The sequence below is a fragment of the Arabidopsis lyrata genome (genome assembly GCF_000004255.2).
Source record: "Arabidopsis lyrata subsp. lyrata unplaced genomic scaffold ARALYscaffold_4, whole genome shotgun sequence".
NCBI classification, from domain to species: Eukaryota; Viridiplantae; Streptophyta; class Magnoliopsida; order Brassicales; family Brassicaceae; genus Arabidopsis; species Arabidopsis lyrata.
Genome location: NW_003302552.1, coordinates 11,971,905 through 12,030,502, shown reverse-complemented (window position 1 = coordinate 12,030,502; position 58,598 = coordinate 11,971,905). Strand labels below are relative to the sequence as shown.

Below are 58,598 nucleotides of genomic sequence, written 5' to 3'. Positions count from 1 at the left end.
TATCTTATAAATACGTTGTGAAACCTTATAAAATACATTGTCAAACTTTATGAATACCATGTGAAAAACCTTTAAAATACCTTGTAAATTTTTCCCGCCAAAAATTTAACGCCAAAAAAATTGCTGAATCACTTTTCCCGCAAAAAAAAATTTTTGGCGGGAAAATTTTTTGCCGAAAAAAATTTTTACGGGAAAATTTTACAAGGTATTTTAAAGGTTTTACAAGTTTTTACAAAATCAAATTTGTAATTTTGATGTGTGCACATTCTCATGTTTTCCTTATATATTTGTGATATCTTTTATTAAAAGAAGGGTAATTTAGTTATTTTGTACATAAAAAATGGTATTTTTAAAAATGGACAGCCAAAAGGGGCATTTTTGAAAAGGGATATTGAAAAATAGGCATTTTTGTGAGGCTCCCTATAAAATATTATTATCGAAAGTATAGTAGACAAAGGTCAAATAATATGGGTAACATGTTAATTGGATATATGTAATTCATGTAGTTTAAATCATTAATAAAATTTGCATATATCTAATAAGGATCAGAATCGAATTTTCATATATTTTTATTTATATTTTTTTTACCATCTTAGAGAATATTCTAAAGGCTCATTGTATTTCATTTGTTTCTTATTTTGAAGGCGTTGAAGGATAAAGCCACTTCAATGTTTCTAAGTATGGTAACGGTAACTTCACCACGGTGACTGAAGCTGCCGCAACAGCTTCAGAGAATAATATGAAAAAATATATGTCATTTACGAAAAAAGTATATACAAAGAAGTCGTTTATATCGGGAAGAAGAAAAATAATTTAACCATCGTTGGAAACGGTAGTTTGAACTACGTGGATGGTACTAAAACTTACAACTCTACAATCCTTATTAATATCATTTTTCTCTACTATTAACCGGATAAAACTAGATGGAATTGACGATTGTTAGGATCAATTTATCAAGAATACCTTGATTCAACATAATGTTGCGTTTATTTAACATCTTACTTAGTTATTTTATTTTTTTGATATCGAAAAGTAAATTGATAAAAAGAGCAAAACAAATGTAAAATATAAACAAAACATAAGAAAATTATATTTATGTGTGTGTGTTTTTATGATAGATGAATGGGATAATCTGAGTGGCATATCATAACTTTTCTATTGCCATGTCAAGAGTTTCAGTTTGTTAATTTTTATTTTTAGAAATTAAGAAATAAATCTTTCGTAAAAAATTATAAAACAAGTTTTCAAGTTTCATGTGGGTTTTCATCTTCCCTTTTAGTATTTTATTAATACAATACATCTTGTAAGTTTAGTTCAAATAATATTAGTTTCAAAAATCCAAAAAAAAAATATACAAGATCTAAAATAATATGATTACTATCACCTTTTTTTAATCTACAAAATTATACTAGTCATGGAACAGGAAATAATTTTTATGTTCATTAGAATTTTGAAACAAAATTTGTGGACGGGCAACAACGGTGTTTCAGTATTGCCAAATCGAGGCACGTAAACCGGGTACAAGACAAACCAATGTATTGACTGCTCAATCTCGTGACAAAGAGATTCCTTCGTCGGGGTTTTCATTCCAGAGGTGTAACATAACTGTAAATTATGACTTTACCCCAGTCAAAAAAATGTAAATACGTTACTAGGACGTCCGTGGCATGCATTATTAACAGTAGTTTATGGAGGTTTTTATACACAATTTATTCGATCTAGCGGTTGGACTCCATAGAACATTATTGATATTTGGAACCCTATCGACTCTGTATTATGGTGAATACTGAAATACAGGTCTATGAGAGGATACAAGTAAAAAGGTCAAGTAGAAGAGATATAAAATAATCACAGATCCTAATGAAGTTGCCAGTTTTACTGTTGAAAAACTTCTAGAGGGAAACTGTGGATAAGACTAGTTTGTTTGGACAGAAAGTGGTCATCTCCACTGTTGTCCAAGTAAACTTGGAGATTGCCAAGTCAAAGACAGACTCTGCTTTAACTCGGAGCATTGTCAGATTGTGTGGAGAGAACAATCTGTTTGTTCAAAGCAAAGAATCCCACAAGCATGGTCGAAGCCTGACCTACCAGCTCTTTGGATCCCAATCTTTGAAGCTAAGGATGCTAGAGGACTTCAACGTCCTGGCTGAGAAGTTTATGAAGTTGGGAGGCAGAAACGACAGTCTGGATGTCAAGACAACTGCGAGCAAGATTGATTTTAAAAATATTAGAAAAATATTAATTTAACCTATAAAGTTGTAAATATTAGAAAAATAATATCTATAGAATTAAGTTGTAAATATTAGAAAAATAATATCTATAGAATTTACTAAATTTAGAGATTTTGTTTTTAAAAATTAATACTATTAGGATAGACACAAAAGATAAAGAATATTATTTGACCGAGAACTATATATAAATATATAGCTTAGCTCTAGTTTTCAAACTCCTCAAATCTTTTATCTTCTGAAAACATTGTTAGTTATATTTCTAAGATAAAAGGCCAACAAAATGGATCCTATATGATGATAGAAAAAACACTAGTAGATAGGGATGTCTCCAGTCAAGGTTATTTGTACTTACCAAAAAAGCAAATGGATAACATACTAAAGACTAAGGGAATTACAGTACCCCAAAATGATATTCATTTGGAAATTCAAGACAATGACAAATCTTATCAAGTAAACCTTTCATTAATGAATGGTTATATTATCAGAGGTGGGTGGAAAAATCTCAGAGAGGCAAGAGGTCTTAAAACAGGTGATGATGTCAAATTATATTGGAAAGACAATAAAATTATCTTTACTAAAGATTCAAATGATCAAAGTGGATCAAGCGGTGCAGATCAAAAGAAATAAGAGAAGATCAAGTAGATCGGCAGAACAAGTGCGGGTAAAGCAGATAAAGCGAGTTAAAATATATCTTGAATGGTGAAAAACATTAACAGGCTGAACAGATGTTTAATAAATATTAAAAAGTTTAAAAATTAGTTATTAAATATTTTAGATATATCATTCTATCGAGTAATTTACATATTATTTATTATCATTAAATTTCTTAAATTTGAAATTATTTTATTATTTTTAATATTTTTATTACTTATATTTTTCATTCAATGTAAAATATTTAATTAATGATGTTCGTATTGTAACACCATTATTTAATGTTATATGTGATTGAAAAAAGAAGCCAAAATTAGATTTTGCCTGTAAACTATAGAAAAAGAAATGATTTAGTGTATATAACTTGTTAGAAATGATTATAAAAGAGATGATTTAGTGTATATAATTTGTTAGAAATGATTATAAAATGTATATAACCCACCAAAAGAAATGATTATAAAATGTATATAACCCACCAAAAGTTATTGTTTTACTGTAGCATGATCTAGAGATTTTACTCTGGCTTCTAATTTTTGTAGCATGATCTAGAGATATATTAAAGTACTGATGCTTTAGAATTAGATTATGACTGTTTAATTGGCATGACCTCTAATTTGCGGGGTCTCTTACACCTCTTAAGTTCGCAGTCGCAGACGACAAAATATGTTCATTGGTTTTACCTTTTGAAATGTGGTCTTGCAGACTGATATATTTTAATTCAACTATTAAGATTGATTAGTATTTTAGAAAAATTAATAGGTTTTAGTCAAAGAAAGAATAGACGAATTCATAGTATATAAATTCTCTATTTAGCAAATAATATTTGCTTTATTTTTCTTTCGTATGAATAAAATTTTATAGAAAACTATTCTTTCTCTTTTTTTTTCTAAGGCATCTTTTTTGGATCTATATTTCTTTTCTTTTTTTTAGCTTAATTGAAATAAGGTTGGTGGAAGCAATCTTGAGTGAAGATGTCTTCTCTGGCGGTGCTAAGGCATGGAAGAATCGTGAGGTGATGCAGAGCCATGGCCGAAACGGTTGCAACGTGATGAGATCGAGGATGATTTCGAGTCTCATTAGCATAGACTTATTTGTTTTTGTGGACCTTTGGGGAAACATTAGTAATAGTAAGGAAATCAGTAATAACAAACTGATGAGAATAAGAAAATGAAATTGATAGAGAAGAATTTTTGTTATACACTCATCAATTTATCATCATATGATAACCATGTTATTGATCTATGTAAGTTGACCCAAATATATTCAGTAAAATGTAGTTTGAGATTGGTTAAAGAACTGAGAATATAATATGAATTTTTCCACTTATTAAAGAAACCTAAAATTGGAAATCTATAAAATTCAACAAATATTGTAAATAATAAAAGAATTATTTTTGAGACCTGTGAATAGAAACAAAAGGGTAGATGTTAGGTTATCAGTTCCCTCCTTTTGCTGACCAACTTTTCTCTACCCACGTTCACATCAAACACACATTGCCTTTCAAAACTTTACAAACTTATGATCATACGAGTATATAAACACACGTACGTGTGAATTCACATACGCAGAAGAAAATGCGTACGCGTGTGGACAAGTGTGATCGACTCAGCTTTTAGATAATATGTCGGAATGTTGCAATAATAAATTACCTATTTTTAAGAATTTCTTAGGGTCCCATTGCCATTGGCACTTATTATAATCTCACTCACTGCCAACGACTGACTGTAAGGAAAATGTGAGTTGGCCCATAAACTCATAATCATTTTGATATATATATATATATTAGGTAGGACAAATATTTTAAGAAATTAATTTACTAGAGAAAGGATCCAATTCTTCCAAAAAAATATTAAAAACATAAATGGCCCCAATTTTATTTTGTCTATACAAGATGAATGTTGTGCTTGTTTACAAACGAATCAGATTAGTAAAAATCATGGTTATTTGGTGAGATATAATGTTTTCATGACCTTTTTTTTTGTCAAATTTTTACCAAAAATGTAACAAATATGCCCTATTAAGTATGTCCAAAAAGATGCTTGATTTTAGTAAACTTGATACTCGCAATATTTTCTTGCATGAGCATGACATAGATTACTAGTTTAGTATAAAGTTGGAACGTTCTCATATCGCAACGTATAATTCTCTTCTCCTCTCAAATCGAGGCCGAAGAAGTCCATGGAATAAAGTATTTTTCCAATATAATCATAATTACCGTTAGCGCGTTCTTTTTTTGTTTGTTTGTTTAATTTGTATTTTTTATTAAAAAATAAATAAAAAGGAAGAAAAAAGTCTTAAAAGATTCTCTTTGATGGAAAAAGGTTTCAAACATTTTCTTGACTCTTGTCCCAACCTCTTGTGAGTTGTGACCAATCTAAAAGCAAATCAAATACCCAAAAATTACCCACTAATTTAAAACAGTGTAAATCTATCCTATATTTTGCTTATAAACTATGATAACAACAATACACTTATCATAATTCATAAGTCATATATAACTCACTCTCTCTCCCTCTCTCATTAGAATTGATTCATTGAAGAAAGATGGAGAGACAGCAGCAAAATTATCTACTTAGTTGGGCTCACCAAAACCAGTGTGGTATAAAGGTAATTAAAACACTAGTCTACATTCTTCTTCAAGAGATTTTACCTTCTTTTCTATTATAGATTTCTCAATTCCTCCAAGCTCAAACTGTTTATTTTGGTTGGCAGACAATAGAAGATCTTAGACATTCTCTTCTTCACACAACAATGGAGTTAGAGCAAACAAGAATGGTAGCCAGTGAAGAACTCATTGCCAAAGATGACCAGATAATGCATCTCAAAGATCTTCTCAACAAAGCTATCAAAGAGAAAGATGAAGCACAAGAGAGATACAAGAGGCTTCTTCTTGACCAAAACAATCTTCTTCAACGCCAAACGGACGAAGAGCAAGACCCAAACATTAATGGGTTTCACTCATCAGACGGTGAAGAAAGCATTGTTTCATCTTTTGAACCGCCGATGGAGATCGAGTTAGATTTTCCGGAGATGACATTACCGGAGAAAGGGAAGCTTTTAAAGGCGGTGGTGAAGGCAGGGCCTTTGCTTCAGACTCTGCTTCTAGCTGGACAGCTTCCACAATGGCGTCATCCACCACCGCAGCTTGAGTCCTTTGAAATTCCACCAGTGATTATTGCTGAAGCATCACCATTGTCACAAGATAGTTGTGGGAATAATCTTAACAGGAAGAGGGTTCACTGTGACGAGTCTGACTCCAAAAGAGAGACCAAGTACCAAAGGCTCTTGCCTTGATCGTTTATGTACTCACATTTCACTTAATCATCAAGTATGTATAGAAAGAGTTCGTTTTTCTTTGTATTCTTTCCAAGGGGTCATTGTATACCAAGCAGTGGAGCAGTCCTGCCTTTGGGTTAACCCATTTCTTATTTTGGAGTCTAGATCCATTATATTTAAAAAAAAAAAGATTAGTATCGGTTTCTTCCGGGGTGAGCATGACTCTTTTGATAATAAGCTTGATAATTGTACGATTGTATAGGTTAACCGCGAGTTAGCTTGTGTCCTAGAATGAGGCTAAAACGGGCCAGACTAAAGTGAGCTGGCCCGGCCCAAGGTAATAACTCTACTCCTTTTTTGTATGTGTGTAAGAAAAAAAAGGGGTGAAAAAGATATTTTAAGATATGAAATGATGTGAGGTTGATGAGCGTACAGTGATTATTAGGATTTGGTTACCCACAGATCTGATTTAGTTTCTTCTAAGAAGACAACTTTGTCAGCGACAGTAACAGTGAATTCTTGCCAAAAGACACATGAGTAGGAGTCGGTGGATGCTAAAGAAAAAGTATGAGGACCTCTTTTTTCTTGGCTTTACATTGTGCACTATCATTTGACAAATTCACCCACTAATACCATATTTTTCCATACACAAGTTGATCACTTTTGCTTACTTTTAACATTCATGGCAAATACATAAGCTACTTAGGAGCAATGATAAGCTATATAGCGTCTAGGAGGAGAGGAATTTCGTGCTCTTCCAATGAAATAAACGGAGAACTTGGTTGGATACATAATTTTGTTTATATGAACCTAAACGACAAAAAAAATTCCCATCATTAATTTTTACAACAAACAAAGAAAAATCTTCATATACTGAAATGATGAACAAGTTAGAGTTGGGTAAGGTTGGGTCATCTTCATATTGAGTGGTTGCTAGTAGTGGGCCTAAATGGGGAATGATACAACAATTTGTCTAATCTAATACAATATATATTTATTTTTAATATCAAAAATTTATTTTTTTCTGAAACAAATCTTATTTCTTATCATATAAACCTTGAACATTCTCACGAGAGCCTGACACGTATCAAAATTTTAATTAACACGATCACAGAGACAACAAGAACAAAAGAATTCAATTGGCATATGTACATTAGAGAACAAAAGTTACAAAACTCTGAAACGTATACAATAAGAGGTATCAGTTTTTAAAATTTTCAGTATTAACAATTTTCAATATTTTTTTGTTAATGAACTAATGTTTTCTATACACTAAACATGTTTTTAAAGGACGTTTCGAGAAAATATTTAACAAGGCCCACTATCGAAATTGGGTTTCAAACCAAAAGATTTGGGTTTCCTGGATTTTATTTGGTTGGTCTTTTTATCATTTGTCGTATGTGCTCCAAAATATTTGCATGAGACAAAGGAGAGGAAAGTGTGTGAAGAAACATTGTAAATAACAAACTTAAAAGAACAGGGTAAATAACAAACTTAAAAGAACAGGGAAGAAGAACGGAAAACTAGGCCCTTTAAAAATAGGCCATGCGAAGAAGAACGAAAAAAAAACCTTGAAGCAATATAAGGAACCAGATTTTGAAGTCAAAATCGAATCCTCTATATCAAACAGAAGGTTCAATTCAGGTTATGAGACATGAGTCGGATTACCGGTTTTATCATAGATTATCAATTTTAAAACGCGATTTTGTGCTTTTAAAACGCATTTAGGAAGCATAATTGATTTTAGTGAATTGGGTGGAATTGTATAAAATTGGGTGGAATTGTGAAGAATATAATGTGTGTAGGGAGAAATAGGTAGATGGTGAAAGTATAAGGTGAACCTAATTGAAACGATATATTACAGGGGGACTGGGGCAAACAGCCCATTTATCTGAAGAAAGTGATAGTGTAATTCTATAACTAAGAATGGTTCTAACTTCTAATTTTGTTGGATTGATAATCCAAAAGAAAGGCAATCCAAATTTTTTTGTTGTTATGATGAATAGAAAAGGAAGAAAAGGTTGTTGGCTTGGCCCAAATAGATCTTATGTGTTAAAAATTGTAACTCTGACTGCTTACTACATATTTATAAATTTTTATATACTAAAATGTATATACCGAAAGTATATAAAAATTTTATAAATATGTAATAAGCAGTCAAATTTATAAATATGTAGTAAGCAGTCAGATTTACAATATCAATATAAAATATCAGTTTCCGATTAAGAGTTTGTTTTTACACATTAATTTATTGAGGCTAAAGCTATTAGTCAACAAAATGTTTTTGCAAAGAATGTTGGCCTAAATTTGGTATAATTGTAGAAAGTCGAAAACATAAATAGAAGTTAATTGGCATCAACAAAGAAAAAGAAGATAATTGCTATATAACCACATATTCTAAGTCAATTATTAAATGCATAATGGGCAATGATACAAAAATAAAAGCATGCACGTAAATCTAACAAGAGACATCTTCAATTCTTCATGCACGAGTTTTTATTCCATTTCAGCTTTCCAACAAAGAAAGAGAAAGCAAATAATCGCTTTAACCTTTTCTTAAATTGCAAGTTAACGCTCGCATTTAATCATATTATTTATTTGTTCTTCCGAGAAGATGCAAATTTGAAATTTCTTATAAACATTTACTCCCTTCGTCCCAGAAAGATGAATTTTTTAGAAAAAAAAATATCTCACAAACATAGAAATTTTATGTTTCCAACATCAAATTTAAAACAGTTTACCTATTTTTCCCTTATTAAACAACAATTAAAAATTTACTCAAAATGTGTTAAAACGTTAAAAGGTTAAAATTGTCATTATACATTATTTCTTAAAGAATGTGAAATTTCTAAAAAATCTATCTTTGTGTGACGGAGGGAGTATCTGTATATATTCGGAAGGGAGAATGTAACCTCAAAGTGGTCATAATCGGCGTATTTGTAACATTTCGATTTCAGGAATATAGTGGTACATGCAGAGATGTTTAAAAGAATTGATTTGGTCATTTATATTATCAAAATGCACCTATCTTTCCGGTCAAACGTTCTAAGAGAACTCTACAGTTAAGCGTGTTGGGGTGGATTTCAGGATGGATGACCTTCCGGAAAGTGATTGTCGGAACCGTATGAGTGAGGACAAAACATTGTGAAAGATCATGTGGTGATTTGTAGGATCGGTAAATTAGTCTTTAAAGCCTCCCGGACGTAACAGACCGACCGTTGGACAGGGATGGAGCCCACAGGTCCAAGAATAGACGTGGATTATCACTTCACTGATAGGAGTAGTCGAGGTGTTACAATATTGATTGACTGTTACTTCAAAGTGGTCATAATTGGCATATTGGTTGAAAATATCTTTTTCTTGTTTAAAGTTCATCTTCTTAAGAATGTTAATTTTTTCTTGTCAACAACTTTAATTAATTTCGCTCAAAAGAGTCATTCTTGGGAAATATCGTTTACATAAGTGATTGGACCCCTTGCTTGAATCACTCTACTTCTGATACTGAAAGAGAGAGAACATCTTATCCAGATGTGCTTTACTTGATGGAAGTGGATCATGTTCTACATCCTGAGGGATAGTGGATGTTTTCTGGACCATATGTAGCATCAAGGGTTAAATCCAAGAACCAGAAGACAGATTCCAAGGAGTTGCAAAACTAGATAGAGCAACTAAATGATGTTTTAAGAAGAGTTTGTTGGTTGAAGATTGCTGAAAGTTACCCGGTTGTCATATGGAGAAAGCCTTGTAATCATTTGCAGTGTAGACAAAGGCTACAAACTCTTAAGTTTCCTGGATTCTGCTATTCTGGTGATCTTGATGCTGCATGGTGGCCTTACTTTCCCCAAATCTAATTTCCTCAGCATCTTTAGAAGCCAAAGCTTGATTCAGTTACATATTTTGTTACAAAAGATACAAAGATATGGAGTCGTGCATCACTCCTCTTCCAGATGTTAACGACACACACAACTATTGCCAGCTTCAAAGCTGACACAAACTTGTGTCAGCAATGGAAAATACAGAAACATCATTGATATGAACGCTGGATTAGGCTGTTTTGTTGTAGCCTTGAACAAATATCCAATGTGGGTTATGAATATGGTTCCATTTGATCTTAAGTACGATCGTCCCCCTGGAACTTAGATAAACTGGTAAAACACTCAAAAACGTTCATATGTCAATCATCTAGTTAGACCTCTCTTATACCTTCTCTTCTGGTTTTTTTTTCAGGTGTGAAGCTTTCTCTACATACCCTCGAGCATATGATCTGATTCATGCCAATTGTGTGTTTAGTTTGTACTTGAACAAGTAAGATCTGTCTGTAACATTGAAAAATTATGATTTACATTTTCTTGTAATCAATGTGTAATGGTTTGTTTTTTTTACATGTTTTTTTATGAATTATGATAGATGTGACATTGTTGATATACTCTTGGTGATGCAGAGGATTCTTAGACCATAAGGGACAATTGTAATACGAGACCATTTTGACGTTCTTATCAAAGTAAAGGCGATAACCAATCAAATGAGATGGAATGAGACAATATATGTAGACAAGAAAAGTGGTTTTGATCATGGGACAATACTAATAGTAGATAATTCAGTTATGTGAAGACTTGAGAGTTGCGACTAGTTGCATAACACATGTTTGTTTTCTTTTATTTTTGTAACTAGTGGGCATGTTTGGGCTTTTATAAAAATATGAAATATTTACTCAGATGTTAACCAAAAGTTCGAATATTACTAGAATATCATACATTTTCTAAAATTACTCATATGTTTTGAGCATTTGTGTAATTACAATTAACACCCTTCCTTAGTTTTTTTTTAATTAATAATTTTCAATTCGTTTTTAATTAAAAATAATAAATAAAAATTTGATTATCCATGTCATTAATCCACATCACCAATCTCACACTCCTCAAACTCACGTTATTTCTCCTCTTCTCTTTTTTGTCTCCAAATCCAAGAAAAGCTTGTAGATCATTTCTCCTCTTCTCTTTTTTTTGTCTCCAAATCCAAAAAAAACTTTTAGATCTAATAATCTGCAACTAACTTGGGTACAACATTGACAGAGATCTTCAAATTGCAGGATTGGGCTGGATATTCCTAGACCTCACAGCCACAACGCTTGCCATAGGCTCCCAAATCAAAAGCTTCGTCAGATCTACTCGCAACCACGCTCACGAAAAAAGTCATCGAAAATCAAAACCCAAAACAAAGAGATCTATGGAATTCTACATGATTCGTTACAGGTTTGAGTTGAAATCAAGAATAGCTACTCTTTTACTTTGATTTTACATGTCTCTCGTTTAATCTTCCTCTCAATCGATCTATTTGGAGACATTTCTACTTCTATCTATGTTTTGATTCATACGGTTTAGTCTTCCTCCTATGTATCCCTCAAACATATTTTTACGAATCTTAATTTGATTGTTGTTATTTGACCAATAAATTTCATATTGTCTTCTCCAAAAAAATGTTGCTTTCCGATCTGTATTATAAATCAGCCGTAAAGTGATGTAACTCAGCCGTAACGTGATGTAACTCAGCCGTAACATATAATTTACACAACCTTTCGTCTTCCTTGAATGATAACTCAGTCGTGACATGTAATTTACCAAACCTTTCGTCTTTCCTGAAGCATATAACTCACCCGTAACATATAATTTACACCCATATATCGTCTTCCCTGGAGAATATAACTCAGCCGTGACATGTAAATTTACCGAACCTTTCATCTTCCCTTAAACATATAACTCAGCCGTAATGTAATTTTACCGAACCTTTCGTCTTCCCTGGAACATATAACTCAGCTGTGACATGTAAATTGACCGAACTTTTCGTCTTTCCTTAAGCATATAACTCAGCCGTAATGTAATTTTACCGAACCTTTCGTCTTCCCTGGAACATATAACTCAGCCGTGACATGTAAATTGACCGAACCATTCGTCTTCCCTTAAGCATATAACTCAGCCGTGACATGTAAATTTGCAGCAAAACAATAAGAGACGCAACATTTCCTCTAACTTTATCATCGAGCACCAACTTCACAAGTTTTTCGTGCGTTGTTTTCGCATCTATCTGCACAACTCTACACCCTCTTTCATCGGTGTTAAATACGTATTTGTGTTTTTATACCCAATTACCGGAACCGGATCAACCATATCGGGAGAAGGATGAAAGAAATTGAAGAAGAATGAGGAAGACGATGAGGAATTGAAAGTTCCGGTGATGTGATAAACTCAGGTGAAGAAGACGAGTTGAAAAAATTTGGCCCTATTTTTTTGTCCTTTGATGATGATGACATGGAATGATGACATGGAATGTTGCATACACGTCATTTTTTAATTGATGAAGTAGCAAGTAAGCCACTAAACAAAAATGTAAATCAGCTTAATTAAATCAGCCATCAAACAAAACTTTAACTGAGCCGCAACATGAATACTATTACAGTAATTAAAAAACGAAAAAACGGCAGCCAAATTCAGCCGTTTACTGTCGTAACTCAACCAAAAATATTTAACTCAGTCGTGTCGTTTAATAAGTCGGCCGTCATTGCATGCTATTCTAGTAATTAATCTTTCGCTACTAAGTCAGCCATAATAAGGCCGAGTTTTCCGTTAATCCAGCTCATTACGGCTGATTTATGATACTCGAACATAAATCAGCCGTAACGTCATCCCATAACTAAGCCGTCTTTGATAACTCAGCCAGCCAGAGAAAGTTAAGTCAGCCGTGTCGATGCAATAACTCAGCCAAAAATTTGACAAATCAACCATCGGGTGAAAACTCAGCCGTAACTTAGGCTGGGTTATGCTCGAAAGTCAGCCATTTTATCATAACTCAGACAGATTTCAGTAAGTCAGCCGTAACTCCAGGCTAGGTTATACTCGTAAGTCAGCCGTTTGCTCATAACTCAGCCATTTTTCTTAAATCAGCCGCAACATACCGTAACTCAGCCGTCACTGCCGCTATATCGCTCGACGGCTGAGTTCATTAATACACGTCAGCGATTTCTGACGTGGCGACGCGGCTTTGCTGACGTGGCAGTGGCATTCTTTGTAATTACGTTTTTTCCTGTAACGTTTAACAAGGGCACGCTGGGTATAAAAAATATACCCGCAATATGATAGTAATAAAAAAAAGATATGTATGTTTCTGGTAATTTCATATAAAATGTATAACATCTGAGTAAATCTCCCTAAAAATATTGTGCCGAGAAATTTTTATTTTATTTGTGTTAGACATTTTTTAGTTGCCATCTCTAAATGCCAAACATGTAAATTTTGAATTCTATTTCCAACATACTCTTTCTTTCTCTAAGTGCCGCATTTCTCACTAGTTCTTGGCTTCTCATCCAAGTCTCAATTCACTAGGAAAGTTTCTCAATCTGAATTCGATGATTCAGGGAAAGGGAAACATTTCTCCTCAAAATCGTCTCAATCCTAATTTTCTGGGATATGATTTTGAATTCTTGGGTTTTTAATTTGGGGTTTCCAATTTTGAGTATGAAATCATGGTTTTTAGTATGTGGGTTTCGTACATAATCAAAGCCGAATTGATGCTTTATAAGTGTTTTCCGTTTATTACTTAAATTTCCGATTTTTAGGGATTTTAATTTGGGGTTTCCAATTTTTAGTTTTTTTTTAATAATTCAATTTCTTATTTTTTAGGAATTTTGATTTGAGATTTCCGATATTGACGTTTTTAATATACATTGATGCTTTATAATGCGTTTTCCGTTTTTGTCTAATAAATTGATGCTTTATAATGTGTTTTCCGTTTTTGTCTCAATGATTTCAGGGTATTATGGTTCCCCTTTCTTTATATGAAACACGTGAAAAGAGAAGAGCCGTGGTTAGATTGATTTTCCTCAGCCTAAGGATATCACAAGCCTTTAGAGACTGAAGAAAAATAATCAGAAAATCGATATCCGAGTACAAGTAGAGGGGATAGTCTTCTTGTCGAATTGTCTGCCTATGAAAAGTTTGATTCCTCATGGTTGTCATTAACATTTGCAGCATCACAAGCCTTTTCTTTGAAATTGTTGTGGCTGGAACAGTTGATAGTAGCTTCATCAAATTGATGGTAGACTATAGAGTAGTAAGTGGTGGAGATCTATTGGGAAGCTATGTATTTTACACTGATGAGAACACACTTCAGATTTCTGGTCGGTTGCACGAGACCAAAAAAGCTTTTACTCGAATAGTTAATCTGCTTATTAAAGATGTCTTCGAGAAGGTTGTTGATTTTCATAAAAGTGAAGATGAAGTGGAAGCAGAAGAAGTTGACTTTGGTTTTGTTCATCGCAACTCTTTGAAATTGCTGTGGCTGGAACTAATGATCTTAGCTTCATCAAACTGTTGGTAGACTTTAGAGTGGTAGATGCTGGAGATCTATTTGGAAGCTCTATCTCTTACACTGATACTGAAGTTGAAGTAAAGGAAGTTAGCTTTGGTTTTATGCTTTCAATTTTATGTTTGAACGACTTGTACAAACCTTGCATTTTCGAAGAGATAAATCATATTAATTATGCTTTCGATTAAAAAAATTAGTTTTTGAAGGCGGCAATTTGATAGTGGTTTGAGATAGTAAGAATACTTGAGGTGAATGAAGTTATTTACATCGCTTGTGACAAGGATTGTTGGGTGCTAGTCTCCAAATTTGTGTTTTCAAGCTCATTCTCAATTAGTTAAATCCAAAGACCATAAATCCATTTAAATTTGAAACTGTTCATCCAAAAAACAATAACAACAAAATTACCATAGAATAAAAAAATTGCTATGTCATTAGCAGATTAGGTGCTATTCAACATAAAAAAAAAAACATTAAAAATTCCTATCACATTGTCAACAAAAAGTTTGACTCTACAATTCAACATTAAAAAAAAACATAATATACATGATATTGCTAATCTATATATATAACTAGATAACTAGATAAGCGATGAACGGGTTTAATTTTTAAAAATAAAAATCAAATTTTTTTAAAAAAAAATTAACAACGTTGTAAGTAGAAATTTTCTTTCAAAAGTAAAAAAAAAATATCTATTTTTTCACTGTTGTATTGTTTCTTTAACCACTAAAATTATTAATTCAAAATTATTTCGAATGAAAACATATCACATAGCAATACCTTATGGTATACTTATATGAAGAAATAAAATTAAAAACATTCATCATAAAGTTGGCGAATGAAACCAAAGTAGTTTTTAATTAAACACGTTAAAAATATAAAGATGATAAATCGACTAATCCCTTAGCCTTCCAAGCTAACTTTGCGGGTTTGATTCCTATTTACTCGATTGCGATGACATTATGATCAATCAATACAAATTGATAAATTCAAAAAATTATAAGCACGATTATATATAAATTTTATATCATTCACTTATGAACATAGAAATTTAAATAAACAATTTTAAAATAGTACAATTAATTCAAAATATCAAAAAAAAAAAAGAAGAAGCATATATGGTTCTTACATATTCAAGAATTTCAAATAAACAATACAAAACTTTGCTTAAAATCATCACATATTTCTAATTAGAAAATAAAATTGATATAAATAATGTAAGTTTGTAATTTAAATCATGTGACATGTCGCTATCTAAAATCATTAGAACTATGATATATTATAAATCTTATATAATTTAAACTTAATTTAGAACCAAAATAAATAATTTGAAGATACAACAGTTAAATTCAAAAAAATTATAAACATGATGATATATGAATCTTTGATAATTTAAATATGAAAAGAAAAATTAAAATAAACAATGTAACAATACTACAATCATAATTGAGGACGACAAACAAAAAACACAATTAAGTAAGAAAATATTATAAAAAGGAAAAAAAAAACTGATCTCTCTTATTTCTAATTGAAAAAATAAACTCAAATAAATAATATGAGGATTAGTTTAACTAAACCATCATATATTTTTAATTGGAAAGGAATTTGAGATAAACAATATCAAATTTTAAAATAAATCATGAATGTCATGTGTACACTTGATAAAATCTTTGACTGATAACGGTTCATAATACTATTAATTACTAACTTTCAGAAACAAAAATATATTGTAGTAGTTATATAATAACATATGTTTCCTTTTTAATAAATTTGCCTCATTTTTTCCTTGTTTAATTGAACTATATAATTTTAATTATAAAACGTATAATTTCCTTATTATTATCTTTTGATATTTTTTAAATTGTTTACATAAATATTAATTATTTACAATTATCCTTATAATTATCTTTTACATTTTTAAAATTATTTAAATTTATAATTACTTACAATAATTTTTGTTTTTATAAGGAAATTTTGGTTATACACGTATCAAAATTTAGATCGATAGATATGCCATATATCACAATCTTATGAATTACTAACTTTGAAAATCATACTTTATATAATAAGATAGGAGAGTTCTCTCCACATTTAGGCTAAACACATAAACATCCACATCATCGTCCACCTAAGCATCTATCTAAATAGAATTTATAAATTTTAATTTATTTAAAATGTACATTCAATACATAATTATTTATATTTATTGTTATTTATGATTAAAAAATTTAAAGTTAAATACAAATGATCTATATATATAATAGGAGACTATTCTCTCTATTTAGGTTATACACATAAGCATCCACATCAGCGTCCACCTAAGCGTCTATCTAAATAGAATTTATAAATTATAATTTATTTAAAATGTTCATTTAATACATACTTATTTATATTTAGTGTTATGTATTATTAAAAATTTTGAAGTTAAATACAAATGAATTAATATTATAAGTATAAAAATATGAAATATGTTATTATGCGTAATAATATAAGTTGAATTTAGCGAAAAGTGTTTAAGTTGAATTTAGCGAAAAGTGTTTAAGATTGATAATATTTAAAATTTTATTTTTATTTTAAAATTGATATATTAAAAATCAGTATGTTGGATGACTCTAAAATTGTATGAAAGATGAAAGGTCATATATTTTTCAGTTTTAAATATATATATATCAATGAATCTTATCACATACTTAAAATCAATATGTTTGGTATTTCTAAAATTATATGAAAGTATTTTCTTTGTTAGAAAGAATGGAAGTTGAAAGGTCATAAATGCATTTCATATTAATACAAACATTATGCACTTATTAAAACTATAAAACAATTATTTAAGAAATATCAAAAATAGGTGAAAGAGCACAATGACAACATTGAATTTTATAAAACATAAACAAAAAAATATAGTAGATTATAGAAATATCCGAACTGGATGACAAAATTAGTCTCAGAAAACTAAAGGTCTAAAGAGAAACTAATATATATTATAAAATAAGATATAAATTTAGAAAAGAAAAATCACATTTAAAATGTCACACTTGCATTTTATATTTAGAAGATGTTATGCATATACATTTATGCACTAGAAGATTTATGCACTAGAAGATTTATGCACTTAGGGGGTGTTATTAGTTCCTAATTTACATGGAATTTTGATGACTTTAATAAAATCATAGAAAGTAAAATGAAAGAATTTAAACTATTGTTAGAGAGTTTTTGAGAATTTTATATAATCTTGTTGATTAGTATGTCATAATCTTGTAAAGTTTCCCAAACAATCTTTCTATTTTGATGATACTTTTCATGACTTTGTTTTGTGAAGAAAAGTGTAGAAAGTCATAAACCAATAACATAATAATTTAATTCATTAACAATCATAGATCCTTTTGTTGTAATTGAATAACACAAAACTTTTAATGACTTTATAAGAGTATGGATCCAATAACTCCAGATTTATGAAGATTTTAGATTACTTTTTACAAATCTTAAATTAATAACACCAAACTTTAACAAACTTTTAAAAAATCTTGATTGAATAACAACAGATTCTACATAACATTTAAAGTCACTAAAAGTCTATTTAAATCACAAACCAATAACACCTCCTAAAAGAGAAAATATATAATTAACGGTCATTGGATTACTAAGTTGCACAACAAAAACAACAACAAAAAAGATGTTTAATATATGTAGTATATCATAAGTGGACTTGTAAATCACTAAATCTATACCATTTATTATTTTTATATTATCGTAGTTTTACTAATAGAATTTCATATATTTTCGAATAGTATTGTAATAAAAATTATTAAAATAATGTAATATAAAAAATTATAAAAACTGGAAATATATCACTGAACTCACGGAATACGTGGATCCATTTCTGGTTTAACACAAATTTGCCATGGATTATGTAGAGCTAGTTTTCAGTTTCTGGAAATGGTGTCTTTCATTGATAGTCGAAGTTACAATATATAGAGTCTATACAAGATACTCCAAGATCTCTGCCACTAATTAGGCTAACCAATTAAGCTAATCAACATTGAATTACAAGAGATACAAAAAATATACTGTACGCTTTGATTGAGTGCGAGAATCGTCTCTCCGAGATCCTCACTAACAGATTGTGAAATTTATGTTTTTTCAGTATATTGCATAAACCCCTAAAATGATTTATATATTTATTGGACTAAATCAATGTTTGTTTTCTGGATTCTGGCTTAAGGATACAAAATCATAATTTTTAGAGGGAGTCAGAAGAATATGTGAGCTGGCAAATGAGTTTTTTTTTTTTGACATCTTTGGATCGACAAGGCCCGATCCATAGCCAATCCCTACTACGCAAATGAGTTTATTTATATTTTGTAATTAATTTTATCGTCTTGACTAGATCACCAATAAAATTTTTTTATTTTAGTTTAACTGTTTGGTTCAAAAAAAAAATGTTGAGAATAAAAAAAGATTACTCTATACGAAAATTTATTATTTTAAAATTACCTTTTTACGGTGAAAGTTCTAGAATTTGAATATGTGTATACTACTTATTATACTACTTCAAATAAAGCAAACAATACTCTATATTAGTTTCACTAAATTATTGTAATTCTAATTCAAATCTCCTTTCTTTCTGTAAAACTAATTAAAAATCTTGGCTTCTGTCTCTAGAAGCCAATTCAATCTTTACAGTTTTTGTCAAATTTTTTCTGTTCCAGTTTTAATTGTTAAGTCTGTTACTCTGTTTCAATCTTTGGTTTGATTTTAAACTATCAACTACAAAAAACGAACTAATTAAAAATTCCAAATTATTTATCCAGTAAACCTAAAAAAAATATTTGTGAAATTTTCTTTAATTTGATTAAATAAAAAAATAGACAAAAAAGAAAAAGACACGAGCGAATAAAATCACAGTGATTTTCAGTGTTTTTTTTCCCTCGTTACAAAACAAAATAGCTCTGTCTGAAAAAATAAGCTTTAACTCTCTCTCTCTCTCTAACACTGTTACTGTCGTCTCTCTGTCTCTCCATTAATCTCCACTGCTCTAAAAAAAAACATTAATTGCTGAAACTCTCTCTCTCTTCTTCATCCTTAAGCTCTGTTAGATTCTCTCTAACTCTTCCATCGTTCCTCCAGATTGATAGATCTGACAGAGAACAATGTCGGAACTAGTCAATTAGGGGTTTTTAATAAAAGGGTCAGCGAGATAAAAACATGGAAGCAAGGATGAAGAAGTATAGCAGAGAAGTGAGTCCAGAGAGAGCAAAAGTCTGGACTGAGAAATCACCAAAGTATCATCAAAAGATTAAGAAAGTTCAAATTGTTTATTACCTCTCCAAGAATCGTCAACTTGAGCATCCTCATTTCATGGAAGTGTTGATTTCTTCTCCAAATGGTTTATACTTAAGAGGTAATGTTATTAAATGCTTAAAGTGTTTGTGAGATTTTGAAGAATTGTGAAGGAATCAATTATGTTTTTGGGTTTTGTTTTGTAGATGTTACAGAGAGGCTTAATGTTCTTAGAGGTAGAGGAATGGCTTCAATGTATTCTTGGTCTAGTAAGAGGTATTTATATAACTTTCTTGATTTCATTCATTCATTACTTCTTTTGAAGTAAGAAAGAGTTTTCAGATTCAATGTTTTCTTGATTTTGACTTGCAGAAGCTATAGGAATGGTTTTGTTTGGCATGATTTATCAGAAGATGACTTGATTTTACCAGCTAATGGGAATGAGTATGTTCTTAAAGGATCTGAGCTATTTGATGAATCCAATTCAGGTGAACAAACATTTTGTTTTGTAATCATTTGGTTTTAGTTTCAATGAAGAAGGCTAAAAAAAAACTATGTTGTTGTGGACAGATCACTTTAGTCCAATTATGAACTTAGCGAGTCAAAACATGAAGCAAATAGTTGTCGAGCCACCATCATCTAGAAGTATGGATGATTCGTCTTCGTCTTCGAGTATGAATAATGGGAAGGGAACTAATAAGCATTCTCAAGAAGATGATGAGCTTTCTCCTCCAGCTGTTCGCTCTGTTTCCTCGTCTGGTGTATCGCCTGATTCTAGAGACGCGAAGAACTCGTCTTCTTGGTGTTTGGCTGAGTACAAAGTTTATAAGAGCGAGGGGCTCGCAGATGCGTCTACTCAAACCGATGAAACTGTGAGTGGTTGTTCTCAAAAACCTATAGAGACCTTCAGTAGAGGTGTTTCAACTGATGAAGATGGGTCACCAGAACATGAAACCAGCGAAAATAATATCGTGAGTGAAGCTTCGTGTGCGGGGAAGGAGAGGGAGAGTGCGGAAATATCAAGAAACTCTATCTCACCGCCTTTTTCCAATAGTGCTTCTTCGCTAGGCGCAAAGACTGATACATTGGAGTCTCTAATAAGAGCTGATGTTCGTAAAATGAATAGTTTTAGGATTCTTGAACAAGAAGATGTTCGAATGCCCACTAATCCGAGGCTGAGGGCCTCGAATATGCTGATGCAGTTGATATCATGTGGTTCAATATCAGTCAAGGATAACAGTTTCGGCCTTGTCCCAACTTACAAACCGAAATTTGGCCACTCGAAGTTTCCGTCTCCGTTTTTCTCCTCGTCGTTTATGATGGGGGATCTTGACCGTTTGTCGGAAACTCCGAGTCTAATGGGTATGAGATTGGAGGAGAAAGAGTATTTTAGTGGGAGCTTAGTCGAGACGAAGCTACAGAAGAAGGATGCAGCAGAAGCTAATGATGCTTCACTTAAGCGTTCTTCATCCTACAATGGTGACAGGTAGATTTCTGAATCACCTATGCTTTGATGTCAACACTTAAGACAGTTAGTTTTTTGTTAGAGTTATACTCTGTGATTGGAAATGTTCTTGATTTGAGTAGTAAACTTCATCTCTGTGAATTCTTGAGGACACATCTCATGTGAGTTTTTTTCAGGGCATCCAACCAAATGGGTGTAGCAGAGAATGGAGACTCAAAACCGGGTAGTTCGAAATACAATCCAAGCTCGGGAAAGGCATCGTCTATATTAGGCAAGCAACAACCACGTAGCGAGTCCATGAGATCTCCTGTCTCAGAAAAGAAAAGAGACTCATCAGAAGATACTACCAAGAACATTCCATGTCCCACTAAAAGAATAACCGAATCTTCGAGGAAGCCCGATTCATTCAGAGAAGACGAGGAGAAAGTTATTAAGATCGACGAAAGGTAAAACATAAACTTCTTGAATCTTGTTCAATATATTGATATGAACATATCATTCTTATCTTATTCATATTCAGATTTATTTAAAGCTTGTATGTATCTTGAACAGGCTTGCTTCAGGAGCACGAGTTAGAATCGAATCGAAAGCACTAGTGCCTTCAGAGGAGCCTTAACCAAGAGTATGAAGCGAAAATTTTGAAATCTAGAAGACCCTTTTTCTGGTTTGTTTTGTGGCGGCAACTTTCTCCATTTTGATTGTAAATCTGGAAAGGTGGTATGAGAAAAAGAGAAAGGGCAAAAAAGTTTCATAAAAAGCCTAAAAAGATTCAGAGAGCACTAAATGTTGGTATTGGGCAAAGAAAAGTTGTAAGTAAATTGAGAGAGAAAAAAGTTTGGTAACAAAAGGTATTAATGTTTTGATGTGATGTGAGAAGAGAAAATGGACCACTGTTACTGATTGGTGTGGTCATTGTTTACTGATTGGTGTGGTCATTGGTAGGTTTGGTTTTATTAGTGAATCCATGCCATTTCGGTTCTCAAAAATGTAACCGAAAGTTACGGTTTATCTGAAAATCTGACATAATACTTTATTGATGTTCATGACTTATCCGCTGTTGTGTTTCTAAAGATGTGCTGATAAGTCACAGAAAATTGAATTTGTTCCATGTCTTCATAGAAAGGAAAAGGAGTTGTCATATTTTTCCCATATTTGTTGGGGTGAAAAATATAAGTTCTTTTCTAGTTGACATGCATAAAGTTAAGATTAAAACAAAAAACAGAGTTATGTTTCTTAAGATGTGATAGGTTACAGCAAAATTGAATTTGTTCCAAATGTCAAAATAAAGAAAAAGAGTTCTCATATTTGTTGTGGTGAAGTATCAAAATATTTTCGAAGTAAATATGTGATTTATTAGTTGTGGATAGTTTTGTGAAAATGGAGAAGTTGCATTAGTCAAGGGTTCTTGAATTGTTACATATAACGATGGATTTACGCTGTATCAATTATAAATTTCACCGTCAAAATGAAATAGTCTATTTTTAAAATTTATCGACTTGATTGTCTATTTGCGATTTAACAATGAATTTATTGGTGGTTTGTCGGAAAAATAAAGATAGATTTGCGACAACAGAGTCAGATCACCCCACCAATTTTCTTTTCTAGAATCAACTGAAAAAAAAAATTACAATTACTCTCAATTCTTATACTTTTTTACCAATCAAGTTGAAAACTTAAAAAAAAATGATTTCAACTTGTTTTAGCTAAAAAAAAGGGAAAAAGCACGGTAAACTTGTCCTCCAAAAAAATTAGAGTAAAAGTATTTCAACTGGTTTCAGCTATAATCCATGTTGTGAAAATCCCTGTCTACTCCGATTACTCCCGCTTAATCTCTAGATCCACCCTATTCGTCTCGATTAATGATTAATCTCTTAAAAAAATCAGTCACCCGATTACTTTCCGCCTAATCCGATTAATTCCTTTCTAATCTGATTATTTTCCGCCTATTCTTACATATCCTGATTATTTTTTGATGCAAGTATTAAAAAAAAAACTTTTTTTTTTGTTATTCAAACATTTGAATTAGAAGTTTGTGATGTTTTACAATAATTTATGTTCAAATTTTAATAAAAGTCATAAATTTTTAATAAAAATATAAAATTTGCGTTAAAATATATTTTTATGTTTTTACTGTAATTTTGAAAACAATATTAAATTAATATATTTTTAAAATATTAAAATAACCCTAAAACTAGTCCCAGATTAATCCTCAGTTTTAATCCGAGTATTTGTTTTTACCAAGATTGGGAAAATATCATTAAAATATCAGACTATTTTAAGAAATTGGATTTTTTTTTTTTTTTGATATTTTAGAAATTGGTCGAGGTTTTAAGGGTTCTGGAATATCCCGAAAATCCAATGTTGCTCAAACGTTCAATTTCGTTAATAAAAGCAACTGCTAGAAGCTTAGAAGGAATCTATAATTGGTTGACTAATTTTTTTGTTTTACGGTTTATACGTGATAAAATATTCCAACTTGATATATTTAAATTGTTGATTATTGTCCTCCCGGCCAAGAGTCTAATATTTTATACTTGAGGTATTTGCGTTTTTTTTTTTAATAAATGGCCTTTGTTTGTTTGTTTGTTGAGACAAGAACCAAAACCGTGCATTGAACAGGCTTCTTCATAGTTAATTGCGATTATCCGTAAATGATTAGAGCGATGAAATGCTATGATATTCCATCGATTCAGAGCCGGCTTAATAATATTATGAGTTTTTTATATATCATTTTTTTGTGCAACGAGTTAGAGCAACTCCAACAACAATACACCAAAACACCAAATTTTAACACCAAATTTGGTGTTTTGGTGTACTACTTTTTTTTCATCTCCAACTATTAACACCAAATCTCACACCAAAAATAAATTTAGTATTATTAAATTATTAAATTTTAGATTTTCACTATTTTTTAATAGTTTGATAAATACTAATAGTTTAATTTTGTAATTTTATGTTGTCAGTATTTAATTGAACTTTAATATGTATTTTCAGTTTTAATTAATTTAGTATTTCCTTAAAAATTATGTATAAATTATTATTCATTTTAATTATACTTTAAAGTACATATTATTAAAAATAAAAACATACAAAAATTGATGGTATATTTGATTTTTAGTTGATAAATAATAATTTCATTAAAGTATATAAATCAAAATACAAATAAAATAATAATTTTTTTTTGGTGTTTTATGAACAATATTACACCAAATATAGTGGGATGGCGTAACGTTGAAGAAGCCCTTATATATATATATATATATAAGATCTTAATTTTGGGACAACAAACTTTATATTTTTGAAGTATTTTGAAATGCACTAACATGAAAAATTGAGAAGAACTTGAAAAAGATTAGCCTAAGCAGATGAGAAGAGCTAATAAGCAGATTATGGGTAACACATGGCTCGTAAAATGCCATCAAGCGAGCATAACCATAATCAATGATCTTAACGCCTTATTGTAACGATCCGATCCTTATTTTTTTTAATAGGCCCCACGTCCTCTCTCGGCCCGTGGGCTCACCATCTTCCGACGATCGGTTCGCTATGTCCGGGAGGTTTTTAAAGATTTGTTTACCGACCCTACAAATCACCAAATGATCTTTCTCTGTGTTTTGTCCTCACTCACACAGTTCCGACAATCACTTCCCAGAAAGTCACTCATCATGAAATTGTTCCAATTCAAGCACCCTTAATTGTGGAGTTCTCTCTGGACAGTTGACCGAAAAGATAAGTGCACTTTGGTGACATAGGTGGCCAAATCAATTCTATTAAACTTCTCCGCATGCACTACCATATTCCTAAAACCGGGGTGTTACACTTATCCGTGCCAAAAATCATGCGGTGGTACCATTTAAAATTCCGAGAAAAGCTAAGTGTTAACAAACCTATGATTACTGAAGATGTATTGCACCGCACCTCGAATTAGGTTATCGCGCTAAAAAAAAAATCTTTAAGAAATTTGGCACAAGCGAATTATAAAAGCAACTTAAACACTGAGATCAAACCTCAGTTCACACCTTGTACTCTGCCCCATAGTCATCTGCAAATTCCAAAAAAATCCGTTAAAACAACCCATTATGGATTTTACAAAGCGTGCCATATAACTAACTATGTTAACATTCTAGCTTGTGACAGTTAAACCGAGTTTACCTCTCAAGACTCAAATACTTAATCCAGAGTCTAGTTTGTAACAAGTAAGCCATACATGCTTCCACTCTCTATTATCCACCCCCAAACTTACTTAACAAATCTCATACGATTTGATTGACCGAATGGTCACAATGCATAGACAACAAATCCGATAAATGCCTTATGACTTAAGTTGAGTCAACCTAGACTATTAGTCCGATAAACATATTTTCTTGCACAATAGCTCAATTTTGTGCTTTCTCAACTAAGATTTTGACCCCAATTTTGTGATTCCAATCATTAAATCACATCTCCAGGATTTTTGACATCTACAATTGTAATAAGCCGATTGCAAACTAATTCCTATCATTAAAAAATAATAATACATGTGGATCTAAAATATAAAGAGTACACTGACATTTGTACGTCTAATATTATTTTCTAAATTATCGAACTCAAACTAATGCTTCTGAACATCTTTTTAATACGGTCTGATCGATTTATTATTTATATAAATATATTCATAAACTAAATAAAACAATTATATAGTAACAGGAAGTGGATGGATAAACTTCTCTTCTGATTCCTTTCATACACTGATGACATATGAAACTATTTTTAGTATAAAGAACCGATTAGGCCTTAGCCTAACAAGCTAACACCAACAAGATTGATGAGAATGTCGATTACATTTATTTATTTTGGTTTTAACTTTCACTTTTGTAAGATTCTAAATTTATCAAATCTTATCCAAAATATGATAAACGAATGTCTGATATATTTGTAATGAATATTTTATATTTTGTGTTTATACTATTTTATAAATAATCTTTCTAAATTTGAATTTGATTGAATGTTTTTGGAATAGGTGGGGAAAACTGACAAAACAGAACATAAATCTTGTTTTTTTTTCTAAAGGTTAAAACAAAACCGTGTAATTCTTTTATATCCTAATTCGTTTTATACTAAATAGTAAATATCACCTCTGTAAAGAGTATTTGCACTCATAGCAAAAAAAAAACATGTTATTTTTTTTTCAGATAGCAAAATAATTTTTGAGTCATTTGGACAAGATTGAATTTCAGCTATTTTAATGATTTTATCTTTTTATTTAACTATTATGGATAGATGATTTATCACAGTAAGATTATACCACACATAGACAACAAAAATATTAAGAAGAGAAAGTATTAGAAATATCACTTTTATGATACCATTTTTCAAAAATATCACTACGAGAAAAGTTTTTCAAAAATACCATTATATAGCATGTCTTATAAATTTTTTGTAAAGTCTTGTAAAATTTTATTAAACGTTAAATATTTTATAACATGCATTATATATTGTAGAAATTTATAAATCCGTAACTGTGGTATTTTAGAAAATTGGACAAAAAATCATATTTTTGGAAAGTGGTATGCTTAAAAAATATTTCCCAATAATGAAAAATGTATGTTATTTATATGTTCTTGTTTCTAATCTGCATCCCCTCCACCACAAAAAAAATTCAAATGATAAAATATAAAGAAGAACAATGGGAACATATAATTGTCATGCAACACGACAAATTAATCATTTGAGTAACATAATTTATACATATAATATACAGGTCATGCATGACATTATCAAGAACGTTAACTGAATAATCTAATAACAAGAGTATGTATATATATAATTGATTTCGTAAGTTATTATGTTAATCTTTAATACAGTTTACTTCACACTCAAAATTTTTAAAACATCACTATCTCATATTATATTTGTTTCTATATAAACTCATTTTATAGTTTTAAATTAAATTGTCTGAAACACAAAAAATGAAAGTGTATTTATTATATAAACTCATTTTGTCTCTCTTTCGTTGTCAGAAACTTTCGAAACAGTCTTCTCTTCATTTGACAAAAAACACAAATGGAAGGAAGAGTCAACGCTTTGTCAACCATAAACGATCTAGAACTTCACGATTTCTTGGTCGATCCAAACTTCGATCAGTTCATAAATCTCATACGAGGTGATCATCAAGCCATCGACGAAAACCCAGTTCTTGATTTCGATCTTGGTCCATTACAAAACAGCCCATGTTTCATAGACGAGAACCAGTTCATCCCAACACCTGTCGATGACCTGTTCGACGAACTGCCTGACTTAGACTCCAATGTCGCTGAATCTTTCCGTAGCTTTGATGGTGAGAGTGTTAGAGCCAACGGCGAAGAAGAAGAAGAAGATTACAACGACGGTGATGATTCCTCTGCCACTACGACGAATAATGATGGAAGTCGTAAGACGAAGACTGATCGGTCTAGGACTTTGATCTCTGAGAGAAGAAGGAGAGGTCGTATGAAGGATAAGCTTTATGCATTGAGATCTCTTGTTCCCAATATTACTAAGGTAAATCATAACATGTTCAGACACAAGATTTGGTAATGAAACTGTAAATAATGATGATGATGTGTGTGTAGATGGATAAAGCATCTATCGTTGGAGATGCGGTGTCGTATGTTCAAGAACTTCAATCACAAGCCAAGAAACTCAAATCCGATATCGCGGGACTTGAAGCTTCTTTAAACTCTACTGGTGGGTACCAAGAACCTGCTCCGGATGCTCAAAAGACTCAACCTTTTCGCGGTATCAATCCTCCGGTTTCCAAGAAAATCGTTCAGGTAATAACCCGAAAAACCAAACAATCTTCTTGAAACATCAAAGCTTGAATATTTGTGTGTTTTGATGTGTTAGATGGATGTTATTCAAGTGGAGGAGAAAGGGTTTTATGTGAGATTGGTATGTAATAAAGGAGAAGGTGTTGCTCCATCTCTTTACAAGTCTTTGGAGTCTCTTACAAGTTTCCAAGTGCAAAACTCAAACCTAAGCTCTCCTTCTCCTGACAGATACCTCTTAACATATACGTTAGATGTAAAGTAACTTGTTCCCTTCTACTTTTCTTGTTTATAAGTCCCGAATATACGTTTTCTTACTGAGTTTGGTGGAAACAGGGGACATGTTTTGAACAGAGCTTAAACTTGCCTAACCTGAAGCTGTGGATCACTGGATCACTTCTAAACCAAGGTTTTGAATTCATCAAGCCATTCACTTGATTCCGTAACGCTTGCTCTAACGTGAGTAAAATCCGGTTCTGCATCTCATTGATTGTGTACCTTTCTTGCATGTTTCATAACTTTCAGGGATCTAATTTTAATTCTAGTGATGATGTAATCGAGATTGTTGATTCTCTCTTGAATAAACACCGTCTTATAGAGTAATTTAGCGACAAATTGTATGATTAAATGAAGTAATTTTATGTTTTGTTTATAATCAATCTCAAGTCTTAAGTTTGTCTTGCTGTTGCAAGACCAAGACAGATACCCTTGAAGGAAATTCCTTTGACGCTATAACATCTCCGATGGCTCCAAGTTCCTCAAACTCTGTCCGTTCATTCAATCCTTGCGTAACCGCGCTATTCATTCCGCTGCTACTTTCAACTATAAACAAAGCATAATCATACGCTATTGATCTTAGTATCATTGAAGTCTCAGCCCCTTCTTTGACCCTTTTTTCGATACATATCATGGAATCATTTTCATTTGAATCCTCCTCATTGTTCATTATCCCCTTTTTGTCCTCGAAATCCAACTTCTGCACCGAGTCATCGCTTTCCCCCGTAGTAAGTTGAGGGATGAGGCGTAAGATGGTTACGCTTGTCTGCTTGTTTCTCCTCATACGGTTGGTAAATGCTAAGGCTTCTCTATCGTCTTTCCCTCCCACAACTATTGCACACACCTGACATTAGAACCATGAGACCGATTTAGAACTTGTAAGAGCACACATCGAAGTGCTTATGGACCAACACTAGTATAGAAGATATATAAGCCAAAATAGATACTAATCATCAGTTGGTTTTGAGTTATAAAGCCATTATTAGATTAGATCTCTAAATCGCAAAAAAATAAATCGGTTAAAGCCATCATTAGAACATGTTTTTTCAAGTACCTTGTAACATGATCCGTCCATTTGAGATTCCCATAGAGGTTTCCGGTAGCCGAAGACTCCAACAGAGCAAGACGCTCTTTTCAAGGCATTACGGTTGAGATTCTGCATGGCCTTGTCGTCAGTGACCACGGTTGAGCGGTCAACAGACCAAGAACGGTGAAAAGGAAGCACAACGAGAGCTACAATTTTGTCAAGGGCAAGCCAAAAGGGGTCCTCGTGCATGTGATCTACCAAGCTTGCATATGTAAAGATGTCAATGGACATTGCCTCTTCGGTGAAATGTCTACGAAGATTTAAGAATGCAGTTATGACATTGCGGGAGTAAGAGCGTGTTCCAACCCTCGGCTTTTGCATCTTGTGGGAAATGAAGGTAGGACTGGCTTGACCTATGAGCTCCCCTAGTTGAACAACGTTGCATTCCAATTGTGAATCTTGTGTTGGGTTAAAAACATCTAGAAAGTTGACCATGGAGGTTATGTGGTCAGGCTTATGAATGCATATATACAAGGGTCTTCAGCTTACAGTCATGTTTCAAGGTTAGCAAGTTCCTATCTCGGTAACTACTAAAGATAGGATGTGGTTCGTACATGAATTCTATCGCGATCGGTATCAACAGCGAGCTGACAAGTACTGATGAAGCTGCAACGACAGTGAAGCTCTTGTTGTCAAACATCTGTTTTGAGAAATTAAACTTTACATATTATTGTTCATTAGCCAAGCTAAGCCATAACCAAGTAGATGTAGACATCTTTAACCGGCCTGCCTTCTGGAGTCTGTTTGATAATCCATAACATTTCCGGCCATATATACGATGTAGACCAAGAAGACGATAACGAAACAATAACCATAACATGTGGTAAACCTTTTTGTCCTTTTAAAAGAACCGTCCCGGAGGCCATTATAAAGATTACTAAGTCAGTGACCGCGGCACAAGACTGAACCATTCGTCCAAACTCGGAATGCTTGATCTTGAGATCTGTCAATAAACTTTGCAATATAATGATTTCTTGGTACTGAAGTTCCGTCATTGCCAACTACCCAAAATGTTCCCTAGTCCTCATTAGAATGTAACCGGATATACACGGGATGACCACTGTAGTAAACCCGATTAAAGCAGCCCTCGGTTTGGTTTTTCTAAGCATCCCAACGTCTATAGACACGCCTTTAAGGTTTAAAACATTCTTCAAAAAATTTCTTTCTGCTCTACCAAAAAAGAGTAGCAATCAAAAAACCAAATAAAATGAAAAATGTGGTCATACATTTATTTTTATTTTCAAACTTTTGTTGTAGATGCTACAAAGGAGAGAGAGATATGTAACAACAACAACCACAAAGCAAAAATATGCTTCTCAGTTTCTAATTATTATTGACTACCGTTCGTTGTTGTTGCACTACTAACACCGACGTTTTGCTCGGGAAATCCGGCGAGGCCAAGAAATCACCAATGACTCCAAGCTCCTCAAACTCACACCAATTCTCTATACCGCTAGTTGCCTCGTGGTTTTCGCCACATGTTCTTCCCACGACGAAAAGATCATAATCGAATGCCATGGAACGTAGAAGCATTGATGTATCCGCTCCATCCAATATCTCTTGTTCCAAGTAAATTGTTGATGTTTCTTCTTTTACTGTTCCGGCATCGTTGCTTTTCATCAACTCTCTTAGTTCCACTGTGTCCAGCATTTGATCCCATCCTGTCGCTTCTTTGCTCTTTCCTGATGCCAGGAGGCGTAGAACTGTTAATGTTACGTTCTCTTGTCGGCCCATTCGCTTCGCAAAGGCCAGAGCTTCCCTATCGTCTTTTCCTCCCACGAATATTGTACACACCTGTCATCAAATAGCTCCGTGTGCTTAGTCTTTCTATATAGTTAAAAGCGTCTACAACGACCAACATGGGCGCTATACTTGACTAACAAAGCGAGTCCTAAACCACTAGACCACTATGGTTGGTTTTTAAGGCGGAAATAATAAAATGTATATTGTAAGTATACCTTAAGGCTTTGCTGCGGTTCTTGCTTTTTGTTAACGAGATGGCGTTCGATAAGAATGCCGACAGAGCAAGGAGCTTGTTTCAAGACATTGAGATTGAGAAATCGGGTCATCTCAACGTCGGATACGATGGATGTTCGGTCAAGTGACCAAGTCCGGTGGAAAGGAAGAATGATAAGTGTGACAGCTTTATCAAGAGCTAGCCAACAAATATCATCCTGCATATGGTTCGCGTTTGCGATGCAAGTGAATGTGTCTATGGAAATGGAACTGCAGACATAACGGTGGAAATGTTCAAAAGAGAGAATGACGTTTTCGGAATATTTCTTTCCAGACCCGACTCCTAGTTTCTGAACTTTGTGTGAGATCAAAGTGGGAACGTCTTGACCTTGTAACTCGACGAGGTGAAGCACGTAGCAAGTGAGAGGGCTCTCTTCGGATTGATAAGAAGCTTCTAAAAGGTTGATCATGGAAGATATGTGGTCTGGTCTATGGATGCACACAAGAGTCTTTAGCTCTCCAATGTTCTTCATACTCGCTAAATTTCTCTTTTGGTAGCACATGAATTGCTTAGATGGATCGTAGAGAAACCCGATCACTACTGGTATGAACACAGAGTTGAGGACAATGGACAAGACTAGGATTGAGAATGTATCTTTGCTTACCATCTGTACCAAATCATCAATCAGAAGAAATAAAAAATGAATCTTTCTGTTTTTTGTTATTTGCAAGAAATCATAATCATGATCAAGAATCGAAAGATGAGAGACTAACCACGAGGCTGTAAGAGAAAAGGTAGAAGCTGAGTTCGATAATACCCTTATGAGACATGATAAGGGCAAGGATAATAGAGTCTCTCAACGGCATTTTATAGAGGTAAGGTACAATCACTGAGACAGAGAGCTTCAACAAGAAGATGAGCAAGATGAGAGACGCAACCGCAAATTTCTTATCATCGCTGCTAAAGAATGTCAAACAGCCTTTCCAAGAAGTGATATCAGTCCTGAGCATAATGGCTGATAAGAAGAGAGGCAATATGATACCAAAATTGAAGCTCTCTAATCGTTCGACCAATGCAGATCCAATAGGAGGTCCATTGGGAATGGCGAGGCCAAGAAAGAAGGCTCCAAGTGGAGGAAACTGACTGAGATCTTCCCAATACATACAAGATAAGCAAACCAAGACGAGAATCCCGTAGATGTATTTGTCTTCGATTGGTCTCCCTTCTCGTTTCCGCTTGATTACTTTAAACATTAACGGCCTCACAGCCGCAAACGCAATGACGAGAAATAAGGATATCTCAAAAAGTATAGACAGACCATCATTAAAAGACTTTGAAACTCTAGAAACGTTCGCCACCAAGAGCAGGAGTCCAACTATATCAGAGACTAAGGCTGAGGATAAAGCGACCCGGCCAATAGATGAATGGTTCATGCCGAGGTCGCGCAAGAGTCTTGCGATCCCCGAGAAGGATGTGATGCTTTCCATTAGCAGCATTATGTCATACTCGTTGGCACTGAGCGGTCGATTCTCAGCTGATTTGAGCGAGTAAAGGAAGAAGCCAACAAGTATAGGGAAAGTAACCGATGCAACTCCAGTGACTCTTGCTTTTGCTTCAGCCTTGAAGATTCTCTTGACGTCCATTTTCACACCTTTGAGGAACCAGAAAATCAAGAATCCAAATGATCCAAGGAGTGCTGCTATGTCGACTCTGTTTTTGGTGACTAAGATCTCCCCAATGAGCGAGTTGTCTCCCGATAAAGTAACTACAACATTCAAGAGTAGCCCAGCCTTCAATGCAGCAATGATTTTGTCAGTAGCAAACACACAAGTTTTGAAGAAAAAGAAAAAGAAGAAGAAGAAGAACTCACGAGCATCATAGAGGAGAACTTGGGAACAGAAAGACGCAATTTCTTGAACAGGATATTAAAGGCTTGCCAAAGGAAAAAGACGAGCAAGATGACAATCTCGAGCTTCGGAAGACGATATTGCCAAAAATAAAGACCTACCGTTTTCACAATAAGTTTCTCCCAAATACCATCTGAAGACAGCTTAGGGGGATGCTCCTCGCAAATCAACCCATCGTCTCTTACAGTTTCACCATACCAAGCCATCTCAAATATCCATCTTACTTCAGGACTCATCTCCGTAACCTCACCGCCTACCATTCCCGTCATTACGTCGCCGCCACCTCCCATTCCCATCATCTCGTCGCCGCCTCCACTAAAAGCCCCCGACATCCCGGGTCCTGTCCCATTCCCCATATCCATAACTATAAAATCTTATGTGAGAGTTCTTGTGAAAATGGGGAAGACGATAACAAAAGAAATGTTGGGTTCCTTTTGAGAGTGAAAAAGGAGAAACAATTTGTAAACAAGGGCACACAGATGTATATGCTGTTAATAGGTTATGCCGTTATAAAAAAACACACTTTGGACATCTATAGACATATGTAGTTTTAGACAGTTTTTGAGTTGTTTCTCCACTATAAATAGTATATGTCTTCAGCTTCTTACAAGTTAAACCATAGAAGAAGTCAACTAAGAATCTACCAGAAAAAGAAATTTCTTTAAATAAGAAGACTGTCTTTCTATGAAAACAGCTTTGTTCACACAGAAGATAGGAAACTTCAAAAGCACATTTATTTGGATTATAAACAGTCATCAGATGTCCCAATCCCAGAAACTTGTTTCAACAATCATGGCTGAGGTTTGCACTGTCTCCTCTGCTCTCCAAGCTATCTGAACCAGACCAGTAGACCATCTTACTCTATTAAAACTAAAAGATTTAACAAAATTCGAAGTAGAGGCCACAAGGAAGAGTACCTGAAACGTGGCTAGTGACCCTTATCACCTATCTGTTCACTCTATGCTTCAACTTTTTAAGCCCGACTTCAAAAGCATCTTATAGGCAACTGAAGAATCATGATACTGCGTGCAGATACCGAAATAAGTGGAATCTCATTCCCCATCAGATAATAACTTACCGAGAGTTTCTGGTTCAGAGGAGCATGCTCGGTGCACAGCATGGGAGAAGCATCGCTGTGATGATAATTTGAAAGGCGTAGACAAATTCACATCACGTCTGGAGTTTTTCACCGAGATCGTTCTCTTTTGTTAGAAACTGAAGCACCGTGCCCTTGACAATCCAGGCAGTTTTCTCAGGTTCTTGTGCAGACGGCATAAGAGGAAGTTGTGTTCCATCTTCAAGTTGCACACCGTACACAAATGGCAATCTTAGAGAGAGAAAACTATCAGGTGGTAAAATCACTGGACATCCAAGGCTGAACTGCAACTTCTGTTCACGGCCAATGATGGAGGGAGGTATACATGACTCCTGAAGTAGAGATAACGTCAGAGGTTATGTGAAATTCATGAATATCGACCAAATTATAGGTTAGAGCATGAACGTGAAAAGATCCAGTTATTGGGTTCTCAGTACAGAAACAATAAAGAACTATGAACCATCACTAGAAATAGCTTATAGACGTGTAAATTAGTCTGAGATAAAATAGTTAAGCGTAATGTTTTCTGCTATTCACAAGACATCATTCTGTAAGATATTCATTCCTTCACCCAAGGATTAACATAAGCTCTCAGAGTGCGAAAAGTACCTCAAACTTTATCACTGGACAAGTTGCCAACACTACTGGAAACTGAGGCGTAACCTGGAAGCAAAACGTTTGCAATAAGAAAATATAATGTGACAAATTAAACACCCCAGGTACAAATTTCACTAAGGAAAATTTGCTACTTCCATATCTTACCAGAAAGATCCTTTGAAGCTGCGATATTGTACCCGCATACTTGATATCTGAAGAATCTTTCTTTCCAAAAGCAGCTGAGCAATGTGGACAATTCATAAATATCGGCAAGTTTCTATTCAGCATAGAAAAAGCTACCCCAAAGTCTTCAGCGTTATTATCTTGGTTATTGGCCCCAAGGTTATGTATATGTTGATTGATGGGTTCACTATCAGCTGAATTTCTATTCCCTTTTTTTCCAGGAAAAATATTATCTTTTGAGACCACTTGGTTTGACCTGTCCATGTTTTTCATCCTATTCACTCCAGAAGCCATCCTATTTGTCTTTCGGCGTCCTTTACCATAAACAATATTTTTCTGCAGCTTTGAAGTGTCAGTCTTAATTTTTGAACTTTCTGCAGAATTAGGATCAAAATATTCTTCAGGGACAGAGTAAGGGCCAAGCTTAGCAAGATGCTCTGTATTCAATAAAAAGCGATGACCACTGGGGCACTCGTGCTCAAACCCTATGTAAGCAGTCAGAGGTTTCTGCACGGGGCTTGACGTAACCTTCTCAGCAACTTTCATGTTTACTGGCACAGGATTACTACCATTTTGCAACGGAAGGTCATTGCCTGTCGCAGATATACCTCTAGACATGCCTAAGGTTTCCTGATCACGAGAAATGTCCTTAAACTCTTGACATTCTTGATTACAAGCATCCTGAACGCTCTCTTCACTCAGACCATTCCAAACCTTTTGCTTGACAACCTTTTCTAAGGCCGGAGGAGGCTGCCTGCTCGGTTGAAGGGGAGGAAATAACAAATCTGTACTCTTTGATCCAGCAACAACCTCGGAGAAAGGCTTTCTCATTAGTAAATTGGGAAGGCCTCTACCAAAACTAATTTTCTTGTCACCAATACTACCATTACCAACAGATTCTCCACGTGTCACTGTGGCCAAGGTAACCGGTGCAGAATCAATGTTAGTTCTGATAGTCTTAGCCATAGTTACATTTGCCCTAGATATACAAGCTTTCTCCGATTCCCCAACCAGCAAATCATTTGGAGCATCATCTTTCTGCGAAGAGAGTACCAATTTTAAAAGGAACTTCTGGATTGCAGAAAACCCACTTTGAAGTAAACCTTTTGAGGGTTCATAGTATCTCGAACCACCAACTCGAACTAGACTCCATGAAGATGATATTATAGGCCCTGCATGAGCTATTTCAGGAAGCTTAACACTAGGAAGAAGTTTGTCACAATCTGGAAAGCAGTTAAAAGAAATATTTGCCGAGTCAAAATCAAAAGGATCACAACGTAATTTCCGTGAACGGCCACAAGCACATGCGTGAAGAAAAACATAACCACTGGAATGTGACATGATTTCCGCCCCAGGGAGAAATTGCTCCTCCACATTGTGCCTCTGGTGCACACATGGTTTACCGGTTAAACTGGTAGCATCACAAAGCTGCCTCCCGGATTCCCATATCGATATGCACTCATCCTGTAACCTCTTTGTGAAAATCTGCACTGATGGTCCTCTGACCATTGAGCGGAAAGTATATAAAGCCTTTTGTAGGTGTTCTTCATGCACTAACGTAGGATAACATGAGGGGAGATCTTTTAAATACACGTCTTTAGCAGCCGGAAAGGCTCTTTCACACCATAAGGATGAAAACTTCAAATTCAGACCTTTTCCACTTCCTAACAAAGAGACAGCAATATCCAAAGTTTCTGGGCCCTTAGATGACCTTGCTTCATTTTTCACAGGGGACATGTTTCTTTCACGAGATTTCTTCTTGCGTTGGTCAATTTCATTAGTAGACACAATTTTCGCAGTTATAATTCCATCTAAAATTTGATGACCGCAAGAGAGCCATTCATCCAATTGTGGCAGCTGTGGTGCACTATACGTTTTTCTGGATCCAGTTGAGGCAGCAGCTGCTGCTGCTGCAACTGCGACCATTCCGACGCCAGCACTACCTGAATTAGCAGCCAATCCTCCTTTACCTCTTAAAATATCAGAGCACCTGTAGATGAACTCTTTCACACATAGCACATCTTCTTTGGTAGACATCTGGCAATTGTTTTCAAGCAACAGAGAGTCTGAATTAGCCTTTCCATTCAAAACATCATCAACAAGAGAAGAGGCAAACTCCAAAGCCTCTCCTTTCTTATTTGATCGGTCTAAGAGAATAACAGCCTTTGATGCATCCAGCGAAAATAACGGTGCATAACTCGAAATGCTCCCACTTCTTGAACCGACATGATTGTTATCCGAACCTGTGAGCGTTCTACATTTCTTGATCAAAAACCTAACTTGTGCTTCGAGAGATGATTGTAATTTTTTCCTCAACCCCCCTTCAGATTTACTTCCTGGGCGAGATAAAACAACTACAGAACCAGAATTTTTCGTCGGTAACTCTGACCTAGTAAGCTTTCCTGTGTTCACAGACTGATCATTAGCAGATGAAGTGGTTGTTGAATCCTCTACATTAGAACTGGACTTCAACATATCTGAGAAATCATCCAAAAATACGAACAATGTAACAGGATTACACTGTCCAGGGAACAGAGAAGTGTAGGAGCCTCCACCAGACTTGAGAGACACCGATGAACCACTGCGACTTACAATGCCCCCACCTCTCGACGAAGCTGAGTGTAGTTGTGAAAAATTATTTGACGATGAATGAAGTCTTGATGTCAAAGGTAAAACTGTCTGCGACCTAACAAATGGGGCTAAAGCTTGTTTCGAAGCTTGCAAAACCCGAAATTTCTTCAAAAGCCGAGTATCAAAGCGCGACCCCTCCTGAATGTTTATGATAACATGGCAAACCTGCATTGCTAGAATCATTAAGAAACTAAACAAGACAACTTCTGCCTACTCTAGTTCTTTTCCTCATCAAGATGTCTAAACTAACTAAAGACAAACCGATATAACCCACATTGTTAATCCAGCTTAAAAAACAATTATCAGCGTCCTAAATCAATCCTCTATGTTCAAAATACTCAAAAGTTCCTATCTTTGGTAACATAAGTTGCAATTGAAGTGAAAGATTGATGCTTTAGCTAAAGAGAAAACTCACAGAGAACATAAATAGCAAACCCTGAAGATCACCGAACTCTCGTTCCTCCAAAACAGAATCAAAACCCGAGTCAGAAGAACTCGATAAAGCAGGGCAAATGATAGGTGAGAATTGCACAAAGACGATTCCTTTATCTTCTTCGTGGTAATAACAAATCTTCCGGAACCTAAACCAATCTTGAAAATCCGGTTTATCAACGGTAAGGATCTTGTTCAATTTTCCAGAACCGAAGACGTTGTTGTCAAGAACTTGGTTTATAAGGTGTGATGAATCGTCTGGTCTTCGTGAGAGGAAGCCTACGACGACGACTCCGTTTGAAGAAGAAGGGAGGTGATGATTTGATGGAGAGAGGAATTGAGGTGGATCTGGTGATGGAGGTGGTGGTGAGGGACCGACTGGCCGGCGGATTAAGCCGGGGACGGGCGGTGGACGAGGGAAATTCATGACGGAGCTCTGTGTTGTTTGTTTGTCAGCTCTGAGTTGGGGTTTTTGTGTTTTCAACAAGTTTCCATGAGAGAGGACACAAAGCTTTTGCTTTTGGGCTTAGTTTTTATTTTTTTGTCTATCTTTGGGCCATAACGGGCCGGCCCATTAGCTTATTTATAGAACTCCTCATCGAGATGATGTCGGTTTGTTATTCGGTTTTAAACTAAAACATTGAATTTTACTTGTATACGTTAATTTAACTCTTAGCGTATACAATCTTGAGTACTCATCTAGTGGATTTAAAATTTATCTAGACCTCGTGAAGATTTAAAAATTCTAATAAATTTTGTAAAAGAGGTTTTTTTTTTTATATATGGTTGGTTTATGGTCGGTTTGCATCCATGATTTGGCAGTCTACTGAACCGGTTTAGTTTTGGAAAAATTACCAAAAACCATTAGTATCTCTTTAATTATGACATCAGTGTTTATGTGGTTTCTCTTCCTTTGTCTATAAAATATATAATTGTAGAGAGACATAAGAGATATCTTTGTGACCATTGACACAAAGAAAAAAATCTAGAGAGATAAAAAAACGTTTTAGAGAGAAAAAGCTTTGAATGATTAACTAGAGAGGACAAACGGTGGCTTGTAGTTGATTTTTCTCTATGACCACAACCTCGTTCTGCATCGAGTCTTAGATAATTTCTACTCAAATTTGTCTCTAAACCAACCAAATTATGTGTTTCAGTTAACGTTTTCGCTTAAAATAGTAACATATAGTTAACTTTTTAAGAACTAATTTGCCAATAAAAACTAGCAATAAAGTGAAGAAAGTGTCTAATAAATAAATCAAATTTAAGTCCTAAAGTATGTTTTGAACAAAAAAAGAAAAGGAAAAAAGTTCTTAAGTTGGGAAAATGTTAAAGCACTCAAAAATCAATTTGTATTTGTGTGGGCCGAAACAAGTCACACCAACAAAAACCTCATCTCTCAATTCACACTATTTTGCCTACTCATTTCCTCCAAACGTCAAAACCAAAATCACAGCAGCAGCAGCAGCCATGGCTGCCACCAACACAATCCTCGCATTCTCATCACCTTCTCGTCTCCTCACTCCTCCTTCCTCCAATCCCTCTTCCTCTCCCCATCTCCGTTCCTCTTTCCGCGGCGTTTCTCTCAACAACAACAACAACCTCCACCGTCCCCAATCCGTCTCCTTCTCCACCAGAGCTCCATCGAAAGCCTTGACTGTTGTTTCCGCCGCGAAGAAAGCTGTTGCAGTCCTCAAAGGTACTTCCGATGTCGAAGGAGTTGTTACTTTGACCCAAGATGATTCAGGTCCGTCTCTCTAAATCTCCAATTTCTTACATGGGTTCCTTCTAATTGACTTGATGGGCATGATTAGGTCACTCTTAGTGTTTACTCTGCTTCAATATCTGATCTTAGATTTCTTCAAAGTTTCAGACTTTCTCTGTTTAATCTGCTTCATATCTGATTTTCGAATTCTTCAAAGTTTCAGACTTTTTCTGTTTAATCTACTTAGTTTCGTTTGATTCACATTTCTTAGTGTTTGGTTCTCACTGCTGATAAAGAAAGTGATTAGCTTTAGCCTTTAGAGTGTTTACATTTTATGGTAACTCTTGCTGGTTTCAATGGTTCTATGAAGTTTACAAGTAATCTAATTTTGACGATGTAGATTGTTTAAGTGAATGGTTGTTAATGGCAAGCAGGTCCTACATCTGTGAATGTTCGTATCACCGGTCTCACTCCAGGGCCTCATGGATTTCACCTCGTAAGCTTGTTCGTCATTAGATGAATGAATTTTGTGTTCTTCTTGTAGTTATAATGATGTGATTATTGTTTTCTGTTTGATTTTATCAGCATGAGTTTGGTGATACAACTAATGGATGTGTCTCAACAGGTTAATAGCAATATACCCCTATGGCAGATTTGTTTGATACCGATATATTGTGATTTGCCGAATTCTAAGATGATATTCTGTCTTGTATTCTTTTAGGACCACATTTTAACCCTAACAACATGACACACGGAGCTCCTGAAGATGAGTGCCGTCATGCGGGTGACCTGGGAAACATAACTGCCAATGCCGATGGTATTGAATCCTCTTTTCAAACTCCCAAATATTATTGCTGCCATCTTCGATAATCTGAAAACTGTTTGAACTAAATAATGTTTTTGTAACAACAGGCGTGGCAGAAACAACACTAGTGGACAATCAGGTTGGTGCTATCGCATGTTTTTCCTTTAATTAGTATTTTGCTTCTCATATACTCTCTTATAAGAAGCTTTTGTTTACTGTGAAATCAATTTTGCAGATTCCTCTGACTGGTCCTAATTCTGTTGTTGGAAGAGCCTTTGTGGTTCACGAGCTTAAGGATGACCTTGGAAAGGGTAATCCATTATACTCTTACTTTAGCTTTGAATGCATCAATTGCCACCGGTTACGATATTCTTGTGGCCTGTGAAATATTTCCTCTCTTTGGATTTTGTAGAATAATTTTATTGACTTGTTAGTGAAAAGGATGGCTCATTCCAAGCTTATAAAAGTCTCTAAATCCAAGTTATGAATCTGATCAGTCTCTTTGATTTGACAAATATAGGTGGCCATGAGCTTAGTCTGACCACTGGAAACGCAGGCGGGAGATTGGCATGTGGTATGGTTAAACTCTTTATCCTGCAATTGTTTCATACGCCGATAATTGTGGTTTCATTAGAAAAACACACTTTATTATAACGTTTAATCGCAAATTCAGACTCTCTGTTTCGGTATTCTCACGAGTTATATTGGTTCTTTCGCAGGTGTGATTGGCTTGACGCCGCTCTAAGTCTGGGCTAAGTAAGTACTCTTATGTCTACTGTGTTGATCTTGTCTGTTTGAATCAGATGTCAGAATCTTAAGCAAATAATGTTTGGCTGAATAAACTTGTGATGTTTTATGTTCATTGCATCAAACTCTCTTTTTGGATTTGTGACAGTGATTTGATACTTTTGATACAAATTTGCACTTGATCGTTTTAGTACATTTTGGTTTATTTAGCATCCTTTTATGCAGTTCAGAATTTTGTGATGATTCATGGGTTTGATTTTGTTTTTGGGTAAAGTGACTTTAACACAACTTTAAAAAATTGATAATAAGCATAATTTCACCAACTTGTTATTGTAACAAAACTGAAAACTAAACACGTGAAAAAAGTGAGAAATAAAAACATAGGTGTAAGCAAATATCTTAAGCTATAGGGATGTGAGTGATTTAAATTAGAAAGTTTTTTTAAATGGTAAGAGTTGTTAAAACTTAGAACATGTGAGTTGTTATGTGTTAACTAATAAAATTATATGATAAAGTTGTAAGAGAATATTAATATTCTAGAATTTATTATTTATTGCAAAGTCGTAGGTTTATGCATTTTTGTCATCTTTGCACAAAAAAACAAAAAAAAAATGCATTTCTGTCATCAAATTGAAAATTCTACAATTTTAGAGAAGAATTGCAATTGTGATTTTGGAGTTTAATGTCAAATTGTCAATTGTGATCTCTAATTTGATGAAGGAAATATTGTTTTTAAGCATGTGATTCTATCATGTAACTAAAAAATGTAATCCCTAGCTACGTATGATTAACGTCGATCCTCTAAAGAGATGTGTATCCTTTTTGGTTACATGAAATGTTCACTAAAGAGATGTGTACCGATCACACAAATGTAAATAGCCGATTCGAACCAAAAAGAAAATACAAACAATGGGTAAACTATGTCAAGTGAGCAAATGATTATCTCCTATTCACCTCCAAAAATTATGGAAAAAAACATGACTTTGAGTTAATTTGATTTTGTTCAATATTATAGACAAATCATTAACTCTCTTGCTTACTTAACATTGAACATTTTTTTCCGGAATGGAAAAGGCGCCATCACTCTCTTTTTTTTTTCATTTAAAGTTTAGTTTTTTATATATACACATACTTTTTTTTGGTTTAAGAATATAAACATAGTTAAAATGATAAATTATAAGTAAATAATTAGAAAGATGTAGTAAAATGACTAAATGAGGATCAGCTTACCCACTTTTTTTTTTTTTTTTTTTTTTTTAGCTTACCCACTTGGTTGGTCCAATTTTGTATGCGTCTTCCAAACCGTCTGTCTGTTACTTCAACTACCTTATTAATAAATAATATAAATATGTTCTTATTACATTAATAATTACTTTGCTTTTCCAAAAATTTCCCTAGACAACTTGTGATTTCTTTTGACATATTTTGAGATCATTTCATTGATAAAGTCTCTATGTAAATATGACTTGGTTCGACTTATTGGAAATTGGAAATTCGAATATGCAAATTGTATTTTTGAGTTGACGAGTTTAGCCAAGTGCTAGACTATACACATAGTTATCAATTTATCATCCCATGTTTTTCTAAAAAAAGAAGGACAAGAGGAGTTTTGTGGATTTTTCTGACACAATTGATGTGACTTTTACTACAAGAAATCAGCCCATTAACGACTACAACATTAGTCGTAAAATAGTCGTTAAACATGCAAAGACGACTATCATACGACTAATATATATAGTCGTAAATCCGTAGTCGCTAAACTTTTTAGTCGTTAAATTAATCGTTATTTTGCGACTAAATTACGACTATATATGATGAGTCGCCATATTAGTCGTAACATAGTCGTAACTATAATACGACTAACTTACGACTATGCTACGATTAAACCGCATGTATAGTTGGTCTCCTAAGTGTAGTCGTAACTTAGTCGTAAAGTTTTAGTGACTATGTTACGACAATTTGGCGACTAATAATACGACTACGTTTATTAGTGACTACGTAGTCGTTAAATTTTGTGTCTAATATGCGACTATTAGACTACTATTTTTACGACTATTAGGCGACTATGTAGGTTGATAGAACAAAAGTTTGGTAAGACCTGAATTATAATTTGTTACGGTTATGATTGTCATTCTATATCTATTTTTAAATATCAAAATTAACTTTAAAGGAAAGCAATAATAACCTTAATCATAATAACAACAGTTACAAGGGAAATACACATTAAGTTCGTGTTCAAACCATTTAAACATAGCAAACTACAACAGTTACAGATCACACATAATGTTCACGTCAATGTTCAAGGGAAAAGGAATAGAGTTGGGAAATAGAGCAACATATGGATCTTGTTGGGGAATTGGGTCTGTGGTACCAGCTGAATAATGAGTGGCCATGAAGTGGAGGAATTGAGGATCAGTTTGACGCAGATACTTCTCTGTAAAATGATGGTGGAAAGATCTTTTCCAAATTGCATAAGATTAAAATAATATTCTGTTTTGGAATTTGAACACGACTTTTCTGTAAAGTCCTCGAACATAAGTCCCGGAAAAATGCTCCAATCCCTGAAATATATATTCAAATTACATCATCATTTAAATTTGATAGATAAAATACTAGAATAATATATTGTTAAGTGTCGCAAATAATAAGTAATTAGTAGTACCTGATAACGCAAGTTGTACGTTCCGGTCAAGGAGTTCTACAAAGATAAATGGAAGTAGTCGCTCCATAAAAACATGGCAATCATGACTCTTCATGCCTGAAAACTTACCATTCTCCATATCTACACAAGTAGCCAAATCTGAGGAATAACCATCTGGGAATTTAACCGAATGTTTCACACATTCCAATAAACTCGCTTTGGCTTGATCTGTCAATATATATGCTGGGAATGGAGCTTTACCCTTACTATCAATATGTAAGGCTGGCCGAGAACAAAAATTTTCAATATCCAATCTTGACATGATGTTGTCTTTTGATTTACCTTTCACACTCATAAGAGTATTCATGATGTTGTCCAGAAAATTCTTCTCTGTATGCATCACATCAATATTGTGTCGCAGATTGAGATCTTTCCAGTAAGGCAGCTCCCATAATATGCTTTCCTTGTGCCAGTTATGTTCCTTCCCATAGCCTGGCATCTTTTTTTCATGACCGTTGCCACCAACGTCCTTGGTTTTTGGTGGATTTACGCCATCCAACCGCTCATAATAAAATTGCTCACCGGTCAAAGATTCAGGTGGATACTCTTTAGAAGCGTCTCTTCCTTTAAGGAAGTCTTTTTTGTTTTTCCGTAATGGATGACCATGAGGAAGAAATCTTCGGTGACAATCAAACCAACATGTCTTCCTTCCATTAGGTAGGTAAAATGACTTTGTACTTTCCATGCAAATTGGACAAGACAGTTTACCGTGGGTGGTCCATCCTGATAACATGCTATATGCCGGAAAATCGCTTATCGTCCACATCAGCACTGCTTTTAGATTAAAATTTTGATTCAATGACACATCAAATGCATCAACTCCAGTAGACCACAACTCTTTTAGCTCCTCAATAAGAGGTTGGAGGAAGACATCGAGACTACCTCGCGGGTGATTTGGCCCAGAGTTCAGAATTGTGAGAAACAAGTACTCTGTATTCATGCACATACCTGGGGGTAAATTATATGGAGTCAGGATCACAGGCCACAACGAATGATTACGAGACATGCCAAATGGATTGAACCCATCTGTACATAAGCCAAGATATACATTTCGGGGTTCTTCCGCAAACTCGGGATTTTGCTCTTGGAAATATCTCCACTCTGCCGCATCTGAAGGATGATTCATTTCTCCTTCCTTTGATTGGTGCTCGGAATGCCATCGCATTGTCGCTGCTATCTTGTGGCTCTGATACATTCTCTTCAATCGGTCACCAATAGGTAGATACCACATTCGACTATATGGTACTTTGGTTCTACTACGATCATCCTTAGGCTTCCATCTTTGTGCACCACAAAACCGACATTGATCTTCTTTTTCAGTTTCTTTCCAGAAAAGCATACAATTGTTCATACAAACATCAATTGTATGATATAGAAGACCTAAATTGCGCATCAATTTTTCGGTCTGGTAATGCGAACCGGTTACCTGGTTTCCTTCTGATAAAAAATCTGTAAACATTTGGCAAACCGAATCCACTAACTTTTCACTCATATTATACTCCGCCTTATTATGCATGAGTCGAGCAGCTAACGATAACTGCGATTGACCTTCACGACAACCATCGTATAATGGGTTTTGTGCACCTTCTAACAAGTCGTAGAATTTATTTGAATGGTTACGTACTGGATCTTCGACATTTCTGATACTACCATCCTGATCATAGTTATCATCAAACCCCACGTTATAACGAAATGCATCGTTCACCATATCCACATAAGGATCTTCTACAACATAACCCACCTCTTCATGATTCTCACTTTGATATGTCCTATCAGTGTGACTCGTTCCTATATCCATATTGAGTTCTTCCCCATGTCGATACCAAACATAATAATCTGCCATAAATCCTTGACTAAACAAATGACTACTAACTCTTCTACCCGAGACCATATGTTTTTCATTCTTGCACACACTACAAGGACAGTGAAATTTACCGCGGTTACTCTGTACTATAGGCTGGCTATTAGCAAACGTCATGAATTCCTCCACACCGGCTACGTACTCCGCTGACAAATTTCCCGTCACTTCGTCGAACCGCTTGTACATCCACTCCCGATAACCACCATTACCGCCATAATTGTAATTTCCCGTCATTACCAATAAAATATAAAGAAACTAATTTTTTGAAAAGTGTTTATTCCAAATTCGTTTTTTTTTTTCGAATTCGTTTTTTTTTTCTTATGTGAAGGAAGAGAGAGGAGGAGATGAGTGAAGAGAGTGAGTGCTGTTTTCTTTTTATATAGACAATTTTTGGGCGACTAATTGGCGACTAAAAGTTGTAATCGCCAAAAAACCGGTACACCTACCACAAACGAAAAAAACGTGTTTCTTAACTGTAAAATACGACAAATTGGCGACTAATTTACGACTCGCCGAAAGAGTCGTAATGTAGTCGCCAAACTAGCGACTAATATATACTGTCGGAAAATAGTCGCTAAATTAGCGACTAATATACGACTAGAATATATATTCTACTTATTAGTCGGTAAATAGTCGCCAAATAGCGACTACATTACTGACAACCTGTTTTCGTCGCTCTTTGGCGACTAACTTACGACTACTTTTCTTTAGTCGTTAAATAGTCGTAAAATAGTGACATAATAGTCGGTAAAATTGGCGACTACATTAATAGTCGGAAGCTGTAGTCGGTAATCGACTGTTTTCTTGTAGTGTTCTATTTATGGGTTTCAAGAGTTTCAGATCTCATTTATTTATTGGTCCAATTTTTCTTTTAAGTTAGAACAATAGACTGATAACTTACTAACGTATGAACCAGTTGCTCTCTCTCTCTCTCTCTACTAAACCTAAAATTCAAGAAGATTCCAAATCTTGGTTTAGCTAGAATCTCCAAGATAATTATCACTAAAGTATGCATCACAAAATCAAAACCAAGCCTCACAAGACTTAATACAAAGTAGTTAAAACAGGCTTGATGGCTAGTTTACTCATAACCAAGAAAAACTTTAGTAGGAGAGATATAGTTCTAGCTAATTTTGACAGCTATATAACATGATATATACACATGCATATATACATAACACACACACACATATGTATTTTATACTAACACTCAAGACTCAACAAGTAGAGGTAGAGCCATAATTTTTGCTTGGATTTTAGTTGCATTACATTATCCTCTTTATCTTTCCTTTTTTTAATCTTTTAAGTTATACATATCTTTCTGTTATTTATATTAGGTATAAGTATATAAATACATTTATATATTAGGTTCTGATTATGATGTGTTTCTTATCTTTCAAGGACTATAAAAATTGATTGATGGCAAAATAACTATCTTACTATTTCAATTATATTATATAAAAAGAATAATTTAAATAGTTCTGGAAAAGACTAAGATGATATGTTCTAGATGCTTATCCTTCGAGTAGTGGTAGATAATTAACTATTCAAAGATAGGACATTGAAATTCATTAAAATCGTAAACTGGTATGAACAATAATCCTACTATAATTGGTTTTTTTTTTTACTATGACATGAATTTTATAAAACTGTGGTGTTGAATCTTTTTTTTCTTTACTTTTGCTCAACATAAATTATTAAGTCTGAAGAATAGTTACAGTTTACAAAAAATATATACAAATCATAGTTTACATTATATATGATGCTTTTCATTAAATATGAATAATGAGTAATGGCATGAATTAAAGTTGAAAAATACATAAATGAAACAGCTAGTTAGGAAGAGAAAAGAAGTGTGTGGTGAAGTGGAGTGAGTAAGAAGTAAGAGAGTGAGGTGTAGTTGTAGTGTTGAAGTGTGGTGAGGTGTTGTGTTGTGTCTATCCACTCCTTTTTGGACAAAAACTTCTTTTTTTATATATAATGTCTTAAAGCCCCCACCACCACTCTCTCTTCTCTACTATTTGGTATGCCACCCATTTTCTCACCTTATTTTTAATTTTTTTGTATTTAAAGAACTTGCCTTTTCTCTCATTAGACATACATGCATGTATATGTTTGTTGTGGTTTTTTTTAGTTACATTTTTAAAGAAGAAGTCAATGCTAGTTAAGGAAAAAAAAAAGCACTAACCGAAAGTGTAATCATGAAGAATCAATTGATAGAACTTAAAATCACTAAGTTGTGTAGATTTCGAATGCTTTTGAAATGGAGAATTGATTTAATATAGTTTAAATATGGTAGTCTTTCTAAAGTTCACCATATTTAGATATAGAATTAAATGAGTTCCACCGGATCTTAATATTCTTTGATTAAAACCTAACACATCTTAACAAAAAGTGAAAGCTTTTTGCTTTTGACAAATCAAGCAATGGTATTTTAGATGACTTTATATCTTTTTAGTTTTGATTTATCATTAGGTTACAACTAATAAATCATTTTCTTATAAGAGCCACATATAAAACTAAGATAAAATTATACTATTTGTTATGGGAGTTGAGAGGAAAACAACAACCTGCAAGTGAAGTAAAGCAAGCGAAAGAGTGGGTTGGATCCGGTTTTGTAGAAACAAGATCTTTTGGTTAATCCTAACTTGGAAGCTATGTCACATGTAATGCCAGACTCATACCAACCAATTATAATTAGATAAAATAATTACAAAAACAAAAAAGGAATTGGCTGTTTTTTAGAAACAACCTTCAAAATAACCGATGTATGTATTTAAAACGTAAATTTGGTTTCTACATCGTTTAACTAAACTATAAATTCTTTAACTTATTTTGTATTTTTTAAATCTTCGTCGTCTAAACTATCGTTATATTTTTTTAGATGACAATTTTTTTTTTTACAACGATTAATTGACAGAGTAAAATTTACATCTATCACCTAATTAAATTCATCTTAACTATTGAAATAACTATTTCTTATGACAGAAAACTAGTAATTTTGAACGTTTAAATGCCATTTCAATGTATAGTTTTGTCTAAACATATTTTTTCGAAAAGATAGTAGTATTTAAATATTTTAGGTTTCTATAAGCATATATATTTAGTATAATGGTTGGAATGAGTTGTGTAATTGGTGGATGATACAACTAAAGATGCGGCGGCGGTGCATCTTAACCCTTACGTGCCTCACACTTCCTTCTCCTTTGTCTTCTTACGCTAAGTATTTCTTTCTCTCTCTCTCTCTCTTTTGCTAACTTACATTTTTCTTGTGCTATCTTCTACATTGTACGTCATATACTCATATTTATCTGGTTCTTTGTTCTTTCATTATTTCATTCCTATTTGTATTCTGTTCTCATTCAAAAAGAATTCAATGGTGAGTATAAACATCAACGTATTATAATTCTTAAACCAAATATGTAGGCACACGGAAGGACACGAACTCAATTCTCGTTAAAATAAATAATGTATTAATTATTAAATATTAGTTCCGGCTCTAAAACATGTATGGATCTAGATCACTATATAATGAGTGGAATAAAAATTGTTTCTCCATTGATCTATATACTATTACATTTTTATTCCATTAGTTATAGTGATTATATTGTACTAAAATTTTACTGAAAAATCCAAAAATTCAGTATACTAACTATTTCCATTGCTTGACACTTAAGCATGTGATAAATTGACATGTATATAGCTATTATTTTAATTGTAAATATAAAATCACTTTAATTTTAATTTAATTATTTTAAAATCATAAACACTATATATATGTTTGGGTTAACTTTTTAGGTTTTGAAATATCTTGTAACGCCATGTATAATTTAGCTTATAAAGAATTCATAACGTCATGTGTACCTTAACTTACGCGAATCAATTAGCACGCATATTTAGTTTAGTTGATTTTTTATTTAACTTAATTTTTTGTTCTTGCTACCAGCTCTAAGGATGTTTGGTCATGAACTTATGATAATGTAAAAGCGCAAACAACTTGATGGTTGAACTACCCATGGTCGATATATGTAGAGACGCGCGCCGACTAATCCTAAGGAGTTTTTATTTGCTATAGGGAAACGTCGTGATGAAATTGTTTAAACTATCCACCATAAGCTTGATCATCTCATCTATTGTCTTTCGAGTGTCGATCTTATTTGGGGATGATTAATTCCGTCCTTAATCATTTTTAAAGATCTTTAAGTCATATAATCACTTGCTGGTTATGTCCTATAGATTTTTACTTGCTTTATTTATTTTTGGCCAAAACGACTTTTTCTTCTTATAATAAGTTTAGAGAGCTAGTTCTATATTTAATTGTACCATATTTTAACATTTCACAAAATGTACTAATTGAAACGGAGAATGCCAATTTATGTTGAAATTATTAGTAGGACACTAATTTATGTTTTAGGATATATGACGCGGTGAGTAAAAAATTAATCATTTTTAGCCACACATCTGTTGGTGTCGTTGCTTTACGCAACATCATGCATCTCTTCTTCTATCGTTTTTATGGAGTACTTTTTTTTTAATTATTGTTTATGATTAGCAACCAAATCATTTCAATTATTTCCTCATTATATATGATGTATCTAAACGTATACATAAGTAATACATGTTCGTGTATCGTCTCGACTGTAAATTGAAACCGATATAATTAGCTTTTTTTGGACCACTAAATACATAATGAGTTTTATATGAATATCCATGTGTGAGTGTATCTATTAAATTGTTGTGTAAAGGATGTGAGGGCCACTTTAAGTACAAGACAATAAGGTTTGGAATAGCCCAACGTGATTAAGAGTAACTTCTTGCAATCATTTCATCGTGTTATAGAATTATTGCGCCTAATCAGATTTTTATTAATAAAATAACTAGGTCCTTTTTTATATACTACTATAGCTTAACGGTAGCATTAATTTGGTACGACTTACTAATATCGTTTTTTGTATCAAGATTAAAATTTAATATTTGCGGCTATAGAAAGAGTAAATATAATTGGAAATCGTAATCATTTAATGATATAAATTGGTATATTCCAGTGGCAAGTGGTAACACCTTTTAGTTACTTGCATACACATACATCGATACAAAAACAAACGTGAGTATTTGTTTATATAGTCCATAGTGGCATACATATTATATAGGAGCAGCAATCCCTATGTAAAGTCAAAATGTTGCATGAATTTAGCAAAATATTCTGGTGAAGGAAATAAGTGATGGGTTTTGTTTGTGTATGTAATATACTTGCATCCCACACATAATCTTTCTTTAGCCCAAAAATTATGTTATATATATGGGATTATTGTCTAAAATGTCTTTTTTTAAAAAAAACTTACGAAATTTCCTTTTTTTTGAATAGTTTACGGATTTTGCCCTTTTTTAATACTTAAAATATACGTATTTAGGATTTTTTTTCCCAAAAATACGTACTTTATACCAAATAGTAAACCCTAAGAACAAATGGAACCGACTAAACTCAAACATAACAAGTGAAACGCATATTAAATCATATTTTTGGAGCATGAAAAAAGGTAAAATGCACAAACTATTCAAAAAGGGGCAAAATCCACAAATGTCATTATGAAAAAGGACAAAATCCGTAATTAATTCTATATATATCCACTTGAGATTTATCTTTTTATGAAATCTTTATTCCATCAAAAGATTTAGAGTACAGAAAATTTTCTTATTTCTAAACAAAATATCCCAGTCTTGTTTGGAGGAAATACTACTTAGTATTTTATCCGTTTCAATATAAGTTTAGGTTTTGATGTTTCCTAAGTGAATTATCTTACTAATAAATTTACTCTTGCATTTCTTTTCCAATTTACAGTTTGTATGAATTTTAAGTCAAGACAATTGTATTTTTCTACTCGAAATCTATATCAAGATCTTATAAAAATATTTATTATGAAAGGTATAAACCAAAATTTGATTGTGAGATATTTATTCTTCTTATTTTTAGTTTGACAAGGATTTTGTGGGGTGGTTTAGCCACTATGTATTGTACCTTATGCATATGTATGGGTTCAAGCCTCAATCTCCCATTGTGAGACTTACAAAGTATGTTGACAGAAAAAGAAGTGTATAATTTTTCCAGAATAAATTATTTTTACCAGTTTTAGTCTAGTTAAATTAAATAATTATTTTGAGGTACCTAAAATTCATAAATTTCTTCTCAATCTTGACATTACTTATTCCGTCTATATATATATAGTATTACGTTTTGAAATTTTCTCTATAAATTACTTATTCTAAAAATCAATAGAGTGTTATTTTTGGTTGTACCATGAACTATTTTTACCTGCATGGTTAGTTGTCACTTGCCATACAAAAAAAAATTGTAACATTTCCGGAAATGACAAAACATTCATATTATTTGAGTATATACTAATCTGATAAAACTAATTTCTAGTTATTTTAAAATTTATCTAAATAAGCCCATTATACGGGCAACTGTTTCCAGTCTTAAGATAAGTAGATAACCAATTGATCACTAGCTTTCAACTCTCTCTCTAACAAATAAATAAATGTTAAACTAAGTTATGATTAAAAAAAGAGAACACAAATAAAAAGTCGTGGTGTTGTCTCTTCACATTAACAAAGACTAAGCTTAGAATTGTTTTAGCCTAACATGCCAACGATGAATGCACCTAATCCTATAAACACCGGCCACTGCATGTCGCCTCCTAATTATGAACCATGTATGTCTGTGAATCATTATTTTCTTTGATAATCTTAGAAGTATTTTTTAAAAAATTTAATCAAAAGTTTCTTGTAGTCGTCACGACCATTAATAATATGTAATATATTCTTTTTATTTGCTGTCGTGAACATTTTTATCTTTAGTTCTATCTATTTCGGTTCTCATTGAAAGCGTCGATTTGATGACGTGGACCTAAAGTGCGTGAAAGTAAAACCTTTGCTTTGTCCTTAGAACTGAATGTTCACACTCCCAAAAATTAAACTCGAAAATAAATAAATAAAAACAAATAACAAAAACGTGAATTGGTGGCCTAAGTGCCACTCAACACTACTAATGAACCTTTGCCTAATTCAGTGGTTAACTCTTCACGGGTTTCACTTTCCCTTTTATTTCTCCTACTTTTGCTTGAACAATATTAATCATTTTCACTCAGAATTAATAATAATTCTCTTTTAATTATGCAAATATGAATGATTCAAGAGTTTGATTAATCAGACCAATTGATATTAATATGTTTGTTATTAGAAAGTATGTACTAGAAGAAGCTGTCTAATATAATACTAATAAATAAAAACGTCATGAAGGGTTGACTTCTGGTATATAGATCTAGGTAGAGATCAGATTTCGAAGATATGGATTAAAAGTAGATACAACAGAACAGAAACTAGAAAATAAGAAGACATAGATTTTTTTTTTTTTTTCATGTAATATTTTTTCATCATTGAATTATAAATTTGTTGATTATATTGTTATGGAATTTGGCAGAGAAAACGCAGAAGTGTCAGGTAATGGGTATAGAGTGAACCGTCAAAATGTTATTGGTTAGCTAAAAACATTATAATAATGTAAAGTGGATCGATGTGTAAAATCTTTTGTGGAGTAAACTAAAAAGATTAACAACCACCAAACTTATAACCTCTCTCTTTTTTTCCGATAAATATATATATAAGCAGCCCCACCATCGTCTTCTTCACTGCCTCTCTTCTCTCTGCTCTCTCTCTTTCTTGTTAGTTCACTCCACATAATAAACACCAACGATTTCATTCTTTTCTCCACAGTTTCGAAGTTTCTTCAATTGGGTTTGTTTCTTGATTGGTTTCTTGAATTGGGTTTTAGTCTTCTTTTTTTACTATTTTTGGATATGATGATGGGTCAAGATGAGGTTGGGAGTGATCAGACGCAAATCATAAAAGGGAAGCGTACGAAGCGACAGAGATCGTCTTCGACGTTTGTGGTGACGGCGGCGATGACAGTGACCTCAACAAGTTCATCAGCCGGTGGAAGCGGTGGAGGAAGAGCGGTTTCTGATGAATACAACTCGGCGGTTTCGTCTCCGGTGACTACTGATTGTACGCAAGAAGAAGAAGACATGGCGATTTGTCTCATCATGTTGGCTCGTGGGACGGTTCTTCCATCGCCGGATCTCAAGAACTCGAGAAAAACTCATCAGAAGATTTCGTCGGAGAATTCTAGTTTCTATGTGTACGAGTGTAAAACATGTAACCGGACGTTTTCGTCGTTCCAAGCACTTGGTGGACACAGAGCAAGCCACAAGAAGCCAAGGACGTCGACTGAGGAAAAGACTAGATTACCCCTGATGCAACCCAAGTCTAGTTTGTCAGAAGAAGGGCAAAACAGTCATTTCAAAGTTTCCGGCTCAGCCCTAGCTTCACAGGCAAGTAACATCATCAACAAGGCCAATAAAGTACACGAGTGTTCCATCTGCGGTTCTGAGTTCACTTCCGGTCAAGCGCTTGGTGGTCACATGAGGCGGCACAGGACAGCCACCACCGCGGAAGTTAGCAGAAACAGTACAGAGGAAGAGATTGAGATAAATATAGGCCGTTCGATAGAACAGCAGAGGAAATATCTACCGTTGGATCTTAATCTACCAGCACCAGAAGATGATCTAAGAGAGTCAAAGTTTCAAGGGATAGTATTCTCAGCAACACCAGCGTTAATAGACTGTCATTACTAGTTGTTTTTTTTTTACTACATAATATGATGAATATTTGTGAATTCTTCTTACTTACTACTATATTGTTGATCACTGGAATTATTTTTTAAAAAATTGAATCAAATATTATCATTTAAAAAAAAAGGAGGAAAATGAAATGTGCAAGTTATAATGAAAGAGAGGAATATAGTGGGAGTTAAGTAAAGGGTTGTGTGATAGTTAGATGATCTACTTGTTGAAGTAAGAATAGTTTGAGTAAGCAAGTGGTTAGTGTTCATGGTTGCCTTTCATTCACGAAAAGTAAGTGACTTCCAAGGCATCTTTTCTTTCCCTCTTTTTAAGGTATTTTTTTGTTATTTTTTAAAATTGCAAATTATGAATTAATAAAATTGCTTTTTTTTGAACATGTGAAACAACTATTTGTATTACTTGTAGTTGTAGACGCCTCTTTTCCCACTATTACTTAGATTCTGCGTTTGCAGCTTGCAAACGCTATATCGCGGTGTTTTGTGTTGGCAACAATTTTCATTATGATTAGTCATTGTAGATGTTTTAAATGACAAATATATTCTGATTTGTAAGGTTATGGAGATTAGTTTGGACTTTGGTGCAATAAACATTTAAAAATTTATGTTGGCCCTTTTAAAAAATTTAAATGACAAAACAAATATCTGATTGTACTAGTTCCAGAAATTTATTTTAGATTAAAACTCAGAATATCTTGATTATATATAACTCTTAAAAAATATCTGACTATTTTTGTTACTTTGCAGAGATATATAATAATGTCTCTGTTACGACTTTATGCTATAAGGACCAATGCTAGTTTGAGAATTTTCTCATCATCATTCTCATTTCATAACCAACATTTCTGTAAATACGTTTTTGGATTCATATTTTCAAAAAAAGTAAAAATTAGAAAAACATTATCATGTAAATAAATGTGATTTGATAAAAAATAAAAAATAGAAAGGCAGTGGACACGAGATGGACGTGGAGATGACCGGCTTAGGGTTTGGCAAGAGAATCACAACCACAACTAATAGACGTGGATTAGGTTCTTCTTTGGTTTTGGGTTGTTATTTTTTCTGGTCACCACATTTACACTTATATATTATATATATATATATATATATATATATATATATATATATCTGAATTATTTTAATCAATTATAACGGACTTACACTTATTATAACAGAACAGAAAAAAGAAAAAAGAGCAAAAATCAAATAATTAAAGAAAGGAAAAAGATAAACAGTAACAGCAGAAACAGTCACAAGATTCACTCACCGCTTCACTTCTTGCTTCCAATGCTTCTCTTTTAAAATTATTCTTGCAGTTGTATATCCATGATCCAACTTTTATTCTTGAAATTAAATTTTATAATTTATATTCTTGTTCTCTCATGATCTTAATTTTTTATTCACCTTTTTTTGTCGGAATTTATTTTATAATTGTGTGAGAAAATTATAGAGCTACTGCTACAATTAGTACAACTAATGACTCTCATATGATTCGCTAAATCACTAATATTCATATGTAATATATATATAAGCAATAAAAACACAAGTCACAAAAAGAACACTTGAATCTAAACAAGTAGCTGTCATTTACATAACTACTATATCTACTAAAAGCGATACTTTTTTTTTACTGATACCACTACAACAAATATCAACATTGATAGCACACGAGTATAGCGTTTTTTCCGTTACTGCTATGGTAGATTTTTTTTTTTTGGGTTTCTTTATAATAGCGGTGTATAAACGCTATGAAAGAAATTTAATGAGCGGGAATCTAAAATGACTTAATCCGCCAACACTTAGCAAAAAAAACCCTTTAGCGCCTCAGATCTAATTTCATTTTCCCTTTCAGTCAAAACACTTAACCAAAAACAAAACCCTTTCTCTCGAAATTTTTTAGCTCAACTCTCAAATACTCTATCCTCTGCGGCGTATTAAGGTCGGATTTGCTATCGTGCGACTCGAGTTCTCCTCCGTAGCCACATTCTCCTTCGCAGCGGCCGTCAGCTAGCTAAAATCGAGGCATGCATGTCTTTCTTCGTTTCTATTACTTCCATTTCTATTGATTTTTTGGTGAAGATTGTCTCTAATTTTAATCTAGTTCAGTAGATTGGTACAGAAAATCGGATTTTTTAAAACATTTTCAAATTAGGGTTCTTCGATTAGTTTGAAATAGGGTAAAGCGAAAACTTCTGCGATTTTGATGTCGGTTACTCATTTTAATCCACATTCTCTTCACATAGATCTTGTTTTTGCGATTTATATTTCTCCTACTCGATTTGTTGTTAGATTTTTTTTTTAAAGCTTATACTGATTCTGCTTTTTTGATTCTGCTTTTTTTTAGCGAGTGTTGGTGATTGAAATCTTGGAGAACTGAAGCTTTACCTTTGTTGTACTCAGACGACAGGTTAGTCCTTGAATGTATGAATGTTTTAGTTTTGATAAATTTGCTGTGATTCTTTGATTGTAAATGTTATGAATGTTTGGTTTTGATAAATTTGCTGTGACTGTTGTGGTTTTGTTGAAGTTGCTATGACTGTTGTCAATTTGTTAAAGTTGTTGTCACTATTCTTGTTTTGTTAATTTGTTTGTTTCTGAGATAGTGTAAGTTGCTTAATGCTTAGTATGTCTTTAGCATTTTGTTCAGTTTATATTGTGTCTTCATGATAAGTTGTCTGATCATGATAAGTTATCTTATCATGAGATTTTTCTCTGTGACTATTGTTGATTATGGTTTCAATTTCTGTTAATAAGGTTTTATTTAAGCTTATAACATATAATGTTGGACAAGGCATGGGTGCATCTATGCAGGTAAGGAATAAAATTATTTAGATAGGTTTGCTTTAAAATGGGGTTTAGTTAATTTAAGAGATGGAATTTTTTTTTTTCTACTTTACTTCTTCATTGAAGAGCTGATCCTGGTTATGAGAGAGGTGCTCGGAGATTTGTCATTGATGTGGCTGCGGCTTTAGGAGATATAGATAAGATAATATGTCCATGCAAAGACTGTCGTAATGTATACCGCCAGTCAAGTAGTGATGTGGTGGTTCATCTTGTAACAAGAGGGATGGATGAGGCTTACAAGCTGCAAAGTGATTGGTACCATCATGGAGACTCAGTTGCTGATGGAGAATGTGAAAGGGAAGTAAATCATTGGAATGAGGAAATTCTTGAGTTATACAAAGCTGCTGAATACCATGACCAAGAGTTGGCTAGTAATGGTGAGCTAGGTGACAATCCAGTGGCTTACTTAAGTGAGATTGGAGAGGTTGAGGACAAGAGAGAAGATGAGTTCCTAGCTAAGCTAGCAGATGCAGAAACCCCTTTATATCCTGATTGTATTAACCACAGCAAGCTGTCGGCTATTGTGTCTCTCTTTAGGATTAATACCAAGAATGGATGGTCTAACAAGAGCTTTGATGAGCTTCTTGAGACACTGCCAAAAATGTTGCCCAAGGATAATGTGCTTCACACATCCTTGTATGATGTGAAGAAATTTTTGAAGAGCTTTGATATGGGATATGAGAAGATTCATGCGTGTGTAAATGACTGCTGTCTTTTTAGAAAGAAGTACAAGAAGCTGGAAAATTGTCCCAAATGCAATGCTTCAAGGTGGAAGATTAATAAGCACACTGGTGAAGTCAAGAAAGGTGTACCACAGAAAGTATTACGGTACTTTCCAATAATCCCGAGGCTGAAGAGAATGTTTAGGACAGAGGAAATGGCAAAGGACTTACGATGGCATTTCAGTAACAAGAGCAGTGATGACAAACTTCGCCATCCTGTAGATTCTGTTACATGGGAAAAGATGAATGACAAGTATCCTTTATTTGCATCAGAAGAAAGGAACATGCGTCTTGGACTGTCCACATATG

General features: G+C 33.6%; 7 protein-coding genes across 10 annotated transcripts; 5 read left to right on the top strand and 2 right to left on the bottom strand.

The window, feature by feature from the left end:
- The first annotated feature begins 5,281 nt into the window (after positions 1 to 5,281).
- On the top strand, positions 5,282 to 6,387 carry LOC9317015. Its single transcript, XM_021028152.1, has 2 exons — positions 5,282 to 5,489; positions 5,595 to 6,387. Exons 1-2 carry the CDS (start codon positions 5,427 to 5,429, stop codon positions 6,174 to 6,176), a joined length of 645 nt encoding a protein of 214 aa, XP_020883811.1. The 5' UTR covers positions 5,282 to 5,426; the 3' UTR covers positions 6,177 to 6,387.
- A 13,073-nt stretch (positions 6,388 to 19,460) lies between these two features.
- On the top strand, positions 19,461 to 22,308 carry LOC9317014 (protein UPSTREAM OF FLC). The gene is made up of 6 exons (XM_002880901.2): positions 19,461 to 19,914; positions 20,000 to 20,069; positions 20,166 to 20,281; positions 20,364 to 21,279; positions 21,435 to 21,704; positions 21,811 to 22,308. The coding sequence occupies exons 1-6, from the start codon at positions 19,719 to 19,721 to the stop codon at positions 21,872 to 21,874; spliced, it is 1,632 nt and encodes a 543-aa protein (XP_002880947.1). The 5' UTR covers positions 19,461 to 19,718; the 3' UTR covers positions 21,875 to 22,308.
- Positions 22,309 to 27,237: 4,929 nt separating this feature from the next.
- LOC9315181 (transcription factor FER-LIKE IRON DEFICIENCY-INDUCED TRANSCRIPTION FACTOR) lies at positions 27,238 to 28,695 on the top strand. The gene is made up of 4 exons (XM_002880900.2): positions 27,238 to 27,777; positions 27,849 to 28,049; positions 28,123 to 28,299; positions 28,380 to 28,695. Exons 1-4 carry the CDS (start codon positions 27,301 to 27,303, stop codon positions 28,479 to 28,481), a joined length of 957 nt encoding a protein of 318 aa, XP_002880946.1. The 5' UTR covers positions 27,238 to 27,300; the 3' UTR covers positions 28,482 to 28,695.
- LOC9315180 (cation/H(+) antiporter 7) lies at positions 28,680 to 30,560 on the bottom strand (the record flags this gene model as incomplete). Its single annotated transcript, XM_021029025.1, is given in 4 exon segments — positions 28,680 to 29,163; positions 29,374 to 29,874; positions 29,876 to 30,067; positions 30,099 to 30,560. Coding segments are annotated over 4 exon segments (1,614 nt in total), but the record flags the coding sequence as incomplete, so codon positions are not given.
- A 97-nt stretch (positions 30,561 to 30,657) lies between these two features.
- On the bottom strand, positions 30,658 to 38,720 carry LOC9315179 (cation/H(+) antiporter 8). 4 transcript variants are annotated; one of them, XR_002332551.1, is made up of 6 exons: positions 38,193 to 38,720; positions 35,129 to 37,942; positions 34,976 to 35,029; positions 34,349 to 34,698; positions 34,188 to 34,265; positions 33,814 to 34,103 (listed from the first exon to the last, which is right to left on the bottom strand). XR_002332551.1 is itself a non-coding variant. In XM_002879066.2 (5 exons), exons 2-5 carry the CDS (start codon positions 33,630 to 33,632, stop codon positions 30,730 to 30,732), a joined length of 2,553 nt encoding a protein of 850 aa, XP_002879112.2. In that variant the 5' UTR covers positions 33,633 to 34,103; positions 34,188 to 34,442; the 3' UTR covers positions 30,658 to 30,729. The 4 variants fall into 4 exon arrangements, 1 of the variants encoding a protein (XP_002879112.2); XM_002879066.2 differs by lacking the exons at positions 34,976 to 35,029; positions 35,129 to 37,942; positions 38,193 to 38,720 and adding exons at positions 30,658 to 31,200; positions 31,365 to 32,030; positions 32,137 to 33,153 and having other exon boundaries at positions 33,234 to 34,103; positions 34,188 to 34,442; XR_002332549.1 differs by having other exon boundaries at positions 34,188 to 34,698.
- An 844-nt stretch (positions 38,721 to 39,564) lies between these two features.
- On the top strand, positions 39,565 to 41,675 carry LOC9317012 (superoxide dismutase [Cu-Zn] 2, chloroplastic). Its single transcript, XM_002880899.2, has 8 exons — positions 39,565 to 39,956; positions 40,349 to 40,410; positions 40,500 to 40,539; positions 40,636 to 40,731; positions 40,827 to 40,858; positions 40,955 to 41,030; positions 41,240 to 41,293; positions 41,439 to 41,675. The coding sequence occupies exons 1-8, from the start codon at positions 39,680 to 39,682 to the stop codon at positions 41,462 to 41,464; spliced, it is 663 nt and encodes a 220-aa protein (XP_002880945.1). The 5' UTR covers positions 39,565 to 39,679; the 3' UTR covers positions 41,465 to 41,675.
- Positions 41,676 to 53,510: 11,835 nt separating this feature from the next.
- On the top strand, positions 53,511 to 54,841 carry LOC9317011 (zinc finger protein ZAT5). Its single transcript, XM_002880898.2, has one exon. The coding sequence runs from the start codon at positions 53,882 to 53,884 to the stop codon at positions 54,716 to 54,718; it is 837 nt and encodes a 278-aa protein (XP_002880944.2). The 5' UTR covers positions 53,511 to 53,881; the 3' UTR covers positions 54,719 to 54,841.
- Positions 54,842 to 58,598: the final 3,757 nt, after the last annotated feature.

Coding starts and splice junctions, on each gene's coding strand:
- LOC9315179 (XM_002879066.2), bottom strand. CDS start 33,632: ATGGATATGGGGAATGGGACAGGACCCGGGATGTCGGGGGCTTTTAGT. Junction 32,031..32,136: donor TTTTCTCTTACAGCCTCGTG/GTTAGTCTCTCA, acceptor GATTTGGTACAG/ATGGTAAGCAAAGATACATT. Junction 31,201..31,364: donor AACCGCAGCAAAGCCTTAAG/GTATACTTACAA, acceptor ATTTGATGACAG/GTGTGTACAATATTCGTGGG.
- LOC9317014 (XM_002880901.2), top strand. CDS start 19,719: ATGGAAGCAAGGATGAAGAAGTATAGCAGAGAAGTGAGTCCAGAGAGA. Junction 20,282..20,363: donor ATTTGATGAATCCAATTCAG/GTGAACAAACAT, acceptor TGTTGTGGACAG/ATCACTTTAGTCCAATTATG. Junction 21,705..21,810: donor GTTATTAAGATCGACGAAAG/GTAAAACATAAA, acceptor TATCTTGAACAG/GCTTGCTTCAGGAGCACGAG.
- LOC9317015 (XM_021028152.1), top strand. CDS start 5,427: ATGGAGAGACAGCAGCAAAATTATCTACTTAGTTGGGCTCACCAAAAC. Junction 5,490..5,594: donor AAAACCAGTGTGGTATAAAG/GTAATTAAAACA, acceptor TTTGGTTGGCAG/ACAATAGAAGATCTTAGACA.
- LOC9317011 (XM_002880898.2), top strand. CDS start 53,882: ATGATGATGGGTCAAGATGAGGTTGGGAGTGATCAGACGCAAATCATA.
- LOC9317012 (XM_002880899.2), top strand. CDS start 39,680: ATGGCTGCCACCAACACAATCCTCGCATTCTCATCACCTTCTCGTCTC. Junction 40,859..40,954: donor CAACACTAGTGGACAATCAG/GTTGGTGCTATC, acceptor TCAATTTTGCAG/ATTCCTCTGACTGGTCCTAA. Junction 41,031..41,239: donor TAAGGATGACCTTGGAAAGG/GTAATCCATTAT, acceptor TGACAAATATAG/GTGGCCATGAGCTTAGTCTG.
- LOC9315181 (XM_002880900.2), top strand. CDS start 27,301: ATGGAAGGAAGAGTCAACGCTTTGTCAACCATAAACGATCTAGAACTT. Junction 27,778..27,848: donor TTGTTCCCAATATTACTAAG/GTAAATCATAAC, acceptor ATGTGTGTGTAG/ATGGATAAAGCATCTATCGT. Junction 28,300..28,379: donor TCTTAACATATACGTTAGAT/GTAAAGTAACTT, acceptor TGGTGGAAACAG/GGGACATGTTTTGAACAGAG.